We start from the raw sequence: 72089 nt of genomic DNA on the forward strand, positions 1-72089 counted from the left end.
ACCTGAAGCGTCCAGCTCCCGGTTTCCCGACTTGTTTTTCTTCTGCATTAGCCCCTTCCAAAAGCACAGTTGGTTCGTCGTGATCGTTTTCACCATTTAGTTCTTTCAAAACCCAATCTGGATACAATCTCGAGGCTTTTAAATCCTCATCCAAGCTACTGTTGTTTGGGCCGCCTTTCGGTCGCTTACCATCGACTTCGATGTTCAGACCAATCTTGACAAGTGAATTCTCGTTAGCACGAATTGCGTGACCATACCATAGAAGACACCTCTCTCGCAATTTTTTCACGATCGATGCAACCCCATAGCGTATCAAGCAACATCTTTGTCTCCATTACCGCAAGACGCCGTTCATTGTCTATTATAATTGGCCAACACTTAGAACCATAAAGCGACAGAACGGATTACATTGCGGTAAACTTTAGATTCGAGACGTTCATTGGTCGCAAAGAATACCAAATATGGAACGCCACTTCATTCAGGTTGGGCTAATGAATGAAGCAATTTCACAACTCTAGCGAACCTTTCTCTTCTTTAGCCTCCGTTCTGTCGCTAGTCCAACGCAACATTTTCGTCTTCATTACCCCAAGATCCTGTTTATTGTCTTTTATTCGTGCCTAGCAAACAGAACCATGGAGGGTAACAGGACGGACGACATTGCGGTAAATTTTAGACTTAAGACGTTTGTTGACACGTCGATCACAACGAACACCAGTTGTGGAATGCCACTTCATCCAGGTTGCGTTAATGCGTAAAGCAATTTCATAACGCATCAGAGGCTAATAGCATTGACCCAAGATATTTAAATCGCTCAATTCTGGGCAAGTCACTCCCGCTGATAGTGATTTTGCCTATTTCGTGGGATCAACCGTCAAAAATTCAGCTTTTTTAGATTCAATCTGAGACCGTGTTGCTTGAGGCAATGATGCCATTTTTGGACAAGCTTCTTACCTGGGAGCAGCGTGATCGAAGCGGCTGGCAGATGTATAGTGCTCCACTATATAAGTCCCAGAACACAACATGACTACGAATTATATTGAGCGTAAATCCGCCAATTCTATTGACCAAAGCTTGGCCAGAGCTGAGAATTGTGGTGTCTTAAGTCCACGCTTTGGTCAATAGAATTGGCAGATTTGCGTTCAATATAATTCGTAGTCATATTGGGTTCTGCGAATTATATCATCAACGGCGCAACAACCGATATCCGGTCTAGCCCTGCCTTAATAAGGAACTCCAGACATTCCGGTTTTGCGCCGAGGTGCACCAATTTGATATCCCTAAAAGCTGTCTGGCGTCCTGACCTACACCATCGCTCCATCTTAGGCAGGGTCTGCCTCGTTTTCTTTTTTTACCATCGATATTGCCCTTGTAAACTGTCCGGGCTGGATCATCCTCATCTATACGGATTAAGTGGCCCGCCCACAGTAACCTATTGAGCCGGATTTTATCCACAACATGACGGTCATGGTATCGGTATATTTCGTCGTTATGTAGGCTACGGAATCGCCCATTATCATGTAGGGGGACACATATTCTTCGGAGAATGCTTCTCTCGAACGCGGCCAGGAGTTCGCAATTTTTCTTGCTAAGAATTTAAGTCTTCGAGGAATACATGAGGATGTCCCCGATGCTCTACCCATTAATGCAGATAGAGAGAGTGATGACCCATCAAACTGAGAACCTTGGTTTTGTTGATGCTTATCTTCAGTCCCACTCTACTTGCTTCTTTTTCCAAAGAAAGCTATTTGACCAAGGTCCATAAGCAAAACAAACAATAAAGAACAGGTGAAGCGAAGATCTAAACTTCGCGCCCTATCAAAAATAATCCGTCGGGTGTTGCTGTGGGCAATGCATATTAATCCACAACGAAAACCAGCCTGCTCTCTGCCGATCAAGCCTTCAAGATGTTCTTTGATGCGTTCTAGGATTATTTTAGCCATTATTTTTGCAACGGCAGGACGCATTCAGATACTCCTCCAGTTGTCACAGTCAGAATCGATGATCCTCTTTATAATCTTAACGGTCATCCCCTTTTTTCACTCCCTGGGAAAGGTATCACATTTGCAAGGTTTCCATACGAGCGCAAGCAACAAATATGCAGGTGCAGTTATAAATAAATGTGCGGCCAGGCTGTCAAACTCAGTGGCTTTACTCCATTTGCATGCATTGATGGCCAAAATGATTTCTTTTCTGCTTGGAAGAATAGTTCATATTTCCATGCTGCATACAGACCGTGGTATGGTTAAGAACCATGGCGAAGTGTTTTCCACCTATTCAGTTACGACCACATGCAGGCTCTCTCGCGATGAAGTACAGACTTCCAAAATCATTGAAATTATCTCTTGTCACGGTGTACACTTTCCTCAACTTCCAGGAATTCCGCTCGGAATCAGAGTTGAAGCCTGTAACCCCTTCCATTCGTCACGGCACTTCCGTGATTATACAGTTAACTAGATGTTATGGCGCCCGCTTGGGACGTGGCCAACGCCCTGTGTAGTACCCGAGAAAAAAGATTTTTTGATGGCAGCCCAATGCTCATCGATATTCACAGGCGGGTTAGTTAGTGTATCTTCTGTCCGATCAGTAAGATAGCTTTCCAACTGTTGAGCGAGAACTGGATTACAGAAGCGATCGGATCGCAGCTCTCCAGCCCTGCGAGAAGTGGCGGACGCAACACGCAAGTCAACGTAAGCAACCATCAGATGGTGATCCGTTTCGAGTCAGCGCCTCTCTTGTTTGGATTCACGTCGGCTACCACCTGGCTTTCCAGACTACAAAAGCATATTGCTGCAACGGGGCTAGAAGTTCTCTCCAAGATCCCGCGATCTTACTTCGCTTAGGCCCAGAATATCTAGCTTACCTCGTTGCATACCATCTGCAGTCCAATAGGATGATAGAACGTTGAAACCGGACACTGAAGGCCGCTTTAATGGCACGCGACGTTCCGTCGTAGTCGCAGACCTTGTCTGTCATCCTCTTCGGCCTTCGTACAGCTCATCGAGAGGAGTTTATGGCCAGCCTCGCGAGGGGGCGTACCGGAGAATCTGTGACGCCCCCCACCCCTTCAACACCATCAGAGACATCAAGACATACTCGCAGGACCTCATTGGACCCTCCTCAGAGGCCGCAGCACCTACCATACGATGACCCCTTCAAAGTTTCAGAACGACGGGAGCACTCCGTCAAGCTCCACGTTCGGGGTAAGCCTAAATGATGCTAAGAGGTCTGATGAAGGGAAAAGTGATTTCCGAAATATCAGCATTTGCAAAATAAAAATATCAACACTAGCAAAAGATAAAAAACAAGTTTTCTATTATTTCAGGTAATTTTTTTTACTTGGCTGCGGAAGTCTTCGCCTTGCCTGTCTTTGGACTTTTTCAATTCAAGCGGTTCGCGATGACCTCTGCGGATGGCTTGAATTCGACACTTGTCTAATCCAAATTCCATCCGAATATTACGGCTGAACATGTCTATTATTCGTAACAGACTTTTGAGGTGGTCATCAGTATGAGAATACAGCTTGAAGCATGAAGACCATATTTTATTGCAAAACTGTGCCCTCTAGAATCATTTAGTAGCCATGAAAGGGTGTTCAGTGCCATGCAAAAACCAAAACCGAATCCCCCTGAAAGATGCCTCTCTGTATATGAATAGGCCCTGACCTGACGTATTAGCACGCTCAAATGAACGCCACCCTTCGATGGGTTTATTAGTTTGGGATCAATCCGATACAGATGTAGGACGTCGATTAGCCAGGTATGCGGTACGCTATCGAAAGCCTTGGCATAATTGATATAACAACCAAAGGCGTTTCTTAGGCCTCAAGTTGCTTGTCCTATATCTACCGAGTCGATACTGAGTTGTTCTTTGCAACTCCTTGATCCGACTCGGCAGCCCTTCTGCTCCTCGGATAGAATGTTGTTGTTCTCGAGGTGCGCATCGACCCTTTCACTAATAACGGACGTTATGAATTTGTAGAGGGTTGGTAAGCAAGTAATCGGTCTTGTGCTTGCGGGGTCCTGTACCGTGTCCTTTTTAGAGACAAGATAGGTAATTCCCGCAGTGAGGAAGGGTAGAAATTCCTCCGGCCGACTAATGACTTGATTTATGCTGTGTGCCAACCGACCATGTATACTGGTGATTTTTTTGTACCAGAAGTTGTGCACTCCATCCAGACCTGGGCCCCTTCAGTTCTTCAAGCTGTTTATGGCTCGTTGAACTTCCTCTTCGGTAACATCCGCAATTTTCATGCCAGGGGTATTGGCATGGCGGGTGCCTTCGACGGTGATCCACTAAGTATGGTGGGTGGCTAACCCCCAAAGTCCACTCCAATATTCTCTCGCTTCCTTCACCGAAAACTGTACGGTCTGGAAGCTCTGTTTGGATTCGTTGAGTGATCTGAAGAAACTCCGTTGGTTCCTCGCACAAGTTGCATTTTGGACACATCTGAAGTGACTTTTGCCATACCATCGTAACCAACTGCATATGACAGAAAGTGTCTGCTTCAGTGTGGCCAGAATTTCAATGGTTCCTGTGAACCCTCTGCACTTTATTTCTCACCCGTCTGTAACACGAAAGCGAATCTTCTGACTGTGTAATCTGGCAATCGTGACTGCACCACAATGCAGAAGTGATTGTAGTTGCAGCAGCGACATACTGTATCAGCAAACAGCCTAGATGCAATCTCATCATTGATAGAACTCTCGGAATTGCTGGAGATGCATAGAGCCTGGGAATGCCAGGTCGTTACAAAGTACCCACTTCCGAGAATTCAACACAGGTTCTGTGGAATTGGTCACGAACCTTATTTTATACCTAACTGTCAGGTGTGGTGATAACTCCCTCAATAAGTATCATCAGTTGTCAGTTTTGAGTGAGAATATATTTCTGCATAATGAATTATATCTAAATTTTTTGAGCAGACGACTCCCTTTATATCTCCTCCTCCCGCAAAACTTCCACATTTTAGGGACATCCTCCAAAATAATGGCCGAAAGGTGTCAAGACTGTGAGGGAACCTCAAAGACCGCCCGTCATACCTACTTTTTTTTTGTAAAAAATTATAGTTCTGGGCATCTCTGAGAAGCCCTCTTTTGCCAACTGATAAGCTCCGCCTGAATATGAAACCTTCAAATTAGTGCACCCCACCTTGAACATCTGATACGCATGGATATCTTATCATCATACCTTTATCTACAGCAAATCAGTTAAGCACACTGAAATTGCACAATGCATAATATCGTAATCGTATCTGCAAATTTTTTTCTACCATTCAGGATTCCATTATGATGATTGCAAATGCGAAGATAAAACTATAGCAATTACAATAAACTGAAATTTGATACAAATCTCACTGGACGTGTTGGACGCTGGACTTATTTCTTATCTTTAAGGGGGGAAGCCACTTGAGGATGTTTTCAAAATCGATTTTTTATTGCACTAGCGCAGATTTCTTTAAATTTTATGAGGATATAACCGAGCGACTATTGGGTACAGGCTCAGGCTCGAACGCCAGGAGTTAGTCGATGAATGTCCTTGCGTCCTTGTCACGCTATGGAAACAGCGTATTTATAATACTTGGCACCAATCCCTACTACGAGTGCATTTGTCCTTATTGTAACTGTATCTTTTTTCTAATGAAAAGTGCAAAATATCTTCGAAAGGCGACTTTTCAAACAATCTTTTTTCAAAGGAGTTTTACCCGAAATGACTTTTATGGGAATTTTGACTGAAAAAGTAATGAACCGATTATTATCAAATTTGGATGTATGATTTTTCATATAAACACCAAGAATATAAACCTCGAACCTCGGGACGACATAAAATTTTTGTGGATTTTTTTTTTCAATATTGGTAAAATGGCGAAAATTGAAAAATTTACTTTTGACAACAAAATTTTTAATTTTGATTATTATCACCTGCATTGCGGTCAATACTTTTAAAAAATAAGTTAGTAAAGTTTATTTTAAAACCCTTTTGCCTTCAGATAAAAATTAAAGTCCCTACAAGTCGCGCAGTTAGAGAACTCAAACTCCTTCAAATGTGGTCTCCCCCCTTAAGTACATGTCCTTATCACACTGTATGTCGTAAGCAATTACTAAATTTCTTAAAATCGAATTAATTTAAACCTTGGATTTCCTTATCTAATTTTCGATATAGATTTATGATTCTATAAATGGGCGAATATCAGATGAAATTGCAGTCTATGCCTTATTGTTAGTCCGAACTGTACTCGTGTGTCGACCAAATATTACTAACTTTGTGAAAAGTCCCATATTCAAGGATATACCAAAATGAGACTAGGTAAAATAAAAGATTTTAGGGTTTAGTGTATTTTGAATGCTCGGACTTTCTCAACGTCGGTTTAAAAATACTTTCGAACGTAGAGTTGAAATTCCTTCTTTCGTCCTTTTCACAGCTGCTTAAACATTGCTTTTTCATACCATCGTCCTTGTTTTGTGCTAACCAGTAAATCAATAATTTTCTGATGGACTTAAGGTTGAACTACGAATCACATAAGTTCTTTTATTGCGAAATTTAAAGTGCAATAAGTGAATTGAAGGAAATTATAAGCACGTTTGAATTAATGAGGTGCCTATACTGCCACATCACTCCGCCCACAGCTGAACCCGGGAGCTCACCGAGCGAACCTGACGCTTTTTAAAATGATCGCCTGCTCATCGAAAACTTTCAACCTCGACGAGGAGACCTACTTGGGCCCGCCTTGAACGTCGAGTTTGGACGAGTGTTTGTCGAATTCTGAACTCTAAAGGAGCCCTCTTATGGTGGCTGCAGCGACCTTCGAGAATTCTCCACCCGAATGAGGACCTGTGAACACGTCTCGCGGTGTCTGGGGGTGTTGACCTCTATTGTCGCGTGTCGATAAATTGGAGTTTGTCTCAGCTTCGAAACCGCGTTTCTGATCAGACGCTTAACCCAGGTTTGATGTCCAGCGCAAGGGGCGGGGAAGCGCAAATTTTCCCCGTGCACTATCTCCGCCTGGCTGCCCTCGGAGGGCTGTGCGGATGCGAGGAGGACGAAAGGCCAGGACCGCGACCACGACGGGTGGTCGCGAGCCATTAAGGCGGCGTTCAGCGTTTGGTGTCGACGTTCCAGCATACTATCAGACTGTGGATGGTATACAGTTGTCCTATACCCTTTGAAGCTTGCCTAACTCCGTGAAAAGGGTAGACTCAAATCATATTGCCTGGTCCGTGATGATTACGCCTGGTACACCAAAGCGCGGGATCCACTCTCGACAGACGGCCTCGGTACATGATAGCTCCGTAATTTCGATCAGAGGTATTGCCTCAGAAAAGCCTGTCGATGATTGTAAGGCAATCCTTGAATTCGTGTGAGTCTCGCAAAGGGCCGATGAGGTCGAAATGGATGGTGAGGAAGCACTTGGTTGACCAAAGGTATACGCCGACTTCCTTTCTTACGTGCTTGTTGACCTTGGACCTCTGTCACGTGATGCATTGTCTGGCCAAAGAATTAATGTCCTTGTTTATGGACAGATAAGAGTATTTCCCACTGACTAACTGGATCATCATACTGATGCCTGGGTGCGCCGGATCGTGTATTGCGTGAAATACTTCCCTGGGAAATTCAGCCGGAATGAACGGCCCAGGTCCCTTATCTGAGATTTCGCAGAGTAAATAAGAATTTAAACCGAAAATAGGAAACTCATTGAGCTTGTTTTTGGGGTTTGTCTTCAAGCCTTGAAGCGCTGTGTGGCCTTTTTATATCTTGGGGAACGCGAGCGCGGCGGAATTCTCCACCCGGAGGAGGCTATGACCTCCCGGAGGCTATGACCTCCGAGATTCGAGATAAAGCATCTGCAACAACATCGTTTTTCCCAGCCACGTGTTAGATATCACAAGTAAACTGGCTGATATAATTCAAGTGCCGAAGTTGACTTCGAAAATAAGGGACTTGTGGTTCGTGAACACCGTAAACGGGGAGAATCGGAAGTATTTTATAGCGAGGTATGCGGCGATTAGCTTACGGTCGTAGGCGCAGATTGACTTGTTTTGAAAAAAAGCCCAACGGTTGCTAGGTTTGATTCACCCACTGGTGAAGAGCGGCGCCTATCGCTGATCCGAGGCATCAACGAACGCAGCTGGGGGAGCATCTGGCTGAAGAAATGCCAGCAGTGTTGCATCAACAAACTGTTACTAGACTGTCTCAAACGCATGGACGACCTCAACAGACCACGCAACCTCGTGGGAGTTTTTGGTTTTTGACCCAGACAAGTAGGCGTGGGGCAAGAAACGACGATAGAAGTTTAACTTGCCCAAAACCCTTCGCAGGTTCTTCACCGTAGTTGGCAGGGGAAGCTCTTAATCGCCTCAACGTTGTCTGAGTCAGGTTGGATACCATCAGGAGTTAACAAATGGTTGAGAAATTTTACTTGCTTCTGTAGAAATTTTCATTTCACAACATTTAGGACAAGTCAGGCCTCAAGGAGAAATAGAAAAATGCTATCATCATGGTCGAAGTACTTGAATTCGGATGAACAAGCGACCAAAACATCATCCATATAAACGAAACAAAAGTGCAAGTTTCGCAGGACAGAGTGGATGAGCCTCGTAAAAGTCTGTGCAACGTTGCACAAGGCGAAAGTGATCCTGGTGTTCTGGAAGGGTCCGAAAAGTGAGCAGATAGCCGTCCTCGGAATGTCTTCGGGAACAACAGGGATTTGATGGGCTAAATGCAACGTTGTGAAAATACGGGAGTTCTAAAGTGCGCAAAATCATGGAATGGGATTCAGACGCCTATAATCTGCACATGACCGCCATTCGCCGTTTTGCATAGGGACCAAATGAAGTGGAGAGGATCAACAGCTATTGGAAGGTCTGTAAATACCCTGATTCATCAAATCGTTAAACTCTTTCTTCGCAATGGTTAGCTTCTGAAGTGACAGTGGACGCACCTTTGAAAAAATTTGGGAGCTGGTAGTGTTGATGTGGTGCAGCACATCGTGCTTAACCGACTCGATGAAACTCATTTCCGTAGTAATGTTGCGGTAGTTTCTGAGGAGTGCGCGAAAGGAGTGGTCGCCAACGTCGTCGAAAATAATAGAGGAAGTGTCTTTTTTGCAAAAGAAAATTTTCACTGACGTCCGTAAAGAAGTTGCGAAGTCTATCAAGGCTTTGTCCTGCAGGTTGACCAACAGCCCATTGTCACACAGGAAGTCTGCGCCTAAAATGGGGGTACTACTGTCCGCCAGAACGGATCGCCACGAAAACGTTCGACGCAGTCCACCTGTCTATTAGCCATAGGTTCGGATGGGGGAGGAGTTCATGGCAGCCAGTCGTTGATTTTGTGGGATTAATGTATTTTGACGGGATACAGGTAGAACTGACACCTCAGCGCCCGTGTCGACCAGGAAAAGATGCCTGTTCGGGGGACGAATATTGTAAGATGACGTACTGCGCTTCGGGTAGCCGTCGCCGAGGTACCTAGCGGATGATACCAAATCGGCCAAGCCCGATGAGAGTCCGGGGTGCGACTATCCGAACACCCTTTACGGAAAGCAGACCTCAACCGTGATTGTGATCGAGGTCTACCTGTCGAACGCGAGCTTTGTGATCGCGACGGCCAGGATTGCTACCATTGCCTTAAGTTCGCCGACCTTCCAAGTCGTGTCTCGCGAAACCTCCGTGACGATACCATATACTTTGTCGGCCGTGGCGGACAACACCTCCAACGATCCTAAGTCCACGAAGACCAAGATGGCGCGGTGTTTCTCCGGGAGTTGTTGCCTTCAGTAGCAACTTTGAACCAAACCTATCCTTTTCGAAGTAAGTGGCCAGGGGTACGGTCATTAAGCTTCGCTTCCTCACTTACTGAAAGACGCCAGATCAGCTGCTCCTTCAGGCGGACGTGCGACCATTCCACAAGTACATCCGAAACAAGTCCGATGGTCTCTTTGTCGAGATCGAAGAGGGAGTGGTTGAAAAGCGTGGCGTCTGTTGTGACGCCAGGCAGCGTAAATCGCGCCTCCAATTGACAAAACCACTTCGCCAGATTGTGCTGCCAAAAGAAAGGCACCCTAGCCGCGACGATCCCCAACGGGGGCCTTCTCCTCGCGCGGCATATTCAATTATGTAAAAGGAGAGTGAAAACGAGCGGCGGTGAGGAATGTCCTGCTTCCGAATCGAACAGATTTTCCACACGTATCGATTCACGCCGCGCTCAAGCTGAATGTTAAACAATCGCGATGGTTTCACGTACTGCAACAAGTTGTCCGATTCACTCCCCTTTATTCAGTATCCAGCTTCCGTCCGTTGCGATCGATTTGGCGAGACAGAATCACCGCTGGGCGGGTTGAACCGTTGCCCTTTTTCCATTCAACTGTCGGAGTCACAATTTTAAGGGATATTCTTCCCCAATGAATTGAAACGAATTTTGTCCTCAATTTGTCTGGGTGAAGACTCGTGAAGCCTCGTCATATCGTCCATAGACAGCTGCCACTTCCACAAAAATATTGGGACTCTGAAAAATTAAAGTCAATGTATCACTAAACTATTGAGTCACTTTATATTAAGTCATTTGGTAACGTCATCAAAATTATGTATTTGCATTTATGCTTAACGATGTTTTGTTACAATTATTCAGATTATACTTTTTGGCAACGAATATGTTGTTCCCGTGATGGCAGGCTATTTAAGAGTGTCATTCTTGACCTTTCTCCTCCAGCCTCTTGCCAGGCCATCAGCTGATTCTACGGCCGTTCAATGCGGTGGCAGAGGCGAATTCTCGATGGCGTTCAGGGTTCGCACCTCCGATGTGCCGCCACAGCGGAGTTTAAAGAAAAAAATTAGAAATTTGCCCAAAAATTTAATGGTTTTCGGCATGGCAAAATTATATTGTTCATTCACTCCAAAGACTGGAGGGTCATTGTAAGGAGGAAGACATACGAAATCTGAAAAATTAAAGACAATAATAAGTGAAAAATGTCTCGTATTATTACTTACTGATACATATTTATGTATGTGCGAATCCGTGGGGTACAGGCTACCAAGTTCTAATGAAGAAGATCCGCGGGCGGCTCTTGTTGCAAATAATTACAACTCTTTTCCCGCAGCAGGAGCAGGACGAAAGAGAACCCCAACTGGCAGCTCAGCAGGACGTCTTCTCGATCCCTGATGTTACCGAAGAGGAACTTTGGGAAATCTGCAGACGTATTGGGGACAGCAAGGCTCCGGGATTGGACGGAATTCCGAACAAGGCTCTGAAGGTGGCGGTCAAGGCCAGACCAAGGTGGTTCGCAAGCACATTCGAATCGTGCATGGCGGAAGGAATATTTCCCGCCCAGTGGAAGAGGCAGAAGCTGGTGTTGCTACCGAAGCCCCGAAAACCACCCGGCGTGCCCTCTTCATATCGCCCTATTTGTCTCTTAGACACCATGGGGAAGATGTTGGAGAGGGTGATATACAACAGGCTGCTCCCGTTCATCGAGCTTGCGGGTGGTCTTTCAGAGCGGCAATATGGGTTTCGGCGAGCCCGTTCTACGGTCGATGCAATAGCAAAGGTCGTGGAATTGGCTCGAAATGCAATGGCCATGGGCAAATGCTGTGCTCTGGTGACGCTGGACGTCAAAAATGCTTTTAACTCAGCCAACTGGGGCTGGCCAAACTGGGTGTTCCTAGCTATTTGGGTCGGCTCATCGAGAGTTACTTTTCGGACAGACTTCTCTGGTACCCCGAGGACGTGGAGCTTTATGCAAATGAAGCCATTCTTACCATCAAGTCATGGTTACGAATGGCCAAGCTAGACCTGGCGGACGAAAAGACGGAGGCGGTCCTCATTACCAACTGGAGGGAAAACAACACAGTTACCATCCAGGTTGGTAATCGTGAGGTCGTTTCAAAGTCGGTTGTCAAATACCTGGGGGTGATGATCGATGCCAAGCTGAGTTTGAAGGGACACTTGGATTATGCGCGAGAGAAGGCAGCAAATGCCAGCTCATCCCTTGCAAGGATGATGCCTAACGTGGGAGGGCCGAAGTATAGTCGCAGGCTACTCATCGCGGGAGTGGTGAGGTCAATCCTGCTATACGCGGTCCCTGTCTGGGCTGGAGCGTTGAACCACGCTGTCAACCGGAGGAAGATAAGTTCGGCATACCGCCCAATTGCGCTAAGGGTGTGTGGCGCATTTAGGACGGCGTCGACGGAGGCAGTGTGTGTCATCGCGGGAATGATCCGTATAGATCTTCTAGCGGGCGAAGCACACTGGCTCTACGAAAAACGGAAGGCAAATCCAGCCGAAGTGAATGCGGATTTCCGAAAAGCCTTCAGGAGAGAGTGTGTGAGTGGCAACAACGATGGGATAACTCCGACAAGGGCAGGTGGACCCATACATTGATCCCGTGTATCGAGAAATGGGTCAACCGAAAGCACGGAGAATTAAATTACCACCTGACACAGTTCCTTACGGGATACGGTGGCTATAGGAAGTACTTGCATCGCTTCGAGTTGGACGAGTCTCCCAACTGTCCTGAATGCGGTGCTACACCCGAGGATCCGGAGCACGTTATGTTCCATTGTCCCAGATTTCTGCAGCAGAAAAGGAGGTTGAACAGCATCTTAGGGGCGGACATCGAGCCCTCGAACCTGGTGGAAGAGATGCTGAAGTCGGAGGGAAACTGGATGGCGGTAAATGAGGCAGTAGCCCTGGAGTTGGATCGAGCTCGGAAGGCGGCGTGACGGAGACGTGACATGGACGAGCTGGTATAGCGAAACAGAGCCTCCCCCGCGAAGTAATACTTCACGGAGGTCCCGCGGGGAGGGGCGGAAGAGTGGGGGTGGTTTTAGTGGGTGCTGCAACCTGGCGCAGCAGCGTCTTTCTAAGATTTCCACCTCCATCCATAAAAAAAAAAATATCTATGTATGTGGTCCCTAATACTATTATTATTGTTTGCGATGCCCCCTAACCCGAGCAATAAGTCAGAGATGGCCCCTCAGCACATTTCTAACCGACGAACACCGACGGTTAACAGGCTGTAACTCAAAAACTATTTCAGATACAATCTTGAAAATTTTATATGTTATCTTTAAAGGTATAAACTATAAAAAAAAATATAAAAGAAAAGAACGATTTTCTGAAAATTTCCTCCACTCAATAGAGAATGAATCAATAGAAAATTCTTGATTTGTAAATAACATTAACACCTTTCTTCATTTTATGCAGGAGTCAGCTTAAGATTGCTAATACCAACTTTAAGTATTCTCCTTGGTTGGAATGCAAACCATGTGTATGCAGTCGAATGCGAAGGCAGGGATCTATACACTCCGTTTCCGTTCGACGATGATAAAACAAAGTACAGGGTATGTTTCAGTAACACTGGAGATTCCAAGGAATATGATTGCCCAGACGATCTTAATTTCAACGAGGAACTAAGAAGCTGTGCGGCTGTTTTCATCCCAATGCCAAAGTGCACCTTTGAAGGAGAAAGATTTAAGAACCCTCTTGTTGATGATGATGATTGCATAAATTATATTGAATGTGATAAGGATCTGGTTTTTTTCACGGAAAGACAATGTAACACCGGTGAACACTTCAACCCACTTTATCAAGATTGTGTTCTTGAGGCTGAATATGACTGCGATATTGATATTCCCGATTGCTCCCATCCTGATTTCCAAAACAGAAAGTGGATTGACAAAGAAAGTTGTGACTCCTACTACGAATGCGTCGGAGATATTATTGTAAGTCGGACATGTCCCAGTGGAATGTACTTAGACGTGCACACTCAAGCTTGCATGTACAACTCCGCGGTCAATGGTGGATGCCAAGTTCCTAAGCCCCAGCCCAATTATCTAGTGAATGTTGAAACTATGTGCCAAGGTAATGTTGGAAAGTTTCTTCCGGATCCCCACTATTGTAAAGCTTATTACTATTGTGTCGACGAATCAACACCTTACTGGAGTCCCTGTTCAGACGGAAGATACTTTGAGAATGAAACTTGCACTAAAACACGAGCTAGTAGCTGCATTTGCGAAGACTTAACGTGGGGAGACTCTAGTCCAAAATCAGTGAATGTTCCACATCCTGATAGGACAAAATTTTATGTGTGTAAAAAAGGAGTACAAGCCGAGGAGAAGTCGTGTCCACCGGGTACCACCTTCAATGCAACGAAAAAGATGTGTTCTGCGTGATTTACAAGATATATTAACCGACCTGCTTTAAGTTTCACCGTATCCACTGAAAATAAAAAAAAGTTTTTAAAGTCAGTATTTTTTTTAATATCTTAAGTTTGGTTTAGCTTCGCAGATTCTTTAGAATGCGCTGAGAATTCCATGCAACGGAAAAGACTGCCAAAGATCAAAGCCAATTATCACATAAAAGAAGAGAATGCATTATGCCTGCAGCAGGCAACTTTCAAACTGCCATCAATCACCATCAACGGCGCAACAATCGGTGTCAGGTCTAGGCATGCCTTAGTAAGGAGCTCCAGACATCCCCTTTTACACCGAGGTCCACCAATTCTATATCCCTAAAAGTGGTCTGGCGTCCTGACCTACGCCAACGCTCCATCTCAAGCAGGGTCAGCCTCGTCTCCTTTTTTTACAGTAGACATTACCCTTACAGGCCTCCCAGGCAGGTTCAGCCTAACCCATACGGATTAGGTGACCCGCCCACCGCAATCTGTTGAGCCGGATTTTACCCACAACTAACCGTCGCGGTATCGCTCATAAATTTCGTTGTTATGTTGGCTATGGAATCGTTCGTCCTTAAGTAGGAGGTCAAAAATTCTCTCCCCCTAAGTTTGCAATTTTTCTTGCTAAGGACCTAGGCCTCTAAGGTTCTTTCATTGCAACCAACAACCACCTCCATTAATGTGAAGCCCAAGATCTGACGCCAATTGCCGCCTGCTCGATCTGGATGAGGGTAGACTGTGCGAGTATATTTCGTGTTGTCCCTCCCATAATGTAAATATCGTCAGCATAGGCCAGTATAAAGTCACAGTCACTTTTTCCGGGCCACTTTAAAGAGGACGCAAAATAGGGCATCCCTTTGTCTTAAGCCGTTGTTGATGTCGAATGGTCTCGAAATTCATCCCTGCTTTTATCTGATCTCGCACATGGATCAGGGTCAGCCTAGTCAATCTCATCAGTTTCGTGGGTATACCGAATTCTCTTGTGGCCGAGTACAGTTTTACCCTGGCTATGCTAGCATAGAGCGCATTGAAGTCGATGAAAAAATGGTGGAGCTGATGACCATATTCAAACAGGTTTTCATTACCTGACGCAGAGAGAAAATCTGATCTGTTGCTGATTTGCCTGAAGTGAAGCCTCTTTGGTATATCCGGCCTAGCAAGATAGCGAAAAATAGATGGTACCCAGTAACGTGATTCCTTTATAATTGCTTCACTGCGTGATATCCCCCTTTTTATGTATGAGACAGATAATGCCTCGTTGTCAATCGTCAGGCATTAATTGGTTGTCCCACACCTAAATATGTCACCTCCATATTTAACCAATTCGGCTGTAATTCCATCGGCTCCTGGCGACTTATGATTTTTTAGCCGATGAATTGGACGGACTGTTTCTTCCATGCTTGGTGGTGGTAATATTTGTCCGTTTTTTTCAGTTGAACGGACCTACAACTCACCGATACTTTGGTTGTTGAGTAGTTCATCAAAGTACTCAACCCATCGCTCCAACATTCCCATTCTGCCTGAAATCAGATTTCCCATTTTGTCTCGGCATGATGAGCACCAAAGTATATGAGGCTTCATCCTGCTGACTTGTTGGTAAAACTTCCGCGTTGTTGGTTCTTTTAGGCTTCCTTTTTCCTTCTGTGAAGTCGCTTCTTTGCTCGACGGGATTGATGATAGGCCCCTGTGTGCAACAGTGTTCTTTGCGACTGCAGCATTGTCCGATCTGTAGCATACTTCCATTTCGTTTCTAGCTTACATTCATTTAGGACCTCTGTTGACTGCGTTTATTTCGGCATCCATTTCCACCTTACAGGTGATGGGGAGGGCATTGTTGTGAATGGTTTCACTGTTCACTCACACCTCGCTGTCAAAGGCGATTACAGGACGGGATGGGGGGACGGGGGGAGGACGGGGAAGTGAAGCAAAGAATGAAGCCAGCATTGAATCGAGCATGGTGGTGGAATGCAGAATAAACGAGTTTTAGTTCGGACAACTGAGAGCGTCCAGATATCAAGATACTGAGAAGACACAATCCACCTTTTCGGGTTAAACGTTCGCGGGACGAAATATCGAAGCAATTTCTCGCGTTCTCAACCATTGCTCCCCTATTTTTCAATTTTCATATTTCGTCGTTGAACTAGTATCAGCCAGGTCTTCTAGCCGCGGATTTCCCACGTTATTTCGCCTTCCTGGCATCGCCGCGTGAAAAGTCTTCGATTTTCTGAATCTGGGCCCAGCCACTCTGGCCGCGGATTTTCCGAGATATCTCGCGTTTCCACCATCCCAGCGTGAACATTCTTGGATTTGCTGAATCTGGGTTGGCTCAAGGTTCGAACGAGGTCTCCCCCGCCGTAATCCGACGATTTTGCATTTTTGTCAATTTTGACGACCCGGGGGTCGTGGCAATTTTCAATTTTCCTCGAGTTCGCCCAGCCACTCTGGCCGCAGATTTTCCACATTACCTCGCGTTCCCGGCATCGCAGCGTGAAAAGTCTTCGATTTTCTGAATCTGGGCTGGCTCCCGGTTCGAACGAGATATCGCCCGAAGCAATCCGACGATTTTGCATTTTTGTCAATTTTGGCGACCCGGGAGTCGTGGAAATTTTCAATTTTCCTCGATTTCGCCCAGCCTCCCTGGCTGCAGATTTTCCACATTATCTCGTGTTCCCGGCATCGCAGCGTGAAAATTCTTGGATTTTCTGAACCTGGACTACCTCCCAGGTCGACCTAGATATCGCCCACCGCAATTCAATGATTTTGCATTTTTGCCAATTTTGACGCGCCGTCTTGGCCTGTACGGACTCGGAAGCACTGGAGGTGTTACCGACAAAGTGTTTGGTTTGCTTCCCGAAGGGAGCGTTCGGGTAGTCGTACGCCGGGACCCTCGTCGCCCTCAACGGTTTGTTAATACCATCCAAAATAGGGAGCTCAAGCGACTAAATGCACTACCGGACGCACGTTTAGAGCAGTAAAAAACTAAGCTCGCTGGGTGCCTTAGTGACGGCTACCCGAAACGCCGTACCTCGCGGCCTTAAAATGTTCGACGCCCTAAACAGACGTTGCTTCCTGGTCGACACGGGCACTGAGGTGTCGGTTCTTCCTGTACCCCGTCTGAAGAACATTATTCCGCGGACGTTACCGATCATCGCATTCGCATATTTCTCCGAAAGTTTCACAACATCACCACGGGAAATAGTTTCTCCAAGTCGGTGAAGCACGATGTGCAGCACCGTATCAATACCACCGGCTCTCCTATCTTCTCAAAAGTGCGTCCTCTTTCACCCAGCTGTTGTGAAGGGGGAGTTGGAAAATTTTATGAAACAGGGTATCTACAGACCATCAAACAGTTGTTGGTCCATCTACTTCATATGGTCCTTAAGCCAAACGGCGAATGAAGGCCATGTGGAGATTATAGGCGTCTGAATGCTCAGACAGTTCCAGACCGATATTCCATACCATTCATCCAGCAATCATTAACGGATTGTCGTGTTTTTACGGCTTTAGATCTAGCTAAGGCGTACCACCAAATCCCTGTAGCTCCCGAAGACATTCCGAAGGCGGCTTTTTGCAGACCTTTCGGGCTCTTAGAGTTGACCAGAATGACTTTCGGCTTTTACAACGCAACACAGACTTTCCAGAGGGTCATCCACTTTTTTTTACGAAACTTGAACTTTTGTTTCGAATTCATGATGTTTTGGTCGCTTCCGCTCACGAATCTGAGCACTTAGAGCATCTCGAGTGCATTTTTCAACGTCTCCCTAAGGCCGGACTTCTCTTAAACGCTGAAGAATGAAGATATTTACAGAAGCAGTTGAAATTTCTTGCCCATTTAGTTACCCCGGATGGTATCCAACCTGACCCAGACAAGGTTAAGGCTATTAAGAGTTTTTCACTACAAACCACGGTGAAGGATCTGCGAAGGTTCTTGGCATGTTGGGCCAAAAACTAAAGACTCCCGCGAGTTGCATGGTCTGCTGAAGCCGTCCGTGCGTGTTGTGGCAACACTGCTGCCATTTCCTCTCTCAGATGCTCTCGTAGCTGTGTTCGTCGCTGTCTCAGAGACTGCGGTAGGCGCCGTTCTTCACTAACAGGCCAATCAAATCTGGCAACCGTTGAACTTTTTTTCAAAACAGCTCAACCCAGCTCAACGTAACTACAGCGCCTATGATTGTGAACTACTCGCTGCGTACCTAGCTGTAAAATACTTCCGTTTCTCCCTTGAAGGCCGGTCGTTCACTATGTTCACGGACCACAAGCCCCTTACATTCACGCTTAGACAAAAGCACGACAAAGCGTCTTCGCGCCAACTTAGGCACTTGAGTTATATCAGCCAGGTTACTTCTAATATCCAACATGTGTCTGGTAACCACAATGTTGTTGCAGACCCTTGGTCTCGAACTTTGGAGGTCACAGTTCCCGCGCGTCGATTATACGGCAATTGCCGAGGCACAAAAAGGCGACGCAGATCTTCGGAGCCTGAAGGTAAACTTCAAATATAAATTCAAGGAGTTTCTTATTTTCGGCTCAAACTGAAATGAGGGACCCAGGCTATTCATTCCGATCGATTTTCGCAGGGAAATTTTCCACGCGATTCACGATGTTGCACACCCAGGCATCAGGACGACGAACCGGTTAGTCGGTTTACGCGGTTGCCTGAAGCAATACCTCTGTCTGACATTACGGCGCAATCGTGTGGCAAGGCCCACTGTCGAGAATGGATTCCGCGCTTTGGTGTTCCAGCCATCATCATCACGGACCAGGGAATGCATTCGAATCTACTCTTTTCGCGGAGTTAAGAAAGCTCCTTGTCTTTAAAGGCCATAGGACTTCTGCATACCATCCACAGTCCCATAGTTTACTGGAACGTTAGCACCGGACGCTGAAGGTTACTCTAATGGTCCACGACGATCCGGAGGAGTTCGCGGCCAACCCAGCGGAGATCGTTTTCGGGGAGAATCTACGCCTCTCCGCCGATCCTGTTCTGGACATCAGAGCAGGGTTAAACGACTCCAGAATCCTGCGTCTGCTTAGGGACGCGATTTCGAATATGGGGTCGACTTCACCGTCCAGAAACCCGACATTCTAGGTCAAAACCCCCAGGGATCTCGAGATGTGTGACCAGGCCTTTATCAAGGTGAACGCCCCTCGGAAGCCACTTCAACCACCATACGAGGGCCCCTTTTAAGTTCTGCAACGAGGGGCGAGGTGCAGCAAGTGGGTGTCCTTGTCGAGGCGCTTGCGAGAGCGCCCGCGAAGCGTCAGATTTCCCCATTGACGGGATTATGCAGACGGTTTGCTTCGCTGAACCCGCGCGGTTTCAGCTGGGGGCGAAGTGATGTGGGGGCATATCGGACACGCAAATCTAGGCGCCAACATGAATTCGCTTCCACCGCTGCATTCAATCGCCGCAGAAACAGCTGACGAACTGACATGAGACCGGGACGAATAAAATGTCAGGGATGACAGTTTTGTATCGAGAAGAGAATTAAGTCACGTCCGTCGAACAGAGAGAGTAAACGTAAAAAAATGTAACATTAACATAGAGAACATATCTGAACTTAAGGAAGAAAGAAATGTAGCTCTAACGGATTGAATTGATAGAATATGTTATGGTGACAGTGAGTAGAAAAAAGAGTGTTTAAATTTCGTATCGCTTCGGCTAGAAAACTCTGTTTATACAAGTGTGCGTTCCTCATTCAGTTCTAAGCGCTTCACTGATAAATGTTTATAGAGGTACCTAGAATTCTTAACTAATTGAACCACGAGTCCAAATAAAAGAAAGAACATATTTTTCGTTTGTGTTTTTTTATGATACTTAATTCTTTCGAAATTTTCCTACATTCGAAGAATTTCTACGCAGTTGATTACCATATATAGTATGTTAAATTTTATCTGCACCCCTTTATCTACCGTAAATAATGGCGCCTAATAAAATTTCTCGTAATTTCACTAAGGAAATAAATAATTTTCGTATCTAAAAAACTTTCTAGCAATCTGGATTCGATTCTAATGATTATAGATACGAATATAAAGATACAGCAATCACAACTGGCTAAAATTGAGCACAACACATGTCACGCCCCTGTTGGCAATTGCACTATATAAGATTATGTCCTATCTTTAAACTTTGGCATGTCCTTATCAAACTACATTTCTTAAAATTAAATTAATTTAAAGCTTAGATTTTATTATCTAATTTTTGGTAACGATTTGTGCTTATATAAATTGGGGGAACGTCAGATGAAATTGCAGTGTATACCGTATAATTAGTCCGACCTGTAGCTGTGCGTCAACCAAATATTCCAGCCTTTGTCAGAAGTCCCATTTTGGAGGATATACCAAAATGACACTAGGTGAAATAAAAGTTTTTAGATTTTAATGTATATTTTGTATGCTTGTAAAAATAATTCCTGGTTTCTCAAAAGCATCTTTGGTGGATTGTGGCGTCTTAGTGGCTTATTTGTGTTGAATGTGAAATCGAAGTTTCCTGAGCTTTTTCATCTTTTTCGAAGCTACTGATTGTGTTTAAACATATTTTTTTAAGAATTGCGGGGTCGTAAGTCCGCATCCACTTCATGTCGGATCGGACCAAATGAGAGCAACTTACTCCCTATTTTGTTAGTGTACGGACCCCTCGTTTAGGGCTTAGCACCCAAACTTCAAAAATATCAGTCAAAGACGGCTTTACGGTTTCTTACCAGAACAGAGGCAAATCATCAGATGTTGCCTCACCTCTACCCTGGGAGCAGCGTGACTAAAGCAATATGTTCAGCTCTGGTCAAGTTTTAGGCCAAAGTACGGGCGGATTGACGCTCAATATAATTCCTAGTCATGTCGTGTTCTGGGAATTATATAAAGGTCGCATTTAACATCTGTCATATTATCCGAGTCTACTTCCACCTCTCGGCTGAGAGAGTCGAGTTATCGGAGCTGAGTGTTTTCTCAAACTTCTGTGCCGAGTGTGTGCGGATATTCTGTCCGAAGTAAAGTGATAAAGACAGTTTTGAAAAAAATATAGTGATACAGACAATAGTAAAAAAGGTGACCCAGAAGAAGCGACACAAGGCTACCGATAGCTCAACCGGCGATCTGGAGCCAGAAAGCGCTGATGACAGAGAGGAGACAGCTTTCCAGGTGACGCTATCTAGTGACTGCGAGTCCGACTCCCAGGCGGGTTCTGACGCTTGGCGCAATCCGCGATTCGACCGCCCTGCGAAAGCAAAACAAGAGGCTCATGAGGAAGCCAACGGAAGCCCTCGAGAACGGCAGTCATTAAGTCGCCACCGTCCACATCGAGCAGGCACCAGTGGCGCCACTCGCCCTACCGTCCGGGTCCTACCCCAAGGCCTACCCCACACTCAGCGAGGCAAAGAAGCTGCATCCCGCCAGCACGATCGAAACAACCTCAACCTCGACAGCCGAGACCAGCTGCTGCAGCCTCATCTAAGAAGGAGTTAAGTCGAAGAATACCTACACTCGTGGTAGTCGAGAACTCGGTTGCCCTCAAAGGTATAACAGAACCCATGTCCCGTGCACTCCCTAATAACTACCTGATCAAGAAATCAAGTAGTTCAGACCAAATCATTACCAAAACGCCGGAAGATTACTGGATCGCAAAAAAATCCTCGTGGAAAAAAGAAATAAGTTCTTCACGTATACCCTCCCATCTGAGAAGACGACCAGCTTCATCCTCCGAGGCCTTCATACGACGTTCTCCCCTCAGGAGACCGTCAAAGAATTGAAGGCGCAAGGAGTCTCAAGCACCCCAGGCGCAAAACCCTTTGCCACGACCTGAGCAAAGACTAACAACATCAACCTCGACTTGTAGTTGTTCACTTTTGACGCGACCTTTAGCGAGGAACAGTTGCGAGAGGTGAAAGCCATCCTGCACATGATTGTTCGTTTCGAACAAATGAAAAACAAACAAGTGCTATAGTGCAAAAATTGTTAGCGCATCGGACACGCCGCAACCAACTGCCACCTTGCTTACAGTTGCGTTAAGTACACGGCCCTGGCGAATGCGCCACAATAGCCGAACAAGCACCGAAATGCGTTAACTACGGCAACGACCACCCCGCCTACTACAGAAAGTGCCCACGGTTCGTTCAGGTGGTGGCAAGGAGAAACGCACAAAAACGTGCGCCTCCCAACCACCCTCTCCCCACAACCACCTCCCGCCCCGCTGGTCGTCCTATCACAAACCGAGCCTTCTGTGCCCTTCGCCGACGCCGCACGAAGCGGAACCTCTTCCCATGCACCCAACCAGACTTCCTTGAATTTGCCTGGAAATCGCAAGAATTCCTGCAAATGTTCAACTCAATGGTCGGTATCTTGACATCCATTAATGGACGTTAAGATAACCGAGTTGAACATTAACTCAATCATCGGCCGAGCTTTTCCTTGGCAAGCGCAAACCCGATATAGTTCTCCTATGTGGAACTAGGCTGAACTATACATACAATCCTTACTTTACCAACTTCAACCTCTTCCAGGCTGACCGACCTCAGACCAATCCTCAAGGCTGCAGCAAATATGGCTTAACGCCCGTCCTCATCTCCGACCAATTCCATCTCCACAAATCCACCCACCTTCAAATCCATCGAAACCCCTCTAGTCACTTTCGAATCTCAATCAACTTCGGTCTTGTCGCCTCTGTTTACTGTCCCAACCAATCCCTCGACACTCTCGACTTACTCCGTATCGAGTCTCAACATTGCTTTCCCGGTAAACAATGGTCCCTGATTATCGGTGGAGATCTCAATGCCAGAGATCCGTCCTGGTTCGATGCACGCGGACCAGCTCCACCTTTTCCTCACAACCTCAGATCCCACCATCAACCTAGCCCATTTCAGCCCAGCCCTCCCGACCTACAATAGACCGCACTACCATTCCTACCTAAACCACTTCCTGATTAACAGTAACCTGACTTCCTCGAAACGGTCCCCGGCATCAGCGATGATGATACCATAATTCCCCGCATCAAACTCCGGAACAGAGTCGCTCATTTCACCCCACCTTCAGTTCCCGACTTCAAGCGCGCAAACTGGAAACACATCAACCTGGTTCACAAAACCAAACTTCAACCTCTCCTACTCCCATCCAACTGTACAGTTCCCAACGACTCCATTGACCTAACAGTTCGTCAATACACCGAAGCAATTCGCCAAGTATGCGACGAACTGATCCCATCCCGTCCATTGAACTACCGTAACCTAATTACCCTACCCGAAGACATCCTAACCGATATCCAATATAAAAAGGAATAGATACTCCGCAATCCTTTCACCTCCTCGCTGAATGCGCAGAAATCCGGCAGGTTCATCCGCGAGAAAATCCTCACCCTATACACCCAATATCTCGAACGAACTGAACCCTGGTACATACAGGGAACTCATGAAAACCTGCCCGCGATTAGGCAAATCAGTCCAACAAAACGCGATCCGACCCACAGAAAAAGTGTCCTCCAAGCCCATCACTGCACCCTCTACTTCCGTGAACCAAGTTTCGACAACGAGGTAAGCGGAAAGATCTCCCAACTCCTAGCCCACCCTTCCTACCTCATTCCCCGATCCGCACAAAATCCGTTCACCTACGCCCTCGCCGACCCAAGTCAACGAGAAAATATCTACAAAACCGAAGACCGTTCCAAGTACATCTCCAACCAGATAATCTACGACTCCTGTCAAACGTCCCACATCGACGCCGTCACACCCGTCAAATCCTTCTATCTCTGCAGTCCCGAAACCTCCTTTTCGACCCCGACGGTAGAGTAATCTTCTACAGCGGCATCTATTCCTCATCCCAGTTTTCAAAACCCACCCATCCTTAGCGCTACTCCTAGCTTCCTTTTCCAAACCCCTCCCGCATGCTCTCCATCCCAGCCCACATCCTAACTCCTTCCCCCGCCCGCCCGTTTTTATATAAAAATCAACGAGTGGAGATTTTTTTCGAATCTCCCTCCAGAACACTGTCATAAGGAATATATCCTCAAGAATCCTGTTCACCGCGGTATTCAGCTGGCCTTGAGTGAATGCAATACGGCAAAATATTCAATACGCTCATCATAGAATGAATCACATTTAAGGGGGATGGCCCAAAAATGTTAACATGCACGATGAAGAGCAAACGCTTCGTTATTGAAAGAAGATTGAGCGCGACGAATTATTGGGTCAACAGGTTCCAGGTTTGGGTAGAGTAAGCGGGTGAAGCGTTCTGATATAAGATACTTTTATCCAGCTTGTATTCGACTTCCAGCAAGTTTTTCGGTCAGTTCTGCAAAACAATGCAGGGAGGACTTACGGGCGTTCGATTCGTACATTTGGGATTTGGATAAGCCTAAGTAAATGTTCATTGGACCTCAATCGAACTTCTTCCTTTTTTCCCTATAGAGGATGCAAATAAACCAGAAATGTCGCTCACAGTACCTGCTGCCATAATTATAATGCAGTTAAGTTAAGTCCTTTAGGGTTTACCGTGAGCACTTGTCTAGACGACTTAATCCCACGGTGTTCTTAAGACACGGATTGATTTTGTGACCACAATCAGAGCTCCGCTGAGACAAGCAACAACGGTACCAGTCTATACCAAGTGCATGGCTTAGCACTCATACTGGTGGATGCAAGACCTACCTAAATCTCTACCGAAGTAAGGAGTACGGCACCCGTGTAGAAACGCAGCACCACGCCGAGGCCCAAAGTTCTCTTCTCGCTTGAGCATAACCAACAACCCCCATGAAGCTCCCACTAGGGGGCCGACCGCAAAAAACCGAGCTGTTCTCTCATACAACGGGAGTTCACCCGAAGTATGAGAGTCCAGGGGCTATCTCGGTTCCCATGGTACCAGTATACCCCTGGCGAGGTTTCGTGACCAATTTGCCAGTTCAGATGAGTCCCGTGCTGACTCGGGTTGATCGCCCTGATTGGGCCTTTGGAGCATTATCTACTGCATCACGGCCGGCAAGCCAAAGTGAGTACAGCGTCTCCCAGTGCGACCACTATGGAGGTTCTCCTCGGCCACTTGGTTTTGGTTTGGTCGACAGGGTTGCTGCTCCATCCTCCCCACCACCACCTCTGAGCACCCATAATTAGTGCAGAATGGAATCCTCGTATCGGAACGGACGCCATTTGAGATCCTTGATCAGGAAGCAAAGAAACCATGTCGAGTGTTCGGGAGACAAGCCGCAGAGAACGTGTTACTTCCCTTCGCTAATTGCACTCGAAGAATAACACGGAATTCTTTTCTGCATCCAGCGATGTTTTTACCTTAGATTAAGCTAAGCTAAGGTGGTCAAAGGGTAGTATAGGTCCCAGGACGAAACATAGATTGGTACCCAAGATGGAGCATAAAACCTGGGAAATGCCTGCTGAACCAACACCAACAGCTCTAGTACCAAACTCTATCTTCACCTCCACGTGGTGACCGCTGAGAGTTCTTTCTTAACGAAAAACTGCAGACGGGGAATGATGAAGGCGATTCTCCCGCACCTAAAAGCGGGACAAACTGTACCAACTGGTATTCCAGTTTGGAGGTGGGTGGGGCTGACAACCCTACACGGAAAACCGAAGCTACGAAGCCACAACAGGAGCCTCGGACTGGACGCATTAAACAACGACGGACCCGGCAACGACAGCGGAATAACGATTTGCGCATTTTCTCATGGAGCGTGCGCTCCCTGTACAGAGATGAAGCTGCTGAGCGGTTAGCCTATACCCTGTCCCAATATAGGGCTGATGTAACAGCGTTACAGGAGATGTATTGGACAGGGGTCGGTTTCCTGGAGAAGAGTCGCTACACCATATATTACAGTGGCCATCCAGTAAACCATGTGCTCGGAGTATCATACTTGGGAATTTTAACAGCCAAGTAGGGAAGGAGCCCGTATTCAGCCGATAATTTGACTCCCATAGATTACACCAAAATACAAGTGATAACGTACTGCGGATTATCCAAGCAATGTCATAGGAAATGGTTGTTGGAAGTACCTGGTTTGTGTGGAAGGCGGTCCACAAACATACATGGGCCTCTCCAGACGGGACCACTTTCAACCAAATTGACCACGTGTTGCCTTGATGAATGCCACAACAGACAGCGGGGCCAATATAGACTCGGATCTCGTTGACATGGTGTCCCCAAGCTCGAATAACAACACCACGCAGAATTCTCTCCGACAATCAGGTGAGAGTGAACACTGAAGCGATCCACAACACAACCCTCCCCAACACCTTTAAGAGGGAAATGGATGCCGCAATAACCGCAGTCAACAGAGGACCTGGAGATGAAGCATCAACAAATGATCTTCACCACCACCTGCAGAACATTATTATTGATAAGGCCACAAACATACTCGGCCCCAGCTGCGAAAGGAATCGGAATGGCTGGTTCGACGATGAATGTAAGCTAGCAACGGAACGGAAGAATGCTGCATACCGAGTAATGTTGACCTGGGCACACGCGGAGACTTATCACGAACTCCATCGAGCGGAGAAGCGACTTCACAGACGGAAAAGGGAAGCTTCAGAGAACCAACAAGTCTGTGAACTCAAAAAGCACAGGGAGCAACCGCACCAGGCGCGGAAGTTTTACCAATAAGTCTGCAGGATGAAGCCTTATACAGCTCGATGGTCGGCCTGCCGAGACAAAGAGGGAAATCTGATTCCGACAGAATAGGCATATTGGAGTGATGGGTTGAGTACTTTGATGAGCTACTGAATAACCAGAATATCGACGAGTTGGAGGTCCCGCCAAATGAAGACGACGGACAAATATTGCCACCACCATGTTTAGGAGAAACAGTCCGTGCAATTCACCGGCTAAAAAATCATAAGTCAGCAGGAGCCGATGGAATTACAGCCGAATTGGTTAAATATGGAGGCGACCAATTACACCAAGTGGTTCATCAGCTTGTGCTCAAGGTATGGACAGCAAATCAATGCCTGACGATTGACAAAGAGGCGTTATGTGTCTCATACATAAAATCACGTTGCTGAGTACCATCTATAAGATATTCTCCTCTATCTTGCTAGACCCAGAACATCATTGACCCATACCAAAGAGGCTTCACTCCAGGCAAATCAGCAACAGATCAGATTCTCTCTGCGCGGCAAGCGCAATATGGAGTATGGAAACTAGTTGCACCATCTTTTCATTGACTTTAAAGCCGCCTATGATAACATGGCCAGGGTAAAACATGGACATCATCAACGGTCTACGGCAAGGGGATGCCCTATCATGCGTCTTCTTTAACCTGACCCTGGAGAAAGTGATCCGTGATGCTGAGGTAAATGCGAGAGGTACGACCCTCTTTAAGTCCACCCAACTGCAGGCCTATGCTGACGATATCGACATCATGGGAAGAACCACCCGAGATGTACAAACTGCCTTCATCCCGCTCAAGCAGGCGCCAGCTGATCTTGGGCTGCACATCAATCAAAGGCAAGACAAAGTATATGGTGGCAACGTCAGCACCGAAAAACAACCAACAACATCAAACCGCACTGGTCAAACGCGAAGAATAAAGATAGGAGACTACAACTTTGAGACTGTTGACAATTTCTCCTATCTAGGGTCGAAAATCACAACCGATAACAGCTACGATAACGAAATCCGCGCACGGTTGTTGTCAGCCAACAGAGCCTATTTCAGCTTACAAAGACTGTTCCGTTCGAAACGTCTCACCATAGGGTCAAAGATCTTACTGTACAAGACAATGATCTTGCTAGTCTTCATGTATTCCTCGGAGACTTGGGTTCTGAGTGAGAAGAATTGACAACTCTTGGCCGAGTTCGAGAGGAGAATCCTCCGAAGAATTTTTGGCCCCCTACATGAGGATGGATGATTCCGTAGCCTACATAACGATGAAATCTAAGAGCGATACCATGACCGTCCGGTTGTGGATAAAATCCGGCTCAAGAGGTTACGGTGGGCGGGTCACTTAATCGGTATGGATGAGGATGATCCCACCCGGAAAGTCTATAAGGCAATATCTATGGTAGAAAAAGAAGACGAGGCAGACCCTGCCTAAGATGAAGTGACAGCGTAGGTCAGGACGCCAGACAGCTTTTAAGGATATCGAATTGGTGGACCTCGGCGCCAAACCGGGATGTCTTGAGTTCCTTATTAAGGCAGGCCTAGACCGGATACTGGTTGTTGCGCCGTTGATGATGATGAAGATGAAGGTAGTACATAAGTTAGGTTAATTTAGCTATGTAGGGAAAAAATGTTGTTTAGCGACGCGCTTCGGTCATGCTGCTCCCAGGGCAGAGGTGAGGCAGCGTCTGACGATTCGTTTCTGTCCTGGTAAGAAACCGTAAAGCCCTCTTCGCCTAATATTTATCATTGTGTTTGTTTTAAATAGTAGAAGTTGTAAACCAATTCCGATCTTTATTTGAGAAATCTAATTGGGTTAAACCAGTTCATTTCCATACTATGAAGAAGATCAGAAAAGGTTCAGTTGTTGATTCACTCTATTTTCATGCAATGTTTGCTGCCAAACATCAAATGAGTTCCTGTCACTCATTTAGTCAATTTTTCATTTCACTTTTTCCCTGCTCAATGGATAACTTTAATACTTTATTTTCTTCCATGTAGGAATCATCTTAAGATTACTAATTCCAACTTTAGGGATTCTCCTTGCTTGGAATATCAACCATGTGTATGCAGCGGAATGCGAAGGTCACGATCTATATGTTCCGTATCCATTCCCTGGTAATCAAGAAAAGTACCAAGTATGCTTCAGTGAGACCGGCGATTTTAAGGACTATGATTGTCCACCATATCTTATTTTTAACGGGAGAACAAAGAGCTGTACTGTTTATTTAGGCAATCTACTCAAATGCACCAGTGTAGGTGAGAATATTGAAAATCCCCATGCTGTTGAGTGCGAAGATTATTTTACATGTGGAATTGACATGATCCCATCCCCCCGACCGTGTGGTTCCAGTGAATACTTCAACCCCCTTGTGCAAAGTTGTGTTCCCAAGGCTGATTATAACTGCAAGGACGATATTCCTGACTGTTCTAAGCCGGAATTCCGGAATAGAATGTGGGTAAACAAAGAAAGTTGTGAATCCTTCTACGAATGCAGCGGAAATATCCTTGTAAGCCGAAAATGTCCCAGTAAAATGTTCTTCAATGCACACACTCAATCTTGCATGCATAACGTCGGTAATGAGTGCAAAGTTCCTGATTACAACTCCGATTTACTAGTGAAACTTGACACTATGTGCAAAGGAAATGTTGGAAAATTTCTTCCGGATCCCTACTACTGTAAAGCTTACTACTATTGTATCGACGAATCAACCCCTTACTGGCAATATTGTAACAACGATAGATATTTTTCGAATGGATCGTGCAGTATAACAAGGCCTAGCAGCTGCATTTGCGAAGATCTAACGTGGGAAGACTCTGACCCAGATTCAGTGAATGTTCCACATCCTGATAATACAAAATATTACGTGTGCAGAGAAAGAAGACAACCCGAGGAGAAGACGTGTCCCGCGGGCACCACCTACAATGTAACAAAAAAAATGTGTTCCATGTAATTCAGAAAATATATCAAACAACCTGCATTAAGCACCACCCTATCCATTGAAAATAAATTGGAAAATTTTATTGTTTGTCCCAGTGTAGTATATTCTTGCGGAAAATTACATGTTTTGGAAAAGACTTTCAAAGCTCGAAGCCAAATATCACCTAACATCTCAGAGGCCTTTTGTGGCCGTAAGTTACTTTCATACTTTCTTGGTGCCGAAACAAGTTAAATTTGTGGTTGTCTTGACCTAACCTTAGATTAACGTACTTCCCCCTCCCCTGTGTAATACTTTAGCAAGCTACATTGTGGGGAATACCTTGGTATACCTTGGAAGCTGAAGAGGGAAGAGGACGATTTTGGCGCGCAAGCTTAAGTAGGTAGGTAGGTATCAGTGGCCGCGTGCGCTGTTTTGATGCCACAAACTCCTCAGATTATGACTAATGTTATGAGAGCAGGGAGGCAGAGTCCAGCGGGCACAGATCTTCGGAGCCATCCCGTAGCATTCACGAAGGAAAGCACCTCTCCCACCCTACAGCTAGAAATCTCTCTGAGGTCCCAAAGAATGGTTTACTCAGCGTCCGCAACCTAGCTGCGCAATTGCAGAGGAAGTGACTGAGGGCCCGCGTTCCTTCTCCGAAACTTCGACAATACGAAGGGTATACCGAGCCTGGCGGCATGGTCCCCAATGGGCCAGTGCACCGTGCAGACCACCCCGTCTGGCTCTCGTGATCGGGCTATACTATAAGTAGGCCAAATCCTGCGTGTGGTTTGAGTAGATTCCGCTCTTGACAGTCGCTAGTGAGACACCGATTGTACCCGCCGATGGAGTGTCCAGAGCAGCACCTGCCCAACTCGTCAACCCGCTCATTTCCGTTAATATTCCTGTGCCCGGGAACCCAGAGGAGGGTGACCTTAAGCGCGCTGCTCAGACTGTTCAGCGCGTTTCTGCACTGCTCCACCAACCTGGAGGATGTGGTCGCTGAGTACAAGACCTTGGCTGTCGAGCAAAATGACTGTGTTACGCTTAGGGGCTCCGATCATGCTCCAGCCATCGACAGACTTCCGCTTGGAATACACTAGCAAAACTTGGAAGACCATACGACTCCGAAACACTATGTGTATTCGAGTCCCCGCGGACTCCAGAGACCATCTTTGAGTCATCGGTGAAGAATATTGAGTCATGAGCCGTGTTGCAAACGCAGCCGGTCATCCACTCTACTCTGGTTGGAACATCCACAGCAAATTTTCTAGCGAAGTTAAGCTTGCGCGTGGCATAGTACATTGGGAATACCCGGATTTCCCGGTATACTTCGTCTAGAATGTTACTGTGGCCATGGAACTTCGTCGTCCAGTATCCGAACTCTCGTAATCTGACGGTAATGCATGCTACTACGTATTTAATGTCGAGGTCTAGGGGAGGAGATGCTAGATTACTTTGAGAAAATCTGCCGGCCAGAAATGCAGACCTCCACACGCCGTTCTTTGTATCCTATTAAACTTCGTTCTATTGTCCTTTAGCTCAAAGACTGTCAGCATACAATAGAGCTGTACGTTAGGTTTGAACGCGCCACAGCGATAAACATCCAAAGACACATCCTCGACCGGAGACGCCATTTCATTGCAAAGGTTCTCTTGAAGGCAAAGAAGGCTATACAAGCCTGCACAGTTCTATGTTCAATCTCCAATTTAGTTTCGGATCCAGGACTATACCCAGATATTTTACGTTGGAGGAAAGACCCAATCTTTGTTGATTCAGCCATGGTGAGTGGAATTCAGGTACACTTGTCATGGTGGTGAATAACATCAGTTCCGTTTTGGTTGAGTTTATGCCAAGTCTTGTGGCCCACAGGCACACCTTTCACAATGCTCCTTCCATGATGTCGCTCAAAATGGGCGGAAATATTCCTGACCCTAATATCAACAACAGGTCAGCATACGCCACTACCTTCACCCAGCTGCTCTCCACCCATGGTCATGCCTCTCCTCACAGCTGTGGTCAAGTGGTTACCTCCCAGATCCGACTAGATTATCCTGCCACTTTGCACGGATATAATCCAATGCGTAAGACACCCCTTCAATCCAATACTGATCAAGGCATCCTTGATGGCGTTGACACTAACGTTGTTGAAAGTTTCCTCGATATCCAATTAGACAGCTAGCACTGCAATGACCGCTCAACCGTACCAACTACCTCGTGGAGAGCAGTTTCTGAGAATTTGCCTTTAATGTAGGCATGTTGGGACGTTCTCTCCAAAATCGTCCTTAAGTGGATGTCCAGGCCGCGCTCTAGGGTGTACGAAAGAGGTGAAACTCCTTTGCGGACTCATGACCGCGCCTGCCCGCTTTCGATATGAAAACCACTCGTGCGCGTCTCCAGGACTGTGGTACGTATCCTCAAGGGACGCAGCTCCAGTAAATCTCAATAAGTCACGGCATAACCCTTTCTCGCTGCTTCTGTAGCATGATTGGCATTATGCCACTTGGATCTGGAGATTTATATGGGAAGAAGCTATTTATAGCTCACCCGATCCTCGGTAATTACCGATTACATAGTCTTGCACGACTTGGAAGACCGCAAACCCTTCAAGCAAGGCTCTGACTCACAGTCCGCCGAGCTATTGAGAATATGCGTTTGAACGCCCCTTGGCAGTCTTGATGTCCCACTTGTACTATGGCTGCCAATATTCATGCCTGTAGCAAATGTTAAAGATTTCCCTGGGCAGCTTCCTGAAGTTGGAGAGATCTTCACTCCATCACAGTAGCAGTGTTTTCTTGCTGTATTTAGCTGGAGACGACACTTTAAAGGCGATATCGAATGCCTTTTTCAGATCCCCGACCTTTGACTCCAGTTCGTCTGTCGTGCAATCTCACCAATTTGCGCGCCAGAGAGTTTGTTTTTATTTATTTGACCAAACTTTTTCCTAGTGAACCTCCCGGGGTCTCTAGAGGGTTTGGAGAGCTCTGTGGCGAAATTTAAGAAGAATCTCTGGTCAGTTCCTAAGAATCCCATTGTCGGTTATTAGGGTGATATCAAGGACCTCCTCCTCCCCCCAATGTTACAGTTCTCCGAGCTGGGGAAATGGTAGGTTTGGTATACTGCCCCTGTTACACACTGATAGGTTTGTAGTAATAATGAAATCAAAGAATGGCTCACCTCTCTCATTGATTTCCGAACTACCCCAAAGCGTACGCCTTGCATTGGCATCAAAGCCTATCAACAGGTTGGCCTTCTTTGTTTGCTATAGTACTCGTCAAATATTGTAGTTGTTCTCGCGAAGCTGATCGGTCATGAGCCATGTATGCCAAGGCAATAGCCACGTTATTTGCCCCCACCTGCTCCAGTTTGATCATGACTAGGTCGCTGAAACTCGGGTTCTGATACAAAAAAGCATGCAAACTCTTCTTCACGAGGATACATGCTCTAGATCCATCCCGATCATCCTGTGCTGTGGAATAAATTGGGAATAAAATGGGAGCCCTTTGCTGGTTCCCAAGGATCTTGTATTAGTGCGATGTCGATGACTTCTTCCTCACTTCGGATGCTGCAGATTTAGCTGCGTTACTCCCAGAATGATCTGCTTTCGTGGGGGGTTCATCAGTCCCCATCAGACCGTTGATCCTCATCTCTTCCAACAACTCGTTGGAGGCGTCGATTGGATGTATGTCGTCGTTCGGTTTCGTAGAGCGCAACACGTTCACCTTTACGTTCCTTTATAGTCGATCTTTTCCAGAGACTCTAGGCGCTCTCTGTTTATACGGACTTGAAAGGTCGGCTGTTTGTTTGGGTTTCCTCCTCTTCGATAACAACCGTTTCGTCCATGGGAATCCTGGGGCTTTGAAAGCACAAGGATTGAACATGCTTGTCCTTATCCATACGGATCTTCGGCAACCAGATGCGAGCCATCTGTCTCCTCGGAATCTCATCGAAGTGGAAAACTTGAAGTTTTACGCCCTCGCAGGCGTCGCTGATCTTAGCGACGCACGAACCGAGAAAGTCCCTGGAGAATTGGTCCTCGCAAGCTATAACGTGGAACGCAAGGATCACCTGAGACTAATCAAAACAAGTGATAAATTCCGTGTGCTTACCTTTGGTATCCAGGAGATGCTCAATGACCATCTACGACAGCCTGGCCTCGACACTGATCCACAGGTCCGGCGCTAGTTTGAGGCTGACGGAATTACCATCCATGGTTTCAGCACATCGGTGCTACGACTGGCACCGAGTGCGCTGCTTTCAACAAGTACTGTCTCCTAGTTAAATGCTAGCATCTCGTCCTCCGATGATGTGCCTGACATCACCTCTTTTTCTTCTATCGTCGGTTTATTTGTTTTTTTGTTTTTAAATTGAGTCCATCTCTTGGTCCCATGAGTAGTCCGGGGAGAATGTCCACCTTGGGCAAAGTATTCTTAGTTCGTGTACTGAAGATCAAAAGGCAGACCTAAACAACGGTGGCTTGATACGCTAGATGGGGATTTGAAAGCCTCGAGATTGCACCCAGATCAGGCATTCGATAGAGCCAAATGGCGAAGCCGATCACGACGAGCCGGCCCGCTTGTGAACGGGACAAAGGCTGAAAAAAAAGAAGAAGTGTACTGAAGACCCAGATCCCAATTAGCCACAAAGCCCTCAGCGGATGCTGTTCCACCTTAGCTTGGGATCCTCTTTGCACCTTCTCCAGTGTAGGGAGGACGATCTTCGGGCTGTTGCTTGGGCTCATCCTCCCGCCAGATCTACTTGCCCCTAACACACGATCAGCAGACAAGCGAATCCTAATCTGTTGAAGGAGGCTACTCCCAGTCCGGCCCTATACACTCCTAGACCCGCCCGAAGACGGTTTCCAGCAGTCACTACGAGGAGGTCATGTGAGGACTCGCCAAATTATGCAACTTCAGCTTAAAGCATAATCAGATCCGGCCGCCAGGCGTAAAAGCTTAACTCGGTCTTGCTAGTTTACATTCATCATCGAATCACTCGTTCCGACCCCTTTTGCGACTGAGGCCAAGTATGTTTCGCTCTGGGACCTGTGCTACCCTTTGACCATATGTAGAGCAAATATCACTCCAGGGACTGCAGAGTATAGTATGTGATGTAAGTGATATAGCATCACATGCACAGCTATGATAATGAATGATGAAGGTCCGCCCGAATTTTTAAGCAAAATTCAAATGAAAATTAAAAATATTTTTAAGTTAAAAATAATTTATTCTGGAATATTTGTCTGACTGAGAAATTATCAAGTCTCAAGTTATTGTTAAAAAGCAAAATTCTTACCAATGAAAGAGGTTTGTGACGATTGGGAGAATGTTGGGAGAATACGATGGGTGAGCCAAAACTCAATATTTCTTTGGGTCTAGGAACTGAGAAATCCGCACGATCTTTTCACCAACAACATTGTAATATCACTTTTTACAATGAAAATATGATGTGATATCACATCACCTGGTAAGGTGATGTTTCACCCATCTCTCTTTTCAAAATACAACCATAGCCGGAGTATAAAAATAAATGGAGTAAAGAAGCAAGCCTATATTATTCGGAAACAGTCTATCCACAGTGGATCTTGAACTATTCATGAAAGAGTTGCGGCCTCAGGCTTAAAATCGGTTTCACAAGTGTCAATAGTTCATCATCAATAAACTAATTAGAAATTAAATTTCATGAAATTTTGGGAATTAAGTCACAACTTAAACTCGGTATCACTAAGACTCGTGGTGCATTTAGTATAGAGATTCATGAAACATCACCATATTGGGTAATGTGATTTCATATTACCCTTTGAGAAAAGTGATATCACGATCGCCACCTTTCATTACCCTTCAATACAAGTGATGTTATATCACCGACAGCTAATATTAACCTTCGACAGCAGATATTACTAACTATTTCTTACTAAAAGAAGGCAGTTTCTCTCCATTTATCATATTTGTAACATTAAATTTGTCGTGAGCTCGCTTTTAATTTGATAGAGCAATTCCTCGAAAGGACGGAGAATCATTCAAACTTACTTGTAAAGGAACCATACCGCTGACGCAGCGTAATCTCGCTGACCACATTCCTAAAGTCCTGCCAAATTATGACCATTAAACTCGCTCTCCTTTAATCTTTTGATACCCCCACGAAGAAGGTAAATACAATTAATCGTAGATTGCTATCGTAAACAGTAGTATTAAGTTAGATTAAGTTTATAGATTAATTTTAAGTGTAGGTTTACAGTATGAGTGCCGTTTGCTGAAGTAATATAATATTTGTCGTGAAGTAGTGATATTTGATAATCGATTTGTAATGTAAAGTAGGAATGTGAGTCAGAAAAATTATGGAGGGGTCGCGCAGCTCGAACAATTGCAAGAAAGTTAAGCTAAATTACGCGAAACATAAGTGATTATATTTATAGGGAAGAGATTATTGAACTGATATCAAATTAAATCAAAGCTCAATATCGCAAACATTCAGTTCGTGTACATGATAATCTTATCAGCACCTTCGTATCTTTAGCGAATAATGGTGCTCATTAAAAATGATGGTAATTGCACAAAGGAAAAAAATAATTTTCGTAACTACTACACTTTGTAGCATTCGGGATTCAATTAAATTCATTAAAAATTCAAATCGAAAAACCAATCTCAACTAACTACTATATGGGCTGATATCCCTAACTTTCCTGAAACTCTCCTTATTGTTAGCAACTGCACTCCATCTCCTTATCTCCCATCTTTGATCTTTGCACACCCTTATCGTACTACAGATCTCATGTTAATAAATTTCCCAGAATTGAATTAAATTAAAGCTTTGATTTCATTATCTAATTTTTGGCAATAATTTGCGTTTCTATAAAAAAGCGAGCATGGCTTGAAGATACAGTCCATACTGTATTGTTAGTTCGACCCGTAGTTGTCTGTCAGCCATATTGCAACCTTTTTGAGAAGTCCTATATCGGCGGGTATACCAAAATGAGATTAGGTAAAATAAAAGATTTTAAATTTTAATATGCTTTTGATATATGTAAAAGTAGCGGTGAAGAAGTGATTTGTCCACATGTGATCTTGAGATTTTCTCCATTTTTTTTCTGTTTTTCGCGGCTGGTAATTTTTTTCCATATCATTGTGTTTGTCTTAAATAATATGAGCAATAAAGCAATATGCTACCTACCTTAAAGCTACCCTATGAGTTGGGGCTTAAGAATACACTCAAAGCCTTCCCTGCTTGCCGTAAGAAGCAACTAAAAAGGATAAAAATTTGTGGGCTGGCAACCTGCAACTTTTGAAACTTCATTGGTACCGAAACGTCAACAGCACCTCGGATAGAGGCTGACCTCACCACAACGACCTTTGGCGAATCTCAGAATCCTCGCTTTCCATTAATTGAGCGGAAATTCCAGCGATATAAATTGGACATTTTTGGGCCTAAGCGAAATAAGATAGTGGGACTCGCGAGAGTACTCCTCTCCCTCTTGCGTCAATGCGCTTTTGTACTCTGGAAAGCCAAGTGGTAGCAGGCGTGCTCTCCTAATCTGGAAGCCGGCTTCTGACAGACTTCTAACTGCTAGATTTCGGTCCAGGTTAACGATCTTCACAATTGTACAATGCTACGTACCAACGGAGGCTTCAGATCTAATGGAGAAGGATGCTTTCTATGAGCAATTAAACGCAGTTCAGGGGAAGCCTCCGAAAGGTGGCGTTCTGATTGTGATGGGTGATCTGAACACCAGAGTGTGATCCGACAACACCTTGCTCGGACATGTGATGGGAAAGCACAGTCTTGGCGACCGTAGCGGTAACGGTGGGAGGTTCGTAGATTTCTGCAACTTTCATCGCCTGGTAATCGGTGGCACACTATTCAAGCACAGAGCCTGCCATAAGGTCAGTTGATCAAAGGCGTAGGCGGAATCAGATCGACCTCTTTGCGATCAGCAGCAGATTTAGAAGTTGTCTTCTGGATGTGCATTACAAAAGAGGCACTGACATCGGCCCCGAAAGGGATAACCATCTGGTCGATGGCCGCTTCCGTTCACATACGTGTTGCGTCCGCTATTTCTCGCGGGGTTGGGGAGCTGCGACCCCGTAAGTTCAACATCGACTGCTTGTACAATCCAGCTGCCGCTCGACAGTGGGAGAGCTATTTTGCTGATCCGACGGCAGATGTTCTGAGCAACTCGCCTGACAATATCGATGAAATTTTTTTTTGAAATGGCGAAGACCAACAACTGTCTGAATGTCAGCAAATACCCTGTTTAACAAGTTTTTCGAACCCTTTCCGTACAACTGTGAGCTTCTGCGGTGGCAATGGACGCACCTTAGAGAAAAATAGAGACCCAGTAGTGTTGATGTGGTGCTGAACATCATGCTTAACGGGCTCAGATAGACAACGCTTGGTTGTGATGGTGCGGCATTTTGAAAGAAGTGCACGAACGGAAACGTCTTCAAAATCGGTGGAAATTCTGATTAGTTTTTTGAAAAATTTCCGGGTAAATTGTCCCGGCAATTTCGCTAAAGCCTTCGACACTGTAAATCACAAGGTACTTCTATCCAAACTCTTGTCCCTAAACGTTCTCATACCACTTGCTCTATGGCTTGCCTTTTACCTTTCCAACCGATCCTGCCGCGTCTCTTTAGACGGCTGTTCTTCTCACACCTTCTCGCCCTCTTCTGGCAACCCACAGGGTTCTATTCTGGGTCCTTTGTTATTTTTATTTTTTATTAACGACCTTCCACCTCTTCTTACTTATCCCTATAGGCTCTATTCAGACGACCTTAAGCTGTTTTCCGCTATATCGTCTGACTGAGTTTCCCTTCAATCTAACCTGAACACCCTGGTACGTTGGTGCTCGACTAATGGTTTAAACGTCAAAAAGTGTCGCTCTATGTGCCACTCCCTAAAATCCTCACCTACTTCTTTCTCCTACTCACTTAACGGACATTCCTTATCCTGCTTTTATTTTTCGCAGTTTATCCCGGTTAACCGTGATTATGGAATTGATCGCATCACAGTCCTCCTGGCAAGCTACCATTCTCTGGACAAAATTTTCCGGTGATAGCACTTCACCTAGAGTTTTCTCTAAGTTCCTCCTCTCTTCCACGAACCTAGGGCATTGGAAAAATACGTGCGTTGGGTCCTCTGGGACCCCGTCGCAGTTTGGACAATTGGGTGAGGTATCCAATTTAAACCTCAACAGGTATTGACGGTATCCTCCATGGCAGGTGAGAAACTGAGTGAGATTATAATTGACCTCCGATGCTTTCTCTCTAGCCACTCCCCGATGGAAGGAATCAACCTGTAAGTCAAACGACCCTTTTCTGACAGAACTCATCGCTGTTGCCATGTGCTTATGGATCTCTCCTTTTGGCCTTTTTTCACCTGCGATAAGGGAGAGATGGACCTGGTGTACAACTCAGCATCGTCGAGATGCTTTGCGACAACAAGCAGTGCAATATCGTTGGCGTAACCCGCCACCGTGGCCTCCTCCGGAACCGGAAGGTTAAGCAAATCATTATACATGATGTTCCACAGTAGCGGGCCCAGTAACGAGCCCTTTAGGACACCTGCGGAAACAATGTACTCCTTGGGTCCATCATTGGTATTAGACCAGAGCGTCCGCTATTGCAAGTGGCTATCGATAATAGCAGCGAGGTAGTTGGGAGCACCAATCGTCGCCAGAAACTTTCGTATAAGGTTTCAATTGCACGAATTGAATGCATTCCTCACATCTGGAGTGACTGGTACAAACCCTTCCATGAATTACCTTATTCGGCCAAGCCAGTGACCATTTTGATGGCATCAATGGTTGACTTGGCTTTACGGAACCCATCTTGCCTATCTGAAAGACCCCCTTGAGTCTCGACCACGGGGAGAAATCTACTATAAATTACCCGCTCCATAATATTATATCTAGAAGACATATGGGTCTATAGGAGGACGGTCCCCCTGGAGGTTTGCCAGCCTTAAGCAGCAGCACCAGCTTTTGCCGCTTCCATGGTGCAGGCAAGATACCCTCAGGCATGCACGTTTCGAACAGCTCCGCGAATATATCCAGTCTACATTTGACGGCAAGTTTGAGGGCCTTATTCCGTATGCCGTCCAGATCCAGGGCTTTGCTATCGCCTATTCGAATGCAGATCTCCAGGAGCTCATGCCTGGTGACTAGTGGAATCGGCGTCACATTCAGAGGCGCTGGAAGGTGTCAGTACGCCCCTCTTGCTGTGGAAATAACCCCTGGATTATTTTCATGAAGAGCATATTGCACGTGATCTGCGGAGATAACCAACCTTTGAATCATCCCGACCACGATCTTATAAGCGCTACCCCACGGATTTATGTTCGCTTCCGAATGGAAGTCCTGCCAACTGAAGACGTCGGACAAATGCTGCCACCAACAAACATAGAAGATCCACCGGCTTAAAAACCATGAGTCGCCAGGAAACGATGGAATTACAGCCGAATTGGTTAAACATGGAGGCGACCAACTACAATATACTATAAGTGTGAGACAAGGTGTGAGACAGCCAATCAATACCTGACGACTGGCAGCGAGGCATTATCTGTCTCATACATAAAAAGGGAGATATCACACAGTGCAGCAACTATAGAGGTATTACGTTGCTGAGTACCATCTATAAGATATTCTCCGCTATCTTGCTAGGCCGGATAGCCCCATACGCCCAGAACATCATTGGCCCACACCAAAGGGGCTTCACTCCAGTAAAAACAGCAACACATCAGATTTGCTCTCTGTGGCGATGGAAAAACTGTTGGAATATGGCATCAGTTGCAACTGTACACCGCCATTAAGGAATTCGGTATACCGCCGAAATTAATAAGACTGACTAGGCTGACTCTGACCAATGTGCGAGGCCAGATAAAAGCAACTGGATCGCTCCCGATACCATTCAACATCAAGAACGGTCTAAGACAAGGAGATGCCCTATCATGCGTCCTCTTTAACCTGGAGACCTCCGGGTGGACATTAACGAAAGTAAGATGCCACAGCTTTTTTCGAGAGAAGAATCATCCGAAGAATTTTTTGCCCCCTATATGAGGATGGACGATTCCATAGCCTACATAACGACGAAATCTATGAGCAGTACCGCCACCGTCTAGTTGTGGGTAAAATCCGGGACCTGTTGTGGGTAAAATCTGGACAGGTTGCGGTCGGTCGGTCACTTAATCCGAATGGATGGGGATGATCCAGTCCAGAAAGTCTATAAAGGCAATATCTACAATAGAAAAGAAGACGAGGCAGACCCTGCTTGAGATGGAGCGATGGCGCAGGGCAGGACGACTGACAGTTTTAACGGATATCGGATTGGTGGCGCAGAACAAGGATGCCTGGAGTTCCCTGTTCAGGCTGGCCTAGACTAGATACGGGTTGTTTTGCCATTGATGATGATTTGCTCACAGTATCTCTCCGAATTTAGCTTTTCATCAGGTTGCAAAAGCTGATTAAGTATTGGTCCCTGGATGTCCCACCATATACACATCGCTCTCATCTTCAGGATCAAGTTTGGGCTAGAAGTGGAGCTTCCAGCATCCTCTTTTCCGCACGATGTTTTCGAAAGTAATCCATTTTTCATCACCAGTTATCATCCGGCCCAGGAAAGGTTCATTTTTGTACCGAGCAACCAGAGATGTGCATATGACGATCATGCAAATTTTTCTGGCCTAACTAATGAGGAACCCATCTGGAATATTTATAGACCAATCTTAGCTTTTGAATATGGTCGGAAATGGTTTGTAATGGTACGAGTGGATATTGGAGATCAGGTCGATCATCCTGAGTGGCCGATAACTACCTAGAGGGCAGTGCTATCCCAAAAATCTAAACAAATTGGCTAAATTGATCGTGAAGGACCGCCCACAAAGATTGAAGCTCCATCAAAGTGCTCGGTCGACACGTTCTTACACGCCTCTGTGCTAGCCAGGCTCGGGAATGTGGGGGGTCCTTTGAGCGCTATGATCCCTCACGCTTCACTACTACAAAACAACGTGTCTATTCCGATGTGTGGGTCCGCACCGGATTCTAAAATAGACGTTAATTAGAAACAGAACGCGAACTAAATTGGAAAATAGAAAGGAAAAGAAAAAAAAAAACGGCTCGACCGCGCGCGTGCAATGTGCTTGTTTAATTTTAGATTTATTCTAATTCACATTTCAAATATTTCCTGTTAGAGCATTAACGAAACAGCAAAATTCACATAAATATTATTTCCACCAGTTCTCCTCCTCCACTCCAATGTTATTTCAAATTAAGTAGAAACCAATTTTTTTTCACTTATTTTCTCCTTTCTTTTTAAGTTTTTTGTTCTCCTCAGTATTTTGTATCCACACGTTTCTTAGTCGAAACAAAGCTCTCTACTTTTCTTCTGCAAAGAAAAGACTATCTTCCTTCCTCCTTTCCTTCGTACGGCTCCTCCACTCCCAAAAGCAAAACCAAAACTGCCCCGTTCTTTCTTCGCGCACCGCTTCACTTCCCGCTACATAGCATTCCTCACTCGCTAGGCAATGTTGCGGGAACATGCGCATGCGCCTGCGGATGCGGCAAATCATTCGCCTCTTGTCAAGATCAATTCGCCCGAATGCATTCAATAATGTGCAATCTGCGGCGAACATTAAGACAATTGCACACTATTAAATGCATTGTTAAAGCAAATTAATTAAGAAAGAGCCGAATGAGATTCCGCTCCCGTCGCGCAACCGCGGTCACTACAGGTTTGTTGAGTTGAACTCAGCTTCTCTGCAATCTCCAATGTTGTAAAAATCTATCATGGTTGTGATAATGTGGTTATCGATCCAAAATGGCCGTTCTGAACATGGCTTGTCACTAAGGTCGAAATCACCTGCTGCAAATTTTTCAAATAATCTTCTGCACGTTCTATCAAAATTCCACCCGCACGAACAAGTTTTACTAAATTTCGACAGTTTTCCCTTGTTGGAACTCGAACAAAATACAGTGGCGTAAATAAACTTTGTCGGCGGCCATGTTAGCCCGATCATGTCTCACTTAACAATGAACAGAGACATCTTTGTTTCAGCTTATTTAGGAAAGTACTTACTGAAGAAACAATCAAAACCTTTCATAACCCTTCATAGCTAACTATCGATTTCCATCAGAATTTTACAAACACGCATTCAGCTATTTTTTCATTTCGCTTTTCTTTTTTTTATCTGAAGATATGTCAATAGAGAACTTTTTATTTATTAATAATATCTACACTTTACTTGCTTGTGTGTAGGAATCATTTTAGAATTACTGATATCAACTTTAAGTATTCTACCTAATTATAATCATCATCATCATCATCAACGGCGCAACAACCGGTATCCGGTCTAGGCCTGCCTTAATAAGGAACTCCAGACATCCCGGTTTTGCGCCGAGGTCCACCAATTCGATATCCCTAAAAGCTGTCTGGCGTCCTGGCCCACGCCATCGCTCCATCTTAGGCAGGGTCTGCCTCGTCTTCTTTTCCTACCATAGATATTGCCCTTATAGACTTTCCGGGCGGGATCATCTTCATCCATACGGATTAAGTGACCCGCCCACCGTAACCTATTGAGCCGGATTTTATCCACAACCGGACGGTCATGGTATCGCTCATAGATTTCGTCATTGTGTAGGCTACGGAATTATAATGCCAACCGTATGTATGCAACGGAATGCGAAGACAACGAGCCATATGTTCCGTATCCAGATAGCGATTCTTCGGATAAGTACTGGGTTTGCTTCAATAAGTCGGGTGAACCCAGAAGCTATGCTTGCCCACCATATCTTAGATTCGATGAAATGACAAGAAGCTGTACGGTTTATTTAAGCCCTAATCCGATAGGAAAATGCACCAGAGAAGGTGAAAAATTTAAAGATCCTGAAGATAGTGAGTGTGAAAAGTATTTTGAATGTAATTACGAACTGTTACCCATCTATCTTTCTTGTAATCTTAATGAAAACTTCAATCCCCTTTTTCAACAATGTGTTCCCAAGACTGAATATAACTGCAATATACCCGACTGTTTCGATCCAAAATTCCAAGATAGGAAGTGGGTTGTCAAAGAAAGTTGTGAATCCTACTACGAATGCATCGGGGATGTTCCCATACAAGTAAAATGCCCCGGGAAAATGTACTTCAATCCCCACGTTCAAGCTTGCATGCACAACACCAATGACGTGTGCAAAGTTCCTAATTCCAAGCCCGATTTACTAGTGAACATTGACACTATGTGCAAAGGAAATGTTGGAAAGTTTCTTACGGATCCCTACTACTGTAAAGGTTACTACTATTGTGTCGACGAAACAACCCCTTACTGGAGTACTTATGACAACGATTTATATTTTACGAATGGAATTTGTACTAAAACAAGACCTCAAAGCTGCACTTGCGAAGATGAAGACTGGGCAAATAATGGAAAAACTTCAGTGGAAGTTCCACATCCTGATAAGACAAAATTTTACGTGTGTACCAAAGGAAACCTACCCCAAGAGAAGTCATGCCCATCAGGCACAATCTTCGATGGAAAACAGAAAGTCTGTGTTTTCTAAAAAATTAAATCAGAAAGTTTTTAACATTAGTGCTTTGTTTTTCAATTAAAAATTCCTTTTATCCAAACAACAGTTTTATTTATAAATAATGCACCCGAAGAAGCCTTAGCAGCTAACTTAATTTAAGGTCACAACTGCAGGGTAGGTAGGTGGGTATCAGTGCGCCGTTTTGATGCCACAAACTCCTAAAACCGTGACTGCTCTTACGAGACCAGGAGTCGGCTCGGATCTTTAAAGCCAGCCCGCAACATTCACGAAGGAAAGCAGCACTCCCACCCGCCAGCTGGAAAACTCTCTGAGGTCCTCAAAGAATGGTTTACCCAGTGTCCGTAGCCTGACTCTAGCTAGGGCTGGGGAATCGTAGAGAAAGTGCATGAGGATTTCCCTTCCCTGTCAGCAGCTTGGCCAATGCGAATTGTAGGGTATGCCGAGCCTGGCGGCGTGGTCCCCTATGGCCCAGTGCCCCATGCAACCCGTCGTAATCTGCAAAGCATTTCCACACTTCTAGCACAGAAACTCTTGCGATCGGATTATGTTATAAGCAGGCCAAATTCTCCTTGACCGAAACACCAACTGTATTCAGCGAAGGGCTGCCAAGAGCAGAGCCTCGTCTGACCAATCCGTCAGGCCGCTCATTCCCCTTGACCTTGAGTGTGCCGCCCAGATGGTTCTCTGCACGGCGCCACCAGCCTGAAAAATGTCGTCGCTGAGTTCAAGGCCTCGATGGCCGCTTGGCTGTCGGTCAGAATGGCTATATTACGCTTGGGACGCTCCAGCCATCGACAGAATTTCAATACCGCCAGCACACTTTCGCTTGGAATGCACTGGCGAAACCTGAAAGACCATACGACTTAAATGCACTGTGCGTATTCGAGAAAACTCCACACCGACTCCACAGATCATCCATCGGTGAAGAACGCTGAGTCCTTAGTAACATTACAACACGTCACCGGTGTTCCACTTTGCCCTGGTTAAAAACTCCACAGTAAAGTTTTTCGTGAAGTTCAGCTTACGTGTGGCATAGTCCGTGGGGAATGCCCAGATTTCCCGGGGTACTTCGTCTAGGATGTAGCTGTGGCCGTAGGACTTCGCTGCCCAGCATCCGGACTTACGTAGTCTGACGTATTTAATGTGGAGCTCTAGGGGGAGGAGATGCAGGATTACATTGAGAGCATCTGCCGGGCAAGACTGCAGGGCCTCATCAGCACATTCACACGCGATTCTTGGAATGCTATTAAGCTTCATCCTATTGTATTTTTAGCTCAAAGCATGTCACCCTACAATAGAGCCATACGTTAGGATCGGGCGCACTACAGCTATGTACATCCAGAGAACGATCCTCACCGGAGACCCCATTTCTTTGCAAAGGTTCGCTTGCGGGCATCGAACCCCGAAGACCGCGCCTATTGAAAATCTGAGACAAAAGAGCAACAGTTGAAGAACATGAATCTTTCGTCTCGATCGCAACACTTGGGTCCAGATTTTTACGGCCGCCGGGCGCGATTGAACTGTTCCTTCTTTTTTTTTATTTCCAGGGTAGCTAGTATAATTTCCAATAGATACGCGTGATATCTTGACGTTTGCTTTATTTTCAGATTACGGTGAGGAAGCACACATCGGCTTAAGGACAGGTAAAGTGTTGTTAAATGACATGCGAAGGACTCGTGCTTTCAAAGGACACATCCACATTCCCAAGCCCCAAGGCTACCAAAAAGGTAAGCATGTGCTTGCGGACGTAACACTTCAGGGGGAATTCGGTATTTGCGGGTGAACCTTCACGATCAATTTTTTGGTTTTTCCGATAACTCTTCTCTCTTGGTCAACTCCGGTCACTGAAATTGACTGTCTTAATTTTTTGTAAAAAGCAAAACAAAAAACTGTACACGGCCATGGGAGAATTCGGTATCCCGACGAAATTAATAAGACTGACTAGGCTGACCCTGACCAATGTGCGAGACCAGATAAAAGCAGCAGGATCACTCTCAAGACCATTCGACATCAACAACGGTCTACGACAAGGGGATGCGCTATCATGCGTCCTCTTTAACCTGGCCCTCGAGAAAGTGATCCGTGATGCTGAGGTAAATGCGAGAGGTACGATCCTCTTTAAGTTCGCCCAACTACTGGCATATGCTGACGATATCGACATCATGGGAAGAACCACCCGAGACGTACAAACTGCCTTCATCCAGATCGAGCAGGCGGCGCGAGATCTTGGGCTGCACATCAATGAAGGCAAGACAAAATATATGATGGCAACGTCAGCACCGAAGACGAATCAACCAACAACATCAAACCGCACTGGTCAAACACGAAGAAGAATAAAGGATAGGAGAATACAACTTTGAGGCCGTTGACAATTTCTCCTATCTAGGGTCGAAAATCACAACCGATAACAACTACGATGATGAAATCCGCGCACGGTTGTTGTCAGCCAACAGAGCCTATTTCAGCTTACAAAGACTGTTCCGCTCGAAACGTCTCACCATAGGGTCAAAGCTCTTACTGTACAAGACTATGATCTTGCCAGTCCTCATGTATTCCTCGGAAACTTGGGTTCTGAGCAAGAAAAATTGCGAACTCTTGGCCGCGTTCGAGAGAAGAATCCTCCGAAGAATTTTTGGCCCCCTACATGAGGATGGACGATTCCATAGCCTACACAATGAGGAAATCTATGAGCGATACCATGACCGTCCGGTTGTGGACAAAATCCGGCTCAATAGGTTACGGTGGGCGGGTCACTTAATCCGTATGGATGAGGATCATCCCACCCGGAAAGTCTATAAGGGCAATATCTATGGTAGAAAAAGAAGACGAGGCAGACCCTGCTTAAGATGGAGCGATGGCGTAGGTCAGGTCGCCAGACAGCTTTTAGGGATATCGAATTGGTGGACCTCGGCACAAAACCGGGATGTCTGGAGTTCATTATTAAAGCAGGCCTAGACCGGATACTGGTTGTTGCGCCGTTGATGATGATGATGATGTAATCAAACCCCAAATCGAAGCATGGCTATCGTGCCTTGATGTCTGGTAGATCACAGGGGTTAAGAAGAGGCCGCAAATAGTGAAATTTGGGTACGCGGTGGCTACTAGTTTCAATTCCTCTTTCGTTGTCAAAAAGAAGCTCTATCGGGAGCGACCTACTTTCCTCGTTAAAATTAATCAAATCAAACTTGGAAATCTCAAATAAAACAAAACTAAAGCTAAAATGTCTGAAAACAAGTCGAAAAACCGAAAGCTAGACGCTTGGGCTATAAAAGGTTTTGTGTATTTCTTTTATAAAAATATTTGCGTGAACATTTGTCCCACTAGTTCCTAGCACGTAATATATGCATTTATTATGTGCGAATATCCACTGTCGCGTGGTACTGACATCCAAAGTCTTGAATTTGCACAGAAACGACAAATTTGACCTATTATAACTTTGCTAGTAATATTGCAATTTCCACCAAATTTATAGCCTATATTGCTGCAAAATTGCGTGATTCCCTTAAATTCGAGGTAGAGTGATGTTACTCACTATATTCCTGGGCGTTTACAGTTCCCACTTTTCCAATGTCAATCGCTATAACCGTTTCCGACAAAAATGCATGTGACAGACAGACAGATGGACATGCAGGCAGACAGACAGACAGTAAACCGATTTTAATAAGATTTTGTGCAAAAAAAAACAACTAGATCGTGACAATGTAACCCTTGAGGAGAACGCGGCTCTGAGCTCATCCAGTAAAACCTGATTGTAGGTTTAGATTGTCCACATACTAACTACAAATCAATCCAACTGTCCAGTTGAAGCAGGCCATTTCTGTCAATCTTCCTGACTCAAAACTGCAATTGGCGTCATTTTCTTATACATGAGTAACCACAAAGCCTTCAGAAAAACGGTTTGTATTCGCCGATCCATGTGGCAGTAAAGCGATCTGGATTGGGAACAGCTGATCCTTTTGCGATCAAAAGTGATGAGTCACGTATGGCACCACCAATCTATAATATTGGCTGTCAAAGGGTTGTAAAGATCCTAGGATGAAACATGGATTGGTACCCAGGATGGAGCATAAAGCCTGGAAAACGCCTTCTGAACCTGCCCAGTGGCTAACCTAGACCCTGGCTTGATATATGGCGACCGTAACAGCGTTGAAAAAGATGCGCTGGACAGGGCCGATTTCCCGGAGAAGAGCCATTACACCATATATTACTGTGGCCATCCAGTAAGCCATGTGCTCGGAGTACGCTTTTTAGTCAGCCAAAAAATGAAACCGGCTGTGAAAACATAAGCGATGGGCACTCTGCGGTTGCGAGGAAAATTTAGAAATATAAGCCTATACAGAGCAGACTACAGAGTCGGAGTAGTATACCTTCTACGATGCAGTTGAGCGGACCCTCGGAGCCTGTCCTAAGTATGGTATTAAAATCATACTTGGAGACTTCAACAGTCAAGTCAGGACGTTGCACGTATTCAGACGATACGTCGTCCCCCATAGCTTACATAGGGATACTAACGATAACGAACTGCGAATTATTCAGTTATCAGTATCAGACGAAATGACGGAAAGGGGGTGATTCTAAAAAAGGTGAAATTTGATCCTGACCTAAACGATCTGGGTGGAAATGATCCGAAAGACTCAGAAGGACGATCTCATATTTGAGCTGAAAAAATTCAATTTGGACAAAACCGAAGGCTTTCGCACCCAAGTGAAGAACCCGCTTGGGGAGAATGTCAGACTTCGTGCCCGAAGAATGAGACCTATTTACAGTGCAAGGATCTTGACGACGTGACGTCCAGCGAAGAAATATGTACTGCGTTGAAAAATCAATTTAAGTTGCAGAAACTGGAAGAAAAATTCATCGTGACCTTGGGAATAGCCTACGGTAATACTCAAACTACTGCTGGAATTGTAAATTGGCCAGCTTTCAATTAATCTGCCACTGAGCCAGACGAACGGCTCAGAGGCCGGTTGGTAGGAGTGATCAAGGACACAAGGAGCATGTTCACATATTAGCCTACAACAACCTGAAGCTTGCCATCCAGCGGAGCAAGACGAAAAATGTTTTAAGAAGCTCTGCTCGGAAGCGGATGTAAATCCAGGGGGGAACGGCTATAGCACGGGACGGTTAAGAGGTCGGTGATCGCACAGATCACGTACCCTTCTCTCCTGTTGAAAATCATCTAGGGGTTATTCCCTCAGCAAGGAAGGGGCTCTGGCGCATTTCAGAGGCTCTGAATGTAACGCAATTTTTGCAGTAGTCACGGAGAAGCTGTTGGAGATCTGCAGCAGAATAGGTGGAAACAAAGCTCCAGGCTTGTGACAGCATACCAAACGGAGTCCTTAAGCTCGTAGTAAAATCCATACCAGGCGTATTCGCTGAATTGTGTATTGTGAAGCATTCATGTCAGAGGGGATATTCTCTACAGCATGGAAGCGGCAGAATCAGGTACTGCTACCTTGGTAAACCTCCAGGTGCACCACCCTCTTATAGACAAATATATCTTCTACATACTATAGGGAAAATGTTGGAGCGGGTAATTTACAACAGATTACTCCCGATCGTCGAGACCAGAGGAGCCTTCCAAATTCACAGTCAAGGTTCCATAAAGCCAGATCAACAATTGATGCCATCAAAATGGTTACTGGCTTGGTCGAAGATGCAATACACGTAAGGAGCAGTACCAGCAAATATTGCATGGTGGTGACACTGGAGGTGAGGACTGCGTTTAATTCCGCCAATTAGAACCTTATACGAAATTGCCTGGCGACGATTGGTGTTTCCACCTATCTCACAGCTATCGTCCATAGCTACCTGGGAGAAAAAAAGCTCTGGTGTGACACTGTCAGCAATAAGTCACCCAGTTTCTGACAGGCAAGGGGGACATGAGGAGAATGCCGACATTGCAGGAGGGTTCAGAAGGGATCAACTCAATGATCGCTCAGTCCAGAGCAGACTGCGAAAAGCGGAAAAGGTGAGAAAGACGTGGGTACGAACGCCGCGCATAAAAGATAGGGAAAATATCTAAAGTAAGCCAACTCCGCCCCGTGACGTAATGTCTTATAGTGGTTCCACGGAGCAGAAGGGGAGGGTGGTGGTTTTAGCGGGTAAAAATCCCACACTCTGGCGTGTCCAGGCCAGAGTCTTCTGAAGATTTCCACCTCCTTACAAAAAAAAAAGCAGAAAAAGATCGGGGTAATACCACTACTGGATGAGCTAACAAATACTGGACTACAGATACAGGGTTACGCGGATGATATTGCTTTGTAGTGGCAAATTTATCTGATAGAATCCAAACTAGATTAGGGGTTACTAGTGCCCGGTGCAGGAAGGTCAGAATGCGTATCAGTTCACTAAGAAACGTAAGCTTGATCACCTGAGAGCCATAAGGTTACATGACATGGCGGTGAAATCAAAAAGAGCAGTCAAATATTTAGGAATTACGCTAGACCAAAACTTACCCTGGAAGACGCATATCGGAAATGTTTGCCGGACAGGTACAGGGGCTTTGATTACTTGTAGGTCCCCAGCAGCAAAAAAAATGGGGCTACACCTCGAAGATACTACTTTGGATATTGGGCAGAAAAAAACTGAACTCAACACACAAACCAGAGAGTTACACAAACTCCAAAGACTGGCTTGCGTGGCAATGAGGACATGCACAGCGGCAGTTTTTGGAATAGCTCTCCGGCCACTCATGATGTTTTTTTGACCATCACAATATCAATTTAGTCGTTATAACCCCCTATAAGTTCGTCGATTCATCGCACCACGTTTCAGCAGTCATCACTATTTTATGGCATCCCTTTAAAGCCGAGAACTTGATTCCCGGCAAGAAAAGATCACTTTTGTTAGCGCTTCAACGTTTTTAGGCAGATAGTACTCCCTGACCCGAACCGAGAAAGAAACCAACGAAAAATAAAGCAATAATTCGACACAAGTCCGATATCTGCGTGTTACTTCTTTCGCACATCCAGAATCTACTATCGAATAGGTCGACCTGATTAGATAAATTAGCCTGATATGGTATCAAATTCTGTGCGCGAACGGCGTACCACCAAAAACGAGACGATGCAAGTTGCACAACCTTCTCATCATTACCGCGAGGTCTAGACTTCGCTGGAGCACGTTGAACCTCTCATAAGAATCTCTCTTCTCCTCTGTATCAGAATTCATTTTAAAAAATAAAATTATACTATTAATTTATTCCTCATTCTTGGCCGCAATTTAGCGGTCAATATTCTGTGTGATATCAGTTCCTCCTAAAAAATCTTAGAAAGACATATCCATTTCATCTCTCTCGTACGAAAGTCAAAGCTGATATGGATGTAGTGTGGGACTGCACCCACTAAAAAAGTACCCGCACCTTTCTCCTGCCTTTGCCTCACGGGACCACCATTTAAGCATTACTTCGCGGAACTAGCGTGTCTTCCGTAGGCCTTCATGCTTCCAACTCTGCAGTCATCCGCTTCTTTGCTTCCTTCAGCACCTCCAATCTGTCTTCAGGGTACAGCCTCTCCATTTCTTCGCACTCTTCTTACGCGTGCTTCTCTCAAGAGTTGGGTTTGTATCCGCACAATTGTGTTCTCGGATTATGTTTTGGAGGCTCACGTCGACTCCCAAGGCCTCGATCAGGGTACTTGTTTCCTCCCGGAATTTCGGTTACTCAAACAGAACATGCTCCGGGTCCTCTGGGATACCACGACATCTGTAACAGTTCGGGGAATCATCCACGCCGATTCGATGCAGATACTTCCGTTAGCAACCACCGTGTCCAGAGAGAAACTGCATGAGGTGATAGATCACCTCCCCGTGTCCTCGGTCAAGCCATTCCCTAATATCAGGAATATGCTTGTATGTCCACCGAGCCTTCGATGATTCGCCCCACTGTCGTTGCCAGAGTCTATGCGAGTCCTCTTTTGCCGTTCGCCGGTGATCTGCTGCCGTTTCTGATGGACCCGCCTGCCTCCGTCCATACAGGCATTGCATCTCTCTCGCTTATATGTCAGTTGGGACGATTACGAACACCGTATCATCCGAACTAGTTCGCAATGAGCTGCATACCCTCAGCACAATCAGAAGATAGGCTGAATTTATCTTCCACCAGTTCTGTACGTTGTCCAAAGCCTCCGCCCACACAGGCGACACGTACGACAATATGGACCGCAGGGCCCCAGCTATCAGCAACCTGCTTCACTGTTTTTGCCCACCTATGTTCGGCATCATCCTGGCAAGGGCAAGGGCTCTCTTTATAGCTTTTTCACAGGCGTACCCTTGTATGCTGGCTCAGTCCGCCCCCCCCCCCAAATCCAGACCCTATCAGACATAACCGTATCGGTGGCGTAAACCTCCACATCCTTCTGGAGCTTCGCAACGATCACTATGGACAGGTCGTCTGCAAAACCGACGAGCGGGGCCTCCTCTGCTACGGGAACTAAGAGCACCCTGTTATACATCACGCTTCAGTGCAGGGAGCCCAACACCGAACCTCGTGGTACCCCCCTTTTGTATTCATTGGACCGTCGTCCGTCCCGTACCATAGGGCTCTATCCGACAGGTAGCTCTGGATTGGCTTAGCCAAGTAACCAGGTGCATTAATTCTGCCCAATGCCTCCTTAATGCAGTCTCAGTTGACGGAGTTGAATGCGTTTTTTACATCCACCGTCACCACGGCACCGCACTTGCCAGAAAGCATTGCCTCTCGAGTCAAGTCCACCACTCTTCCCACCGCGCCAACAATAGAGTGAGCTCTCCGGAACCCATATTGATCATCTACAAGACCATTCCCGTCTCCCACGATTGGAGCAATCTACGCGCTGTAATATCTTCCACATAGTATCGAACAAATAGATAGGTCGATAGGATGCTGGGTCCCCCGGTGGCTTGCCTGGTTTGGGCAACAACACCAGTTTTTGCCTTTTCCATTGTGGAGGAAATATGCCTTTCACGATACATGCCTCGAATCTATTTATGAATCAATCAGGTCTGGTCCCACCGCCAGCTTAAGCGCTTTATTAGGGATCCTATCCAAACCCAGAATCTTGCCACCGCAGATAATTCCGTGGACCTTCCGTAGTCCGCGAGATATTGCATCCGCCACGAATTGGGTCTCCGTTTGATACTTCCTTCCCGTGTGGTAGGAAAGAGCGTGGTTACAATTTTTCGTAGAAACTGTGGACAGGTCACCTGGGAGGACCTTTGCCCCTGCAACTTCTTTATATTTCATATTGGCATCCACACACAGTAACCTAAAGCAATCTCTTTCGCTCCTAGTAATGGTCTCGTTTATTTTGCCACGTAGCGTCCTATAATACCTTCGCACTCCTCGTGATCGGGTCTTACCCTAGATCGCTGAAATTGCCTTCTTGCTCGATGGCATGCTGATCTCAGCTCCACGAATTCGCTATTCCACCAATAGTTTGGCTGTTTGCCTGCAAACTGCAGCGTCGCATGCATCGGTCTCCCATCTCGTGATTCTCGATGCGTGTCATTCTGGTCGTCATGACCCGTCAGAGCTTCAGAGAACATATCCTGCCCGAACGCCTTCGTCGTTCAGCCCGTTATCCCTATTCGCTTCCTGCGAGCCCTCAACCCGCTACTTGGCCGACCGGCGACTTTAATAAGATTCGCCTGGTGGTCACTGTGAGTGTAATGCTCACTGACATACCAGGTGGCTCCCCTCGCCAATGCGGTGCTCACCCACCTGAGGTCGACTTTAGAGCCCAGGCCTCCTCCTCTGAACGGAAATGAGTTCCCTACATTGGCAAGTACATCTTCCAATTCGGCAAATGCCTCGACCAGGATATGTCCTCTCTCGTTTGTCCTTCGGCTACCCCACTCACAGGCTCAGGCATTGAACTCATTCGATATCATTTTCGGGGTATGATTCCTTGCGTCCAGCACCAAATGGTGCAGTATCTCCCCGTACTTCCTGAATGGCCTGCAGACCGCACGTCCATATCGCTGCTTTACTAGTTTGGTCCCTGGTGCAGACACCACAACCGTAGTTGCGATAGGATTCACAAATTCCCTTCTCTCGGATAGTCTGTGAGAGGAGGTTTTGCGCCACCTCACAGTTGTTGAGATTGATTTGAATCAATCTCATTCGAGCCTTGTATTTAGCACTCTCCTGAACACTGGACATCTGCTACTGCTAATTATATGTCGGTTTTCGATGTCCTCCTTTGCTTTGCACAGCATGCATTTCGGGTCCTTGTCGATATGTCCCTCTCCTCCGCACTTTCTGCACCGCTTTGATCTATCGTGGGCGCTGGTGCATGCTGTAGCTATGTGCCCAAAATCGAGGCACCTGAAGCACCTCTCCATGTCCACTCGCTCTCCGAGCTAACAGTTGACCCAACCTATCTTCACTCTGGCCGCCGCTAGTATTTTGAACGCTGTTTCTACTGGCAGGCTGATAACTGGAGTCTACCTGCCCTCATAAGCCTTTCGCATCGATTTGACTTTAGTCCCGAAAGCTCGAACACCTTTGCAAGTGCTCCGCACACATCCCCTTCTTGGCAACCTCATCGATGTCCTTACACTCGATAGTTACCTCCTGCCGTCAGGCGCTTACTTCAGTCTGCTGGCCAAGGGATTTTTCCACTTGACCGAGGAATTTCTCCGCTCTTTTGTCATTAGACTTCTTTAGTTCCAGCATAAGGTATCCCTTCTGTGACCGCCTAATTTGGTTGACGCTGTTTCCTAGATCCCTAAGCTCTGGGTCCGACTTAACTTGCTTAAGGATGTCGGCATAAATTGCTTCCCCCTTTTCACAAATACAGCATATGTCCTCATGGCACTAGCTTAAGCTCATCTTACCGTAGATGCGCAGTAAGTACAGTAACTGCCAACAAATTATCTCTTACTGAGGCAACTAATTCACTACACTGTTAACCTAAAGGACATCTCATGATGTTGATACTTATTTCAACCAACCTCAACCGTATTACGCTTCAGGTATGCCATATTGCCACCCAGAAAATCGGTAACGTAACACCTAACAATTTTAAAAGAAACTTAATATCTTTACCTACACATTGGAAAGCGCTATTACCCCTGAATGTTATACTGAGGACTAACTACGTTTCCAAACGTCCAATTACAGCTACTAATTTTAAAAATGACCACAGAGATGCCTACCTAGCATAGTTCAAACTGCAAAAATATTATAAAAAAAGTCTTTTTTTCGCGAACTGATTATGAAAAATTAGATAACGAAATCGAAGCATTAAATTGATTCAATTCTGAGAAATTTGATAATTAATTTAAGGGATCATTGTGATAAAATTACGAGGAACTATAAATCATTGGCCATTGCAAATTATTTCATTAAGATTACAGAAATGACTGATACTGTATCACACAGCACGTGCATTAACTATTCTTCTCGAAATTTAGAGGTTACTACTCTGAACCTCATAAAGAACTAGATACTGACTAAGGCTAGGAGACTGTTATGCAATAACTGAGTAGCTAGGAAATTTACAGCTAGGTACATATATCAAGAAATAAGTGGCATTACCTCAGGCCAGGCCTATTAGGATAGGAACAAAACCCCACGGTTTAGGAGGCTTCCTTTGTCGCTTATTCTCTGATATACCTACCTATAAATTTGCCAGCGACCCTGGCATTTCTCCTACCTGTCTCCCTCTTTTTTAGTTTAAAAATGTCTTGAGTGCAACGTACCTTTGATAAGATGCGCGTCCATCTACCACTCGATTCTCTTTCCCCAAATTGCTGCCATGTGCAGAGAATACGGGCTCCCTCTTACAAGCAATAAAGGATTCACCACACTCCGCACAAAACCAGCAGGCAGTGTCCGTAGATACCCCTTGCTTCCGTAGGTGATAGTTTAGCCGACAGTGACCAATGGGAATTCCCACTACGATTTGGAAGTTCTTTAAACAATCCTTTGTGAGCATGGTTTCGTATCCCCAAATAAGCACCCTGGACTGCTCCATACCTGGTAGACCCGCCCAGTATAGTTAACTCAAACGTTCCTCTTCATTATTTAATGTCATAATCAAGAAACCGTTTCCAATTCCACAGGGGGTTTTTAGCCCGTGTAAAGGCGTCCCTGCTCCCTTCTTGGCTAGTTCGTCCGCTGCCTCATCTCCTTCCAACCCAGCATGGCCTCGAACCCAAAGTATCCAGAACTTGCTGAACAAGCCGAGCGTATTCAGTCCTTGAGAGACTGCATTCCCATTCCAGTTTACAGTTCACTTGGTTGGACCTAAGTGCCTTGATCGCTGTTTGGATGTCAGTGAGAATGCCTATGTTCTGCCCCCTGTAGTTCCTTTGGAGATTAAAGGAGGCACATTTGTCTATGGCATATATATCCGCCTGGAATATGCTGGTGTACCTACTCATTGGCTCGAAGTACATTTTCCTTCGACCAATGGCACCGGCAACCGCTCCCTCTACTGTGTATCAAGTAATCAGTTGCTGGTTTGAGCTGTACGTCCCAGCCACGCTCTCCCAGTTCGCTTTGTTACTCCACCGTGATGGAGACGGGTTAAACCCAGAAGGATCTCCACGGATGCCGTTGGGCATGACCTCATTGCCCCACTGATACAGACGCAAACCAGTCTTTGGAGTTTGTGTGCTGAGTTTGGTCAGGTTTCTGCCCAGATTACCGCCCCATAAGTAATCGTTGGCCTTGCTTGTGCAGTATGTATCCAAAGTAGTATCTTCTGGCTTCAACCCCATTTGTTTCCTCCTATGGACCTACAGGTCATCAGAGCCCTCGAGGGTTTCCGACATGTGTCTTCCAGAGCAACTTTTGGTCTAGCGTAATTCCCAAGTATTTGACCTCTGTTTCTCGTTTCACCTCCATATCATGTAATCTCATGGCTCTCAGGGGATCAAGCTTACGCCCCTTAGTGCATGGTACTGTGGTGGTTTTGGCCAGATTCTGCAGACCCACTTTCTTGTACTAGGCACTAGTAACCCTTAGTCCAGTTTGGATTCTATCACATAGAGTATCCTCATATTTCATCATCATCATCATCACCAACGGCGCAACAACCGGTATCCGGTCTAGGCCTGCCTTAATAAGGAAATCCAGACATCCCGGTTTTGCGCCGAGGTCCACCAATTCGATATCCCTAAAAGCTGTCTGGCGTCCTGGCCCACGCCATCGCTCCATCTTAGGCAGGGTCTGCCTCGTCTTCTTTTTCTACTATAGATATTGCCCTTATAGATTTTCCGGGTGGGATCCTCCTCATCCATACGGATTAAGTGACCCGCCCACCGTAACCTATTGAGCCGGATTTTATCCGCAACCGGACGGTCATGGTATCGCTCATAGATTTCGTCATTGTGTAGGCTACGGAATCATGCATCCTCATGTAGGGGGCCAAAAATTCTTCGGAGGATTCTTCTCTCGAACGCGGCCAAGAGTTCGCAATTTTTCTTGCTAAGAACCCAAGTTTCCGAGGAATACATGAGGACTGGCAAGATCATAGTCTTGTACAGTAAGAGCTGTGACCCTATGGTGAGACGTTTCGAGCGGGACAGTCTTTGTAAGCTGAAATAGGCTCTGTTGGCTGACAACAACCGTGCGCGGATTTCATCATCGTAGTTGTTATCGGTTGTGATTTTCGACCCTAGATAGGAGAAATTGTCAATGGTCTCAAAGTTGTATTCTCCTATCCTTATTCTTCTTGGTTTTTGACCAGTGCGGTTTGATGTTGTTAGTTGATTCGTCCTCGATGCTGACGTTGCCACCATATATTTTGTCTTGCCTTCATTGATGTGCAGCCCAAGATCTCGCGCCGCCTGCTCGATCTGGATGAAGGCAGTTTGTACGTCTCGGGTGGTTCTTCCCATAATGTCGATATCGCCAGCATAGGCCATTAGTTGGGTGGACTTGAAGAGGATCGTACCTCTTGCATTTACCTCAGCATCACGGATCACTTTCTCGAGGGCCAGGTTAAAGAGGACGCATGATAGGGCATCCCCTTGTCGTAGACCGTTGTTGATGTCGAATGGCCTTGAGAGTGACCCTGCTGCTTTTATCTGGCCTCGCACATTGTTCAGGGTCAGCCTAGTCAGTCTTATTAATCTCGTGAATTCTCTCATGGCCGTGTACAGTTTTACCCTGGCTATGCTATCATAGGCGGCTTTAAAGTCGGTGAACAGATGGTGTAACTGTTGTCCATATTCCAACAGTTTTTCCATCGCTTGCCGCAGAGAGAAAATCTGATCTGTTGCTGATTTGCCTGGAGTGAAGCCCCCTTGGTATGGGCCAATGATGTTCTGGGCGTATGGGGCTATCCGGCCTAGCAAGATAGTGGAGAATATCTTATAGATGGTACTCAGCAACGTGATACCTCTATAATTGCTGCACTGTGTGATATCTCCCTTTTTATGTGTGAGACAGATAATGCCTCGTTGCCAATCGTCAGGCATTGATTCGCTGTCCCATACCTTGAGCACAAGTTGATGAACCACTTGGTGTAACTGGTCGCCTCCATATTTAACCAATTCGGCTGTAATTCCATCGGCTCCTGGCGACTTATGATTTTTTAGCCGATGAATTGCACGGACTGTTTCTCCTAAACTTGGTGGGGGCAGTATTTGTCCGTCGTCTTCAGTTGGAGGGACCTCCAACCCGCCGATGTTCTGGTTGTTCAGTAGCTCATCAAAGTACTCAACCCATCGCTCTAATATGCCCATTCTGTCGAAGATCAGATTTCCCTCTTTGTCTCGACAGGATGAGCATCGAGGTGTATAAGGTTTCATCCTGCTGACTTGTTGGTAAAACTTCCGCGCCTGGTGCGGTTGCTCCCTGTACTTTTCTAGTTCACTGCCTTGTTGGTTCTCCCAGGCTTCCTTTTTCCGTCTCTGAAGTCGCTTCTCCGCTCGGCGGAGTTCGTGATAAGTCTCTGCGCGTGCCTGCGTTCTTTGAGAATGCAACATTACTCGGTATGCGGCATTCTTCCGTTCCGTTGCTAGCTTACATTCATCGTCAAACCAGCCGTTCCAACTCCTTTTGCGGGTGGGGCCAAATATGTTTGTGGCCGTATCCATGATAACGTTCTTCAGGTGATTGTGAAGATCATTTGTTGATGCTTCATCTCCAGGTCCTCTGTTGACTGCGGTTATTGCGGCATCCATTTCCCTCTTATAGGTGTCGCGGAGGGTTGTGTTGTGTATGGCTTCAGTGTTCACTCTCACCTGATTGTCAGAGGGGATTCTAGGTGGTATTGTTATTCGAGCTCGGAGCATCATGCGAACGAGATAGTGATCCGAATCTATATTGGCCCCCCTATATGTTCTGACATTCATCAAGGCTGAGAGGTGGCGGCGTTCGATCAACACGTGGTCAATTTGATTGAAAGTGGTCCCGTCTGGAGAGGCCCACGTATGTTTGTGGACCGCTTTTCGCGCAAACCAGGTACTTCCAACAACCATTTCGTGTGACCCTGCTAATTGAATAGTCCGCAGTCCGTTATCATTTGTTTTTTCGTGTAAGCTATGGGAGCCAACGTATCGCCTGAATACGGGCTCCTTCCCTACTTGGCTGTTAAAATCCCCAAGTATCATTTTGATATCATATCTGGGACAGGCTTCGAGGGTTCTTTCTACTGCCTCGTAGAAGGTATCCTTCTCCGACCCTGCAGTCTCCTCGCTTTTACTCGCTTTCAGAATGAAGAACACTTTTGCCCGTCTCCATGCCCTTGATATATATCCCAGTGCTATGCTCCCCCTTACCACCTTCAGAAGGGCCTAGGTCTTTCTGAATTAGTGCTGGGAAATGCCATCTACTCCGGGTGATTTCAGTGGTTTAAAAGTTCACACTGCCCATCTTATCCTAGCTTCTGGGCATACCTCTTTTGCTAGTTTCCAGTTCTCGTTTCTTCGCATTTTATTTGTTGCTGGGATGTCAGGCAGAATGTTGCCGCCCGCCGCCTTGCAGTGTACCCTGTCCACCTCACTCTCGGTAAATGTCCCATCTTTCTTCTTCAAACAGATAGACGATATTGCCCCTACTTGGGCTACAGCCTTGTAATATCTGGTTGGTTCTGTGATCTGTTCGATCCCTTCTCCCTGAAGCTGTTCCGCTTTTGCTTCCCTTATCGGGTTGCTCAGTGGAAGGCCAGTCCCCGATTTGTTTTGCCCGGTTAAAGAGTTTTCGTACTTCTGTTCTCATTGTGGCAAGGTTCCTGTTCGCCCATGGTACATCCCTTGATGACTTAGTTGTCTTAGCCGGACAGCTGGCCTTATAAACGTCAATGGCTGCTTCATGTTTTCCACTATTGTTTCTAGTTCCAGTTCGCTCTTGATGGCATCGTCCCCTCGAAGGTGGGCCATGTTATTGCTCAAGTGCGTTGCTTAGGATTCCCAATCCGTTCTCCTTCGATTCCTTATTATTCTTTTTATTTCGGAGGGCTCATCCGACACCCTACAATTCTCGACTTGCCCGTTCATTAGAGTTTTTTTCTAGAGTTATGTCTAGTACCTCTCGTCTAGTATTGGTCACAAATGTTGTTATTGCTAAGAATAAATTCAGGAAGGTACTCACCTCTTCGATTGGTGTCACTGCTTCCCAAGAGCTAATAATGGGCGTTAGCATCGCAGTCGAGTAAAAGTCGTAACGCCCTCTTCTCACAGTACTTCACCTGTTTACCGACTTTTTCCCGTTCGACCCGGATGTCTCCTGAAAAGTATCCCATTGCCACGACTGCCTCTCGAGTGCTCCTCCCGGCTTCCAATGAGACTTGGATAGCCATAAGATCCCCGGACACGGATTCTCAGAGATATATATATATTTTAAATTACTTTTAAGAATTATGCAAGCTCTTGGTTTTTCACAAGAGGAGTCCCAAATTACTTGCACATAGGAGTTTACCCTTTCTCAGCCTTCCTTCTGAAGAGTCTCCATAATCACGCATGGAGATCCTCATTCTGAGCAATTAGGAGGCCGATGAAATCTTCCGTTTCTTTTGTTGCAGTTTTAAGAGAAAAGCTATCACGATATGTGCTCCTGGCATATCATCCCCAGCACATGTTGACAGTCCTGCTTCTTCCCAGCCAGCCAATTTAGGAAGTGTGATCCTAAGACACTCTGCAGTGTCTTCCGTTCCGCAGTCCACCAGTATATGATCTGGTCGAAAGCGTATCCCGGTGAACACAAGTTTCGTAGCCCATCTGCCTGATGACACGGTTCTCGATGGTTTTCTGCTCCTCACGAGTGATTATTTGGTCGGGAAACATTTTGGCAGTATGGCCAGTCGAATGCCCTTGACCGCAATTGCATATCTAATCGCGGGCTTCCTGATTCCTGCCTACACCCCTGACATGCCCGGGTTTTCTCCTCCTTGGGTTCAGGTTTGGATTTTTTAGGAGCATCCCTTTTATGCGGGCTTATTTCTGCTGCTTCCCGCTTTCTTGGCCCCGGTAGAGATGGCTTCGCTACATCTTATTACTGAGGGAGCCAGCCCATACCCGTAAAGAAGGACTGACAGAACTGCATTCTGCAACAAGCGCCGTATACTGGAACATTGAGCATCAGTTGCCAAATTGCAAACATCTTATGGTATTGCAAATCTGTTGGAAGAAACTGATCCTCGTGTCTACCATGATGCCGAGCTATTCCACCGCCGGTTTTTACGAGACCACAATTTCATCAAGTTGACCAGCGAAGACTGTGGAAACCATCTTCTTAGTCAGGAGAACGATTTCAATTTTCTGCTGAGGTTGGTAGACGAATGCTTGATGCATTGGAGATGCTCTTAGGCACAGGTGGGTGGATCCGGGGGTAACTTCAATGCCAGGGTGAGGCATACCTCTAAAGGGAAACGAATTCTCAAAATGGCGGCGAAAACAGGAATGGTAGTTCTAAACACTGAATCAACCCTAACCTTCCGGCCCCCAGGCCGCGAGGGAAACATTCCGGACATAAGCTTCGGTCCGGAATTACTGGCGTTGCTGGTGGACAGTTGGCGAGGTCTGGAAGACTTCTCGGCAAGCGAACACCAAGACACCACAACACAACGCCCCACAACACAACGCCCCACAACACGACTTCCAAATGGTGGACGCAAACTCTCAGTGTACGCCACCCCGGCGCATTTTCAGTGCATGGAATACTGCGAAGGTGAGCACTGGGAAGTTTGTCGAAACTCTTGGAACAGGTGCGGTCGCACTGGAGGATACTCCTAGGGCCGGTGGCGCTGCAGCCAACACTGTCGTAAATTCAGTTATTATCTTGATAACAATGGCCTGCGAATCGTCCATGCCCAGGAGGGCATCGAGACATGGCAAAACTTCTATGTATAGGTGGACGGTGGAATTTGGAGAGCTCCGGAAGGAGTATCACAGGCTCCGCCGCTTAACATAAGGTCTAAGCGACCGGGTGGAGGCATGTATCACAATAACGGAGCAAAAATCAGCCAAAGTGAGTCTCCGTAGCTCAATAAACAAGAGCAAAGCTCGCTGCTGGCAGGATCTGGTCGTCGAGGCGAATGGGGACCCGTGGAGACTCGGTTACAAACTGGTAACTCGAAAAATCACGGCTCTGCGGAAACCCTGTTCACTTAAGTCCGCATTGTACGGGCAATATTCCCTGCGCACCCCGTATGGGGTGATGATGTCGGCGAGGGTTGGGGGTTGTCCACTTTTCTCCATAAAAGAGTTGAAACAGGCAGTGCTCTCTATGGAAAACTAGATGGCACCAGGACCTGATGGTATTCCAGCAGAGGTATACAAACTGGTATTCCAACACCGGTCAGACCCATTGTTCGGTGCATTCAACGCTTGCCTGAAAGATGGCATTTTCCTTACTCGTTGGAAGGTAGCGAAGCTTGCGCTGATAAACAAAGGGAAAGGCGACCCCGAGTTGTCGTCTTCATACCACTATGTATGCCAGACATTGCTCGAAAAGCTTATCAAAAGTAGACTCGCTGAAGCGATACGCGCTGCCGGAGTTTTATCTCCACGGCAGTTCGGTTTTAAAGCAGGGAGATCTACAGTTGATGCTTTCATGCAAGTCGTAGATACCGTTTGACGAGCGGAGGCACATAGCCGCAGAACTCGACGGGTGGTGCTCCTCGTAATGCTTGACGTCAGAAACGCCTTTAATTCCGTAAGATGGAAAGACATTCTAGGTACACTAGACAATATTTACCATGTGCCGAACTACCTCTTACGAATATTGATCAGAGGACGATGGAGGTGACTCCGGGGACAGCACAGAGATCCATCCTACGCACGCGGAACGCACTGTCTCTAAACCGGCCGTGATGGTGATCTGCCCTTCTTGCTAAGAAGCGTAAAGCCATATACAAGCGCAAGGGAGAAGAGCCGAGAGAGGCGGTTGCTCGTGAAGAACGGAAACCCACCCTAGATCTCTTGGCCAGTGAAACTAGAGGCAGATGGACTGCGCGGCTCATCGGAAACTTAAGGCATCGCAGAACCGGAATCATGGTTAGACTAACTATTTTTCAACAGTCCTTAAATGGGCATGGACGTTTTCAGTCTTACCTGCACAAGATTGGAAAGGCGCGATCTCCGGATTGTGTGTTTTGCAGTGGAGTTGTGGACGACGCCCATCACACTTTTTTTTTCTTGTGGAAGGTAGGGTGGGGTTCGGCAGCAGCTCTATTTAGAAACAAGGGGATCTCTCTGCAGACAATATTGTCGAGGAAATGCTGAGGAGGGCTGGCAGGTGGAACCGTTTTACCCATTACGTTCGAGTCCTTCTCGTTGCTAAGACGAAGGAGCTCAAACGGTGGTGGAAAGGGATAGCAGGGGTTTCCTTGAACTGACAGTTGCCTTCCCCCTCTCATCTCCCGTTGGTGGAAAGAATTCCCCGATTTGACGGCTCCGCAAGGCGGGAGAGTTCGGGGGCTAGCCCGAAGTAATGTGACAAAAGGTTCGATGCTAGCTCTCTGACGATGGGGAGGTGTTTAGTTGGTAGTCCGACGACGTACCGAACCGGGAATCCATCAACAATTTCTGTCAGAAGAAGACCATGGGATTATGCATGGCAGGTACTCACACTAAACCCCCAGGACCTTCGACTATATCGCAAATCTCCGTTGATACATAACATTACAGTGAAGCTCTTTAATCGTGCAGTCAAAATCGTATCAGAAATCTGCTCCCAGGTCAAGAGAACACCCCTTGGGTAGGTTGTAGTCGAGAGGTCGGTCCTTATGCGAGACTTTGTTAAAATTTCAAAATTTACAGGTTGCTAACGCACAAATTTCTATCCCTGTCGGTCGACTTTTACGATAAGCAGGGCAGAGTTTACGTGTGGAGTGAACACCTGATGTCTAGTGACGTGAAAAAGGACCGCGAGAATTACAAGCTTCTCACAGACATTGCTTTAATCAGAAACAAATTAGTATAAATGCCATTATCAGACATTGTAAGTTCTCAGTCTTTTTTTCGGAATAAATCTTGAGATTATAACGTTAACTGCATGTTTTTTTTATCTACATATTAAGGGAGAATAATAACTTTCCAATGCGATATTTTTGCACTCACCAATATATTGCTCAGAATGACATGACTTATCAGAGGAGGGAGACTTTTCTAATCTAAAATGAACTTTTGCCTAACTTATCTAAAAACTCTTTATCGGGTTTTTGGATAGTAATGAAAGCGTATATAAAAGAAAGAAAGCAGAAACTGGTTTCATTAATAGTCTAAAGTGAAGGGTTCGTCAAATTCTTGGATCATATATAAATAAGGACATTTTCTGTTTATAGAATCTTGCAGAATGGCAAAAGGTAATGTTGAAAGTGTAGTGCAAAATCAGTAGTGCTTTCTAAATTCTTAAATTGTAATATCTTCGAAGAACCTAAGATCTATCTTTGAATATGAATATGTGAAAAGGGTAATTAGTGGCCAGTTGCAGTGCATTTACCCTTAAAGGTTACCAGACACTTCCATCCCAAGTTGAATGTGCTAACTGAAAATAAACATTTAATCGAACAAGGACATTTTAAAGAAATTAATGTGATTATGGTTTAACTAAAGCCTTAATAGTAGGGTTTAGTACCAAATTCTCAAACAGCAGTGCCAATTTCCTATAATTTTTCCATGGAGTGAACAAAATATTCATATTCTTGTCCTTTAAAAAATAAATTGATTTCTTCATTAAATCCAAAACATTTTCTGCTGGGTTGGTATCTGATGAGTGAGATGCCAATTCTACAATTCCCATCCTTTTCCCATTTCAATGTCGTTCCTAGTCAATTTTACGACAGGTTTTGCAAGTCTAATTCAGAGTTTTCCAAACTAATTTCAAAACTTTTCATTTCAAATTCAGTCTTTTTCATTTCTATTTCAGAATTTTTTCAATATTTTACTATTAAGTTTTATACCAACTTTTTACCGGTGGATAAGGATGGAGCTAGGTTTCTTTGGAAAAAATATAAGCTGCCCACCAATTTCCTGTCATTATTTATTTTAATGGGCCATGGGATTCGTTCTAGGCAAAAATATTGGGTTTGGGGGAAAAGTAATGTCGTATTTGTGATCGAATTTTAACGCTTTATTTAACATATTTAGAATTATCCGATTTAAGTCAAATATACGCCGTCTTGTTCGCAAACTTTTTGCCATTTAGAAGGCAACTCCATTATCCCCCTCTTATAAAACCCCTCCTAATTTGCAAAAAACTCAGACAGCCAGTTTTCGCGAGCCTCTTTTGAGGCGAACTTAGTAGCACCAAGAGTGTTTTGCATGGAACGGAAGAGATGGTAATCACTTAGTGCCAGGTCCGGACTATACGGTGACTATACGAGCGTTATCCTGGTGGAACAGAACACCATTCCTATTGACCAATTCTGGCCGCTTCTAGTCAATCGACTGCTTCAAACGGTCGAGTTGCTCACAGTAAAGGACTGAATTGAGGGTCTGGCCATAGTTCAACAGCTTATAGTGGATGATTCCCTTCCAATCCCACCAAACACAAAGCAAAACCTTCCAGGCCGTAAATCCGGGCTTGGCGATGGTTTGGGCCGGCTCGCCGCGCTTCGACTAAGATCTTTTTCGCTTGAGGTTGTCGTACGTGATCCACTTTTCATCACCAATCACCATCCGCTTCAAAAATGGGTCGAATTCGTTCCATATCAGCAGTGCATCGCAGGCGTTGATTCGGTCCAAGAGATTTTTTTGCTTCAACTCGTGTGGCACCCAAACATCCAGTTTTTTTTGGAATCCAATCTTCTGCAAATGGTTCCAAATGGTTTTATGGTCCTTACCCAGTTTCTGGCCAATCGAGCGAATGCTCACATGCCGGTCTATTTGGATGATTTCGACGATTTTATCGGTTTCTACGACGATTGGCCTACCAGTACGGGGGTGTATCTTCGACATCCACTACACCAGAATGAAATCGATCGTGCCAACGCTGTGCTGTGCGAATCGTTAGAGTATCGGACACATCAACTTCACAAATTTTTTTGGCCGCCTTCGTTGCATTTTTACCTCTCAGGTAATAAAAATGTGAATTATAACGGATTTCTTCCTTGGTGGACCCCATCTTTGACGCGCTATAACTTGAGACTGAAACATACGATCATAAAAATGTCAAAGAGACACCTGTACAACACAAGATATGTTTAAGTGGCGCCATCTATTGACAAAATACGACATTACCTTTTCCCCAACCCAATATAATCCTCTCAATTTGCTATTTTTTTCGAAGGTCTTTAGATATGAAATCGCGTGTGACTGCAATTAATTTCGCCATTCCTGTGGAAACTCTTTAATGTCCAATGACAATTAAAGACTTCCCTAGTATTGAAAATGAAATTGTGAAATTGTGTGTGCTATTACTTTAAAACACTTACCTGTCCAAGAGGACGCTATTCGACCATTATATTCTCAGACCGACCTATTAAAATAAATAACGATAGAAAGTTTATGGAAAGCCTAAATCTTTCTCAAACAATCTCTTCTCGTCCTAATCCAGTGATAAAAAGTAGTATAAAAATGTAGAGTGAAATATTGCAAAAATTATGAATTGGAAATGAAAAAGTCTGGATTTGAAATGGAAAGCTCTGAAATGGATTTGGAAAAATCAGAAGTTAGTTTGGAATCTTCTGATATTTGTTTGGAAAGTTCTGAACTTGTCTTACAAAGCTTATATATGCTTCTTGGATAGAATGTAATCTAGTTAGCAGTATAATTATTCAGACATTCAGGAAATTATATTTCCACAAAAGCTGGTTATCTTTGAATACCACAATCAGAAACGAAAAAAAACTCTTTTCCTTTATTCTGTAGGAAGTCAATTTAATTTTTTATTCAACATTTTGCTTTATTTAACTGAATTCTTTCTTTGTCTTAAAGGCCTTATTCTCCTTTGGCTGACTTTAGCAATTTCATTCGCTAGTGCTCAAGATCCTGAAAATGAACAAGCAAAGTATGATGAAAAGTGCAATACATTGAACGCATACGATCGAATAAAACATGATAGCAACTGCCAAAAGTACATTGAATGCCAACCGGACAAGACAGCGCTAATAACGGATTGTCCTTTTGGTTTAGGTTATGATGAAAACACAGAAAGCTGCGTATGGAAAAGCGAGGCTGGTGATTGCATTGCCGACAGCAAACCGGGAGATGATCCCGGATGCGAACCGCCGAAGGACCCGCCCGTTGACACCACTTGCACTACCAGTTGGGATTATATGCGCCAACAATGCGTCAAAGTGGGTTCATATGTTTGTACACCGAACGAATTTCTCCCAGACTGTTCAAACCAAACTGCTGGATACGATAAAAATTTCATAGCCGACAAAACAAATTGTGCCAACTACTTTACTTGCGATGATGGTATACGTTATCAAGGCGCTTGCCCTGATGGATATTACTTTGACACTCAAAAACAAACTTGCGGACTCAAGGACTCCGCCCGTTTAAAGGATTGTAAACCGGTAATAAATTCACCATCGTCACCATCATCTCCAAATCCTAGCGACGTCGATTGGAGCAAAGTATGTGATGGAGTTAAAAGTAAGTTCATTCCGGATCCTAGAATTTGTAATGCATACATTTATTGCAACGGAGACGGAAATCCACGTCAAGACTTCTGTGACCCAGGATTATACTTTGCTAATGGAATTTGTACTAAGTCCCCACCTACCTCATGTACTTGCGAAATTTACTTAAAGGATAGCAGCGACCCTTATACAGAATATCTTCCTCATACGGAAAACAATAAATTCTACGTCTGTAAGAACGGTGACCGCGATGTGAAACAGTGTAAAGGGGATACAGTTTACGACGAAACAATCAAGGGCTGCAAAGTGAAATAAATCTTGTAAAATCTCTTTAAAGATACCAATAAATAAATAAACACATTTTCATCCTATACTTTGCTATTGTTTTTATACCGAAAACCTGCAAACCTGCTCCAGAAAATTATCAACTTTTCAGTTATGCAAGGAATCGTGTGACAACCAGCATTGAGGAGGGGAAGTTAAGTGAATATAAATAGCTGCTACGAGAAGTTTCATTAGACCTGTGATGCGCAGTTTTGATGCAACTAACTCTTGAGATCATGACCACTGTGGGATCGACAAGGAAGCCAGACTCAGGTTGCGGTGCGCGGGTCACTTAATCCGTATGTATGATGATGATGCAACCCGGAGAGTCTATAAGAGCAATATCTATGGTAGAAGAAGAAGTCGAGGCAGACCCTGCCTGAGATGGAGCGACAGCTTAGATCAGCGCACCAGCCTTTAGGCAAATCGAATGGGTGGACCTCGGCTCAAAGCGGGGTTCATTTTTGGGATGAGAAAGAAGCCAACTCCGAGCACAAGGTTTACTCGATAGCCACTATAATGTATGGTGTAGCGGCTTTTCTCCAGGAAACCGGTCCCTATCTAGCGGATTTCTTGCAACGCTGTTAAGTCAGCCTTATATTGGGACAAGGTATCGGCTAGCTGCTTACCAACTCCATCTCTCTACTCTCCAACTCATGAGAAAATGCGCAAATCGTTATTCCGTTGATGTTGCTGAGTTTTCCGTTTTGAAATTCATCCTTCGTAACGGATTGTTGTCAGTGTAGGGTTGCCAGCTCGTCTCCTAAACCTGAAGCACCAGTTGGTACAATTTGCCCCGTTTTTAGGAGCGGGAGGCTCACCTTCATCCTTCCCCGGCTTCAGTTTTTCATTAAGAAAGAAGGGTTTATTAGTTTTTTGTTTTGTTTTTAAAATCATTTTTATTTTTAAGAAATAGGTAACAATAGTATATAGATTGGAAAAATGAAGAATAAAAAACAATCTTTTAAAATAACAAAAAAAAAATAACTTAAATCTAATGGCCACTGTGGGCTCTCAAAGTTTTCGAATAACAATTTACAGACAGAGAGAACAGTAAGAAATAAAAATCTAATTTTACAATAAGTTGTCGGGAAATGGTCCAAAACCCGACAGAATTCACTTGGCCTTAGTGGCAAATAAAGAAATATAAAAGTAATAATAAATATTTGATCGCTTCAAAAGATACTTTTAATTTAAATTATTGTTGTGGTCAAAGGGTAGTATAGGTCCCGGGGCGAAACGTGGATTGGTACCCACGATGGAGCATAAAACCTGGGAAATGCCTGCTGAACCAACACCAACAGCTCTACTGCCAAACCCTATCTCCACCTCCACGTGGTGACCGCTGGGAGCTCTTTCTTGACGAAAAGCTGCAGACGGAGAAGGATGAAGGCGAGTCTCCCGCGCCTAAAAACGGGACAAATTGTACCAACTGGTCCTCCAGGTTGGGGGTTGGGTAGGGCTGACAACCCTACACGGAAAACAACCTGTTACGAAGCCACAACAGGAGCCTCGGATAGGACGGATTTTAAAACGACGGACCCGGCAACGACAAAGGAACAACGATTTGCGCATTTTCTCGTGGAACGTGCGCTCCCTGTACAGAGATGAAGCTGATAAGCACCTAGCCGATACCCTGTCCCAATATAGGGCTGATGTAACAGCGTTGCAAGAGATGCGATGAACAGGGACCGGTTTCCTGGAGAAGAGCCACTACACCATATATTATAGCGGTCATCCAGTAAACCATGTGCTCGGAGTAGGTTTCTTAGTCAGCCAAAAAATGAAACCTGCTGTTATCGGCTTTGAAAGCATAAACAAACGGCTATGCACTCTGCGCTTGCGAGGCAAGTTTAGAAATATAAGCCTCATAAACGTTCACGCCCCTACAGAGGAGACTGCAGAGTCGGAGAAGGATACCTTCTACGAGGCAGTAGAAAGAACCCTCGAAGCCTGTCCCAGATATGATATTAAAATCATACTTGGAGATTTTAACAGCCAAGTAGGGAAGGAGCCCGTATTCAGGCGATACGTTGGCTCCCATAGCTTACACGAAAAAACAAATGATAACGGACTGCGGACTATTCAATTAGCAGGGTCACACGAAATGGTTGTTGGAAGTACCTGGTTTGCGCGGAAAGCGGTCCACAAACATACGTGGGCCTCTCCAGACGGGACCACTTTCAATCAAATTGACCACGTGTTGATCGAACGCCGCCACCTCTCAGCCTTGATGAATGTCAGAACATATAGGGGGGCCAATATAGACTCGGATCACTATCTCGTTGGCATGGTGCTCCGAGCTCGAATAACAATACCACCTAGAATCCCCTCTGACAATCAGGTGAGAGTGAACACTGAAGCCATCCACAACACAACCCTCCGCGACACTTATAAGAGGGAAATGGATGCCGCAATAACCGCAGTCAATAGAGGACCTGGAGATGAAGCATCAACAAATGATCTTCACAATCACCTGAAGAACGTTATCATGGATACGGCCACAAATATACTTGGCCCCAGCCGCAAAAGGAGTCGGAAAGGTTTGACGATGAATGTAAGCTAGCAACGGAACGGAAGAATGCCGCATACCGAGTAATGTTGCATTCTCAAAGAACGCGGGCACCCGCAGAGACTTATCACGAACTCCGTCGAGCGGAGAAGCGACTTCACAGACGGAAAAAGGAAGCCTGGGAGAACCAACAAGTCTGTGAACTAGAAAAGTACAGGGAGCAACCGCACCAGGCGCGCAAGTTTTACCAACAAGTCAGCAGGATGAAGCCTTATACACCTCGATGCTCATCCTGCCGAGACAAAGAGGGAAATCTGATCTCCAGAATGGGCATATTAGAACGATGGGTTGAGTACTTTGATGAGCTACTGAACAACCAGAACATCGGCGGGTTGGAGGTCCGGCCAACTGAAGACGACGGACAAATACTGCCACCACCAAGTTTAGGAGAAACAGTCCGTGCAATTCATCGGTTTAAAAATCATAAGTCGCCAGGAGCCGATGGAATTACAGCCGAATTGGTTAAATATGGAGGCGACCAGTTACACCAAGTGGTTCATCAACTTGTGCTCAAGGTATGGGACAGCGAATCAATGCCTGACGATTGGCAACGAGGCATAATCTGTCTCATACATAAAAAGGGAGATATCACACAGTGCAGCAATTATAGAGGTATCACGTTGCTGAGTAGCATCTATAAGATATTCTCTACTATCTTGCTAGGCCGGATAGCCCCATACGCCCAAAACATCATTGGCCCATACCAAAGAGGCTTCACTCCAGGCAAATCAGCAACAGATCAGATTTTCTCTCTGCGGCAGGCGATGGAAAAACTGTTGGAATATGGACAACAGTTGCACCATCTGTTCATCGACTTTAAAGGCGCCTATGATAGCATAGCCAGGGTAAAACTGTACACGGCCATGAGAGAATTCGGTATCCCGACGAATCTAATTAGACTGACTAGGCTGACCCTGACCAATGTGCGAGGCCAGATAAAAGCAGCAGGATCACTCTCAAGACCATTCGACGTCAACAACGGTCTACGACAAGGGGATGCCCTATCATGCGTCCTCTC

At 45.6% G+C, this 72089-nt stretch overlaps 4 protein-coding genes across 4 annotated transcripts; all 4 read left to right on the plus strand.

The window, feature by feature from the left end:
* Positions 1 to 6293: 6293 nt before the first annotated feature.
* Positions 6294 to 14226, plus strand: LOC119647606. Its single transcript, XM_038048637.1, has 2 exons — positions 6294 to 6303; positions 13198 to 14226. The coding sequence occupies exons 1-2, from the start codon at positions 6294 to 6296 to the stop codon at positions 14163 to 14165; spliced, it is 978 nt and encodes a 325-aa protein (XP_037904565.1). The 3' UTR covers positions 14166 to 14226.
* Positions 14227 to 20391: 6165 nt separating this feature from the next.
* On the plus strand, positions 20392 to 29788 carry LOC119648283 (peritrophin-48-like). Its single transcript, XM_038049938.1, has 2 exons — positions 20392 to 20523; positions 28757 to 29788. The coding sequence occupies exons 1-2, from the start codon at positions 20514 to 20516 to the stop codon at positions 29707 to 29709; spliced, it is 963 nt and encodes a 320-aa protein (XP_037905866.1). The 5' UTR covers positions 20392 to 20513; the 3' UTR covers positions 29710 to 29788.
* Positions 29789 to 36563: 6775 nt separating this feature from the next.
* LOC119648875 (peritrophin-48-like) lies at positions 36564 to 44250 on the plus strand. The gene is made up of 3 exons (XM_038050766.1): positions 36564 to 36657; positions 42924 to 42967; positions 43313 to 44250. Exons 1-3 carry the CDS (start codon positions 36648 to 36650, stop codon positions 44219 to 44221), a joined length of 963 nt encoding a protein of 320 aa, XP_037906694.1. The 5' UTR covers positions 36564 to 36647; the 3' UTR covers positions 44222 to 44250.
* A 17794-nt stretch (positions 44251 to 62044) lies between these two features.
* On the plus strand, positions 62045 to 68548 carry LOC119647608. Its single transcript, XM_038048639.1, has 2 exons — positions 62045 to 62312; positions 67523 to 68548. Exons 1-2 carry the CDS (start codon positions 62045 to 62047, stop codon positions 68488 to 68490), a joined length of 1236 nt encoding a protein of 411 aa, XP_037904567.1. The 3' UTR covers positions 68491 to 68548.
* The last annotated feature ends 3541 nt before the right edge of the window (positions 68549 to 72089 follow it).

Source organism: Hermetia illucens, chromosome 2 (genome assembly GCF_905115235.1).
Source record: "Hermetia illucens chromosome 2, iHerIll2.2.curated.20191125, whole genome shotgun sequence".
Lineage (NCBI taxonomy): Eukaryota > Metazoa > Arthropoda > Insecta > Diptera > Stratiomyidae > Hermetia > Hermetia illucens.

Excerpts from the sequence above, each read along its gene's own strand:
- LOC119648875 (XM_038050766.1), top strand. Across the intron at positions 42,968-43,312 it reads CAACTTTAAGTATTCTACCT|AATTATAATGCCAACCGTAT; the intron begins AATTATAATCAT and ends TGTAGGCTACGG.
- LOC119647608 (XM_038048639.1), top strand. The coding sequence starts at position 62,045 with ATGGTAGTTCTAAACACTGAATCAACCCTAACCTTCCGGCCCCCAGGC. Across the intron at positions 62,313-67,522 it reads GTGCATGGAATACTGCGAAG|GCCTTATTCTCCTTTGGCTG; the intron begins GTGAGCACTGGG and ends TTTGTCTTAAAG.